The sequence below is a fragment of the Peromyscus californicus genome, unplaced genomic scaffold (assembly GCF_007827085.1).
Source record: "Peromyscus californicus insignis strain IS unplaced genomic scaffold, ASM782708v3 Scaffold_5__1_contigs__length_169319896, whole genome shotgun sequence".
Lineage (NCBI taxonomy): Eukaryota > Metazoa > Chordata > Mammalia > Rodentia > Cricetidae > Peromyscus > Peromyscus californicus.
Window position 1 is genome coordinate 106,493,963 of NW_026294573.1, and position 53,468 is coordinate 106,547,430.

Here is a 53,468-nt window from a genome sequence, read left to right on the forward strand (position 1 = left end):
TTGTTTTTTCAATTGGTCTGTTGATTTGCATTGCCTATGGAAATGTAAAAAACCTGGAATAGCCAATGCACTCTTTATAATGAGCAACAAGTTTGGACGACTCAATAATACCTGATTTCAAGATTCATCTGAAATCTGCAGTTATCCAGAGAAAGTGGTGTATACAGTTATAAACGTCAGGAAATAGGACCCGATGAAAGAGTCAGAAGTGGATCTACACACATGAACTCAAGTTTTTCTTATTTCTTTAGTTTTTAGATAGGGTCTCCACCATCCAGCCCTGGCTGCCCTGAAATCTATAGTCGTCTGCCAGCTGTGGTTTTAACAGCCTGACACTTTTTTTTTTGGTCCTGACAAATGTCCCAAGGTTATTCAGTGGAGAAAGGATAGGTTTTCAGCATATGGCGAGAGTACAGTTAGAAGTCTGGAAACAGTTTAGTGTTCTGTGTTGCAGCACAGAGTTAATTCGATACAAGCGTAGAACTAAGAGAAAAGCTAAAAGTCTAGTGACTCTAAAGGAAATATGGAGTAACTTCCAGAGGTGCTTTGCTGGATAGTTTTATGTCAACTTGACACAAGCAAAAGTCATTTGAGAGGAGGGAACCTCAATTAAAAAAATGCCTCAGCAGTGCTGTGGTTGGTGCATGCCTTTAATCCCAGCACTCAGGAGGCAGAGACAGGCAGATCTCTGTGAGTTCGAGGTCAGCCTGGTCTACAGAGTGAGTTCCAGGACAGCCAGAGCAGCACAGAGAAACCCTGTATTGAAAAACCAAAAAAATAAAAAATAAAGAAAAACGCCAGGCAGCCATGGCACACGCCTTTAGTCCCAGCATTCAGGAGGCAGAGCAATCTCTGAGAGTTCGAGGCCAGCCTGGTCTACAAAGTGAATTCCAGGACAAGCTCCAAAGCTACACAGAGAAACCCTGTCTTGAAAAACAAAACAAAACAAAAAAGAAAGAAAATGCTTGCATAAGATTGGGCTGTAAGCAAGCTTGTAGGTCATTTTCTTGATTAGTGATTGATGTGTGAAGGCCTAGTCCATTGTGGGTGGTGCCCTCCCTGAGCTGGTGGCCCTGGGTTCTATTAAAAAAAGAAAGAAAGAAAGAAAGAAAGGAAGGAAGGAAGGAAGGAAGGAAGAAAAGAAAGAAAGAAAGCAGGTTCTATTTAAAAAAAAAAAAAAAAAAGCCCGGTTTTGTGGCCGAAAGCCTTTAGTCCCAGCATTCAGAAGGCAGTAGTCAGATCTCGGTGAGTTCCAGACCAGCCTCATTTACGGAGCTAGTTCCAGGACAGTCAGGGCTAAACAGAAGAGACCCTGTCTTGGAAAACAGAAAGGCAAAACAAAACAAACGACATAGGTCTAAGCACGCCAGTAAGCAGCAGCCCTCCATGGCCTCTGCATCAGCTCCTGCCTCCAGGTTTCTGCCCTGTGTGAGTTCCCATCCTGACTTCTTTGGACGATGAACAGTGATTTGGTGGATGATGAATAGTGATTTGGAAGTCCCAACTTGCTTTTTTTTTTTTTTTAAAGATTTATTTATTTATTACACATAGAGTGTTCTGTCTACATGCCAGAAGAGGGCACCAGATCTCATTATAGATGGTTGTGAGCTACCATGTGGTTGCTGGGGATTGAACTCAGGACCTCTGGAAGAACAGCCAGTGCTCTTAACATCTGAGCCACCTCTCCAGCCCTGCTTTTTGATCATGGTGTTTCATCATAGCAATGGAAACCCTAAGTAAGATACCTGGGGAGAGGTAAATATTTATTAGAGGAAACAAAAATTGATAAATGGATTGGGGGACTCTGATAGGTTATATTTTATTAATATAAATTTAATGCTTGTCAAAAAACACCTTTAAGAAAATTGAACTGGTCAGCAGCAAACAGGAAGATGATATTTGGAATATATTGTGTCCAGTACACACACAAGTAAAAGATAGCAGTTTCACATTAAAAAAAAAAAAAAAGGATGTATGGTAGCTAAACACATGCAGATGTGTTCAGAATCATTAATTATATGGGAAAATAAAACTACAATAATTACGAGTTTGCTCCAAAGTTAGAAAGAAAAAGAAAGAAGAAAGAAAAAAGACAAGACAATTCGTACCCAGCGAATGTTGGTCAACTTTAGTTCTTTAATTCTATGAGTGGGGATGCAAACTGGTATGGCCACTTTGGAAAAGAGGAGATAGTTTCCTAAAAAAGTTAAAACAGAGGTTACTGCAGGACCCGGCTGATCTGGCGGAAGAGGTAACTGGTGTCTCCATTTTTCGAAATTCATTAAACTGTACACTTCAACTGTGTGCACTTTATAAACCGCACCACTCCAAAAGCGAGGCTCGAACTTCAAGGCAGTTTCCAAGGTGCCTTTGGGTCCCTACTGACAGCGGCGGCTCTCCGGATCAGAATCGAAACTGGATCCCCGCCCCCCGCGCCGCGGCACAGTTTCGATTTCCAGGCGCCGGCCCTGGCCGCTTTTCCCTCGGGTTTCCTTCTTAGAAAGTCCCCAGCGCGCTCATCCTGGGCGGCTGTTGGGGAGCCAGGGGGCTCATCGCTCGCGGGGAGCCACAGAATGACAGCTGAACAGCGGCAGAATCTGCAAGCATTCAGAGACTATGTCAGGAAGACGCTGGACCCCACCTACATCCTCAGCTACATGGGTCCCTGGCTCCAGGATGGTGAGTGGTCCCCAAGGCGGGCTCTCAGGCTCTCCACGTTGGTGTTAAAAAACAAAACAAAACAAAACAAAACCACTCAGGCAGAAATCAACTGGGGTCCGGTTCCTCCCCTTTTTATCCTCCTTTCTTTAGGTTAATTTGAGTAACCTAGGAACCCTGGGTTTGTGGCAGACCCCCAGGGCATAGTAGACTGGAAAACTGGACGGCATTTGGGTTTAGTGGGCAGGAACAGAGTTCCTGCAAAGTGTGCAAAATGTATAGTAACCTATGTAAAGATGCCCTTTTTTTTTTTTACTTTGAAAACTGGGGAAATCATCTGTTTCTTTTTCTAGACTGCTCTGTAATTCCCGTCGTCCTGGCATGAGAGATTGAGAAATAAGAATGTGGCCCCCTGTTGATTGCTCTACAGAGCAAAGCTTTGGGGCAAAGGTGGAGGTGAGGGCCTCATGAAACACAGGACTGTCAGACACAAAATGCTGTCAAAGGATGTTGCTGACAGGAAGCCCGTGGAGGAGTTCTCCCGACTCCATGCGTTTAGGGTTTTGTACAGTTGTTCACATCTAGCTTTTGAGACTTGATTGAGATGGTTTGTAGATTGTACTGGGTGCTTCCACGTGAGCAAACAGAGACTTCCTCCGAAGGGTGATGGGAGGTGGTGCGTGAAGGGAGTCCGGATGATAAAGAACATTTGGCGGTTACTTTTTGTTTTCTAAGTGCATGTTTGTCTTTCCTGGTGGTGGACGGGTGGTGCAGACTGCAGGTGAATTCCGGGGCTTCTTTGCTCTAAAGCCTAAACAGGTTGTGCAGTGAGCCAGAAAAGACCACCGAGGGGTCCCCACCCCCAGTTCTGCTAGGGAGAAGTAGAAAAAGACACCCTAATGACTCGAGTAGCTTGAATCCTGAAGACAGGAAACCCACCCAAGACATCTCTTAGCGTACAAGGTGGTGTGACTTCTCGTCTTTTAATCTTCTTAGTCATTTACATTCGCGTGCAGAGGAACGAGGTTCATTACGGCATTTTCATGCATTCCTGTTATTGTTCTCATTTATTCCTCTCTTCTGTTGCTTTCAAATCCCTGTTTAACCTGTCCCTCTCTGGATGGGTTCCTTCCCTCCCCCAATGGACCTGTCTTCTGCTTTCTTAGAACATGCATTCCATCACTCTCTCCCTTCCCCAGTCTAAGATATCTTCCTTCCCTTCAGGATGTCTGTTTTAGTTTCATGAATTTTAGGGGTTTTTTTCCCCCCTAGTTTTGTGAAGATGATGTGAAGTGAGTTTTTTTTTTTTTTTTTTTGATGTGGATTATGTTGAAAATTGCCTAGTATTAATTCTATCCATCTTGGGAGATCTTTCCATCTTCTACTGCTTTCATGAATTTCTTTCTTCGGTGTCTTGAAAGGTTGCACTGCAGTGGTCTTTCACTTCTTTGGTTAGAGTTTGCTGTTTGTTTGTTTGAAGTCATTGTGAATAGGACCCCCCTCCCTTCCTGTTTCTTCCTTGGCAAGATTGTTATTGGTATGTAAGCAAGCTACTGGTTTCTGTATGTTTATTGCGTATCCTGCCACTCTGCTGAACGTTTTTATGAGCGCTAGGGGTTTCCTGGTGGAGTCGTTGGGGTCTTTATAGGATTATATTGTCTGCAAATACAGATAATTTGACTTCTTCCTCTCCTAGTTGTGCAAATTTTATTTATGTCTCTTGTAGTATTGTTCTAGCTGCGACTTCAAGCGCTGTATTGAATAATGGTAGAAGGAACAGGCACCCTTGTCTCATTCCAGATTTGAGAGGAAATGCTCTCAGTTCCCCCTATTTAGAATGATGTTTGTAGGTTTGCCACTGTCCATGCAAAAAAACAAAACACAACAAAAAATCATAAAGAAGCACAAAAGACTCCAAATAGCCAAGGCTGTCATTAGCAGAGGGACAATGCACCCCATCAGATTGGCTGTCTATCAAGGAAACAAGTAACAACAAATGCTGACAAGAATATGGAGGAAAAGGAACCTTTTTCGTTGCTGTTGAGAAAATAAACTTGCTCCTGAAGAAATCACTATGGTGGTTTCTTAAAGCAAGCGAACAATCAAACCTGAAAATAGAACTACCGGATGACACAGCTGTGTACTGCTCTTGGACATAGTCCCAAAGAACTCAAATTCCAGCCTAGCACAGAGAGGCTTACACACCTGTTTGTCACCGCATTTATTCATGTAAGCCGGGTCGCAGTAAAGAACCCCTGAAACACTAGCTCTGTGGTTAGGGGGAGGTTTTATTATAGACATGAGAGAGCAAGCAGAAGTGTCTGGAAGAGTCTAGAGCAGAGATACAAAGAAGCAGGCTGGCCATGGCCATGGCGACTTCTTTGAAGTAGAGAAAATAGCAGGGAAAAGCAAGAGAACTTAATAGTGGGGGGTCGAGGCAGCATGGGGAGACGCCTGACAACTCACCAGGACTGGGAAACACAAGCAGCCCAAAAGTCCGTCGATGGATGAGTGGATGTACTGAACGTCATAAGCTGATTTTCTTCCTTCCTCCATGTGCTTGTCTATTTCACCATCAGAGTAATGCTAGCTTTGTAGAAGGTGTTTGCTGGTGTCCTCCCCTTCTAGTTTATGGAATATGCTGAGGAATACTGATTGTAGCTTTTCTTTAAAGGTTTGGTAGAATTCTACAGTGAATCTGTCTAGTTCTAGGCTTTTCTTTGTTGGGATACTTTTGTTTTTAAACTACTGTTTCTGGCTGATTTCTTGTTATAAATCTGTTTGTTTATATCCTCTTGATTAATTTTTTGTTGTTGTTTTGTTTTTTTGAGACAGGGTTTCTCTATGTAGTTTTGGTGCTTGTCCTGGATCTCGCTCTGTAGACCAGTGTAGCTAGAGTTTTCCTGCCTGGCCCACAGTCAGGACAAATCTCTCTCACCTGCCAGTCCCACAGCCGCTCAAACCCGACCAAGTAAACACAGAGACTTATATTGGTTACAAACTGTATGGCCGTGGCAGGCTTCTTGCTAACTGTTCTTACAGCTTAAATTAATCCATTTCCATTAATCTATACCTTGCCACATGGCTCATGGCTTACCGGCATCTTTACATGCTGTTTGTCATCCTGGCGGCTGGCAGTGTCTCTCTGACTCAGCCTTCCACTTCCCAGCTCTATTCTCCTCCTTGTCCCGCCTATACTTCCTGCCTGGCCACGGGCCAATCAGTGATTTATTTATTGACCAATCAGCAACGCATTTGACATACAGACCATCCCACAGCAGACCAGGCTGGCCTTGAACACAGAGATCCACCTGTCTTTACCTTCCAAGTTCTGGGATTAAAGGCATGCACCACCACCACCCCTGGGTCTCTTGATTAAATTTTCATAGGCTGTAAGTGTCTAGGACTTTGTCAATTTCATCTAATTTGTTTTAAGTACAAAATTTTGAAGTACCTCCTAATGATTCTGTGCATTTAATTGGACTCTATGATAACTTCCCTTTTTTTTATTTCTAATTTTGTTAATGTGGGTCTTTTTCTCTTCTTGTTAGTTTAGCTAGGGGTTTTAAAGCAATAATTTGGATTAAAAAATAAATCAGTAAAGAGTTGGTGGAAATAATAATAAATGCATGAAAATCCCTTGCCTCAGAAGTGAGGAGGAAGAAGACATACCATTTTATGTCTATAGTTTTAAAATGCTATCCAGAGGTTAAAGATAATGATATACACATTTAAAGATGATTATACTGGTTTCATTTTCTTTCTTTCTTTCTTTCTTTCTTTCTTTCTTTCTTTCTTTCTTTCTTTCTTTCTTCTTCTTTTTCTTCTTCTTCTTCTTCTTCTTCTTCTTCTTCTTCTTCTTCTTATTATTATTATTATTATTATTATTTTGATTTTTTGAGACAGGGTTTCTCTGTGTAGTTTTGGTGCCTGTCCTGGATCTTGCTCTGTAGAACCAGGCTGGCCTCAAACTCACAGTGATCCTCCTGGCTCTGCCTCCCGAGTGCTGGGATTTAAAGGCGTGTGCCACCACTGCCCGGCTCTGGTCTCATTTTCTAGAGAGGGATAAAAACATGCTTAGTAACTTAAACTAACTAGGAAACAGAAAATGAAAGTATAAGACAAGATGATGGAGGGAAGGCTTTTGTTAGTTTTGGGTTTTAGTCAAACATGTCTTTAAAGGTGCCAAGATGAGTCCATAGACAGAATTAGGATCTGTGGTGGTCTGAATAAGAATGGCCCCCATAAGAATGATTAGTCAGCAGGAAGTGGCACTGTTTGAAAGGATTAGAAGGATTAGGAGGTGTGGCCTTGTTGGAGGAAGTGTGTCACTGGGGATGGACTTGAGAAGCCAGGCCCTGTGTTGTCTCTTTCTCTCAGCTTGCTGAGCAGGATGTAGCAACTGCTCCAGTTCCATTTGTGCTGCCATGCTCTCTGTGTGATGATAATGAACTAACCTCTGAAACTGTAAGCCAGCCCCCAATTAAGTGCTTTCTTTCATAAGAGTTGTCTTGGTCATGGTGTCTTTTCACAGCAGTAGAACAATTACTAACACACCCATCTAGGGTTAGAATAAAAATAAAAAATAAAAATGAGATAGAGACATATTAAACAAATTAGATGAGAAAGCTAGAGACCCAATTTTAATACTAAAACATATCACACAGACATAAAGCTTAAGATTTCAAAGGAAACCGGGCGGTGGTGGCGCACGCCTTTAATCCCAGCACTTGGGAGGCAGAGGCAGGTAGATCTCTGTGAGTTCGAGGCCAGCCTGGGCTACAGAGTGACTTCCAGGAAAAAGGCGCAAAGCTACACAAAGAAACCCTGTCTCAAAAAACAAACAAACAAACAAACAAAACAACAACAACAACAAAAAACAAAAAGCAAAAAAAAAAAAAGATTTCAAAGGATAGCTAATTCACAATGCAGCTTTTTTTTTTCTTTCCTTTTTTGTTTTTTTTGAGACAGGATTTCTTTGTGTAGCCCTGGTTGTTCTGGAATTAGCTCTGTAGACCAGGCTGGCCTCTAACTCAGAGATTTACCTGCCTCTGCCGCCCTAGTGTTGAGATTAAAGGTGTGTACCACCACCACCTGGCACCACAATGCAGCTTTGTTGGGTATTAAATGTGACAGGACATCTTAAAACTCAAAAAACTGGGGTATTATCAAACATCTTATAAAAAAGCATCTTATCAAATTATTAAATTAGTTCATTAATGTTAATGAAGATATAGGTATCGTTTCATGTAGTAAAAATGACTGAGAGGCCACATATACACATTTGTACCTTATAAAATGAGATTATATCAACCTCCTTCAATCTGTAAGCTTTCTCAGATACTATACTACATAAATCTTTAGCAAATGTTCTAAGCACGGCTTATATAAATTTATTCTTTAATTTGTAGGTTCAGGACTCCAGGAAAATGTTTTGAGTCTGTTTCAGTTTCTATGTCTATATGATGGAAGTAATAATGTTTGAGGATTTTGAGACTAAATGTCCATGATACCAAATTAGTAGCAAGTATTCTGTGTCCCCAGAATTAATCATAGGACTTTTAAAAATTACTTACATAATTTCAAAACATCATACTTTGGGACCATGTGATGGCCTCATAGGTAAAGGCACTTCCTGCCAAGCCTGGAGCTGAGTTTGATCCCAAGGACACCCACATGGTGGAAAGAGAGAACCAACTCCTGCAAGCTGTTCTCTGGCCCAGCTCTCCGCACATCTGCCATGCCATACACATGCAACACACTCGTGCACGTACACACACACACACACACACACACACACACACACACACGCACACGTTCACATGCACACACTCAAAGAAGCAAATAAAGAAATAAAGAGTAGTCACAAAATAGTACATTTAAATAACTCTTAACCAAAAGAAAATCAAAACATTGCTAGCCACTTTAAAAGTAAAGCTACCAATTAACTCACATATTACACATTTAAGATTTCAGCTAAGCCTCCGAACAGAGGGAAAATTATAGCTTAAGTATATTAATTGGTAATTCAAAAGAATAAGCCTAAGGAATTAGTGAAATGGATTCTATTAAAACAAAGCAATTCAAACAAAAGACAATAGCAACCAGAAACAGTAATAACCAGAAAATCCCAAAGAAAGCAAATCAGCTAAAATAAAGGAAACAAAAATGTCCCTCTAAGTCCTGAAGCTAACAGAGTTCCTTCAGTCTTACTGCAAAAAGGTGCATAATGTTTTCATATTCCAGAACAAACAGTTAGAGATGCAACCTTTTCCTAAGACACAAAGGATTCTTACAAATTGAGTTCAAAAAGTGAGTCAACAACCCTTTCAAAAGAGAGGGTGTGGGATGCGAAGGGGAGATTTAGCTTAAAACATAGGATGTTAAGGGGCTGGAGCAATCAATGGCTCAGCAGTAGGGAGAATGTCCTGCTCTTGCAGAGGACTGGACTTCAGTTCCCAAGGCCCAAATCAGACTGCCGGTAACTCCAGTTCCAGGGGATCCAGCACCCTCTTCACATGCACATACCCGCACGCAGACACTACATATATGCAGAAGTCTTTAAAATACGATGATAAAAAGAGGAAACAAAGAAATCATTAAAAACAATTGAATTTGGATTGGTTTTGTCTCTGCTTTGCAAAGATTATTAGGGTTCAGCAAACTTCAGGTTGTAATGGGAAATACGTCTTCATGCATTGTGAGAAAGGCTAGGTTAGGATGCAGGTCTGTGCGTGTGTTAGATCTCCCCAAATTAGTTCATAGTTACACTACAGCCATGATAAAAAGATTTGAGGCTGGCCTGACAGTGGTGGCACACGCCTTTAATCCCAGCACTTGGAAGGCCGAGGCAGACTAGCCTGGTCTACAAGAGTGAGTTCCAGGACAGCCAGGACTACACAGAGAAATCCTGTCTTGAAAAAACAAAATAAAACAGAACAAAAACAAATAAACAACAAAACAAAACCAAAAAAACTTGAGTAAGTGGAAGACTGTATAATTTTTTTAAACTCTGGTTATTAGAGATACATTGGAGGTTTTTTCATCTCTACCTATTGAAGGGACTCTGGCCAGCTCAAGTGTGGTGCCCATGGCTCTGACAGACCGTGCCCTTCTCCCCCATTCCCTCTGGCTTCTTAAAAAACCTTTAGATTGCCAGGCAGTGATGGCGCACGCCTTTAATCCCAGCACTTGGGAGGCAGAGGCAGGTTGATCTCTGTGAGTTCTAGGCCAGCCTGGTCTACAAAGCGAGTTCCAGGACAGCTAGGACTGTTACAGAGAAACCCTGTCTCAAAACAACCAACCAACCAACCAACCAACCAAAGAAACCCTTTAGATTACATTCCTGAAGGTAGCCACCAAGTTCTATTTCCTTATTTGGCCACTTCCTCCTCCTGAGACTGACTACCGAGGTCCAGCTTCCAAAGTACTGAATGAAGTCCAGCAATCAGAAGCCCCCCTTTGGCTCACCTAATTAACATGCCCAATTAGAATGAAATATCTCATCTTAACATGAGGTTTCCCCTTTTACCATTATGAACCATTGTCCTGTGGGCCACATCTGTCTCCTCTCTATCCAGAGGCAGTCCTTTGTCCTCTGAGGCAAATATCCCTTCCCTTCCCCTTGTTCCCTCCCCTTCCCCCTCGTCCTCTACCTCCTGTCTTTGTCTCTTACACCTGTCCTCTGTCCCTCTGGGGCAAATAAATCTCCTTTGTGCTGAGAACTTGGTCTTGGAGTTCCTGAGCGGATGCTTTTCCTTTCACCTATCCCCCTCCATCCAGAAGGTTGTAATAAAGTTGGTTATATGAGGCTGGGCGTATAGCTCAGTGGCAAAGCTCTTACCTAGGCTATGTGAGACCCTGAGGTGTTTTTTCTTTTAAAAGAAGTTACTTGTATCTTGCTTGATCATATTCTTTTATTTTATCATATTAGTCCATAAATATTTTGCTTACTCCTCTTTCTCAATTTTCTGTTAGGTTAGTAATGTTCTCTGTTCTTCCCCTTGCCCTCTCTTCCTTGCCCTGGCTCCTTTAGGAGCTCTGGATTCTATTGGTTGACCTTAATTTCATAACAAGTATATCCTATCAGTAAGGATGCATTGAGGAACCTGGAACACTAATGAGTACTAGGACTGGGTATAAGATTTTTGACTTACATTTTTGCTTTATTGGAAGACAGTGGGAATTTACTCATATGCTCTCCTTGCCCTTCCCTTTCATTATAACCCTCTTTTCAAATTGCATTTATGATGATGGGCACTGGCTACATCTTGTGAGAGAACTATTGAAGTCATATTTCTTTAGGAAAACTTACATGCTTCTCTGTGTAGTGGAGGGCGTTGCTGATTCCCAGGTTTCCCAGGCTGTTTCAAAGGAGGCCTGGCTGTGGGCTATAGGATTTTTTTCAGTGTCCCTTTGGAGTGACATGCTGACCCTTACCATAGAGGAGAACTGGATGGGTAGTATTCTCATTATCCATTTCTTAGTAACACCTTCTGGACACATGGATAAACCAGCCACTGTGTTTAGTAGAATATAAAGATGAATAAAACATGTCCATGTCATAGTGTTAGGGAGAAGATAAGTACACAAATATTGTGTACAATGTAAAGTGTCCTAGTCAGAGGCTTCAAAGAGTATAGGGAAGCACAGAGAGGAATTTTAAAAGCCACTACTTTGGGAAGCTCACGGGGCCCCAAAATAGTAAACACAGTGGGAACTGTTGCTTTTTCCAAAAGATGGGGATTTCTCTGCTTTGAAATCCTGGTGATTTTGATGAAATTATCACTGACTTGCAAGCAGCCGTATTGGATATGGTGAGCAGCAGGATGAGCCATACAAAGTGCAGAGTATAAACTGCCCAGGATATGACAAGGCAGTTGGACCTGGACGGCCCCTGCTGTGGCGGCGGGGATAAATCTGGTCTTTGTGGTTTATCAGTGATGGTGGGTCTAAGGGAAGATCATGTCACAGGAAGCAAGAACCCAGCTGTAAGTAATAGGTCAGATGTTAGTAATAGGACAGATGGACTCAAAGAGGTAGGGTTGTGGACCCAGGGAAGCTGGGCTAAGTGACCAGATGGGTTGCTGCTATGAGTTGAATTATGTTGGGGTACTAATTCCCAGTAACTCAGAACATGATCTTATTTGGAGATAGATGGGGTCTTTACAGAGGTAACTGGCTAAAATGAGGTGATACTGAAGTAAGATGGTATACCGTGGAACCGATATCCCTATAAGATGACAGCCATGTGTGGGCATAAAGATCAAGAAAATGCCTTGTGAAGACAGAGGCAGGTGTGTAGTGAGAGCTACAAGCCAGATAAGGAGATGACAGTGTGGAAATGGGCAGAGACTGGAATGCAAGAGGTCACCCGTGAGGATTCTTGATGGCTGCCTGTAGATGTATCCAACCTTCTTATTGAATAATAAACACAGAACCAATGCAAAGAAGAAAGCCAAGAGGTCAGAGCTAAGAGCTAAAACCTTACCCTTCCTCCTGCGGTGGTCCTACCTCTCCGAACCAGAGCTACCCCTGTGTTAAAGTCTTTATATAGAGTTCCTGTCCTGCCTTCTCATTGGTTGTAAACCCAACCACATGACCGCCTCCTCACAGCCTGTCTGTATAGGCCTCCAGGTTTTCCATGATTGGTATTAAGATTAAAAGCATGTGTATCCAATAATGGCTGTATCCCTGAACACACAGAGACTTACCCAGCTCTGCCTACCAAGTGCTGGAATTACAAGCGTACGCTACCACTGCCCTGCTTTCCTATGGCTTGCTAATAGCTCTGACCCCCGGGCAACTTTATTTATTAACATACAAATAATATTTTAATACAAATAAAATATCACCATATTTCCTTTTCTATTTTAATAAAAAGAAAAAAAAGAAAAAGCTTATAACTAATATAAGAAAAACTATATACAAAAGGACAATAACTATTTAAGTAATAAATACCTAAACAATGTCTAGTCCATTTGTATTTGACAAATTCAGAGAAAATAATTTCATTATCTATCCTATTTTGGTAAGTCCAAAATGTATCCTAATTAATCTTCAACTATAACTAACTAACCTTCAACTATAACTAACTAATCTTCAACTCCCTCAGAGACCCAAGAAGGAAATAATATTAGCTAACAAAAATAAAAACAGGAAGTGCACATAAGCAACTTCCAAAAAATTTGTGAGTTGACAGAAACAGACAGCTGTCTGGACAGTCACCTGAGGTTTCTCCGAAGTGCTGGGGCATCATCTTCAGCCTATAGGCTTAGCATATCTGACAGACTCATTTGTGAAGTAGGATGTACACAAGGTCAACAGTTCAACCTCACATTGAGTGAGAGTAGTCCATGTACCAGAAACACCTGAATTCCACTAGTGTCATGTCATGATTCAGGATTTTAAATTCTGGAAATTGTTGATGGTTTTTTAATTCAGCTGTCCATTCTTCTTGGCTGTGTATATATGGCTTCATCTCAGCATCCCATTCTTCTCCATATCCCTCCATCAAATGCCAGTCTACTATTGAGAGGCGTGAGCTTAGTTACTCTTCAAGAATAACTGTTTCAGCTGCTGTTCCATTGCACATCAGAGGCCATCGGCCCACTGCCTGTTCAGCTGCCTTCGAAGAAAAGGGCACTGTACCTTTTTCGAATTGCGAAGGCCACTTCAGGGATGGTGCCATATTGTCCTGGCCTCTGAAGATGCCTTTTGATAAAGCCATAACCACACTTGTTTTGGCAAGAATCAGTAATCCTTTGTTTTATGTCCTGTCTGTCCATTTTGTCCTGTTGATTCGAGGATACTTTGTTGTCCAGTGGCTAACTTTTGCCACAATGAAAGTTAACTCCATATGCAGTTTCTTCAATGCCCATATTTTCTCTGAAGTAGATTGGTACTGCCAGGAGCCGACATGTCTCATAGTCATAACAAAAAAGAAAAATTTTCTAAGTTATTAAAACATTTTAAATGCCATATTCTGTAGATCTCTGAAGGGTTTGAAGATAACCTGTCTATCTAAAATATATCTACTCAATCTTGAAAACATACCTAATATAACTACAAGTTCTATTATAATATCTAACTACTAACTTTCATTTCTTTATATCCTAATAGTTGGTAATAACATTCAAGGATCAGAAAATTGCATTACATTGTTAGATGAACAGTACAATTAGAAAAATATATATAACATTTTCTAACAATATCAATTTCAATATATATAATTTGTATGCAATATAAAACAATCCAATCCAATGTAAAGTATTTATATTTTTCTTTTCTTTCTTTTTTTTTTTAATAAGAACCTTAAATCTAATCTCCTTTGCTTAGCCTTTTTCCTAACCCTTGACAACAACTTGTAACCAACCCCCCTAATCAATGAAAATTATCCCAGACCCAAAACCCATTAAAAGACCAAAAAAACCAACCGCCCCACAGCTGCCTAAGCTGGAAGAGGCAAGGAAAGCATTTTCCTTTAGTCCTTGATGGAAACATGGCTCCACTAACACCTTGATTGCAGATGTATGCGCTTAGAGCTGTGAAAAAAAAATGTTCCTATTGCCTTAAGCTATGTGGTTTGTGTCAAAGTGTCACTGCAGCCACAGGAAGCTCGTACAGATGGCTTAAGGAAAAAGACAGTCACAGACGTTGGTTAGGCTGTGTAGAAAATAAATCTCAGATTGCTAATGGGATTGCAAAATTGTGCAGCCTCTTTGGAAAATGGCTTATCAATCTGTACAATGTTAAAAATGAGGTTGCTGCGTGGCCTGCAGTCTCACATCTCTATGTGTACCTAAGAGAAGTGCATTAGCATAAACATTATACGTGAGCATTGTGGTGGTTTGATTGGGGCTGACCCCCACAGGCTCATATATTGAGTGCTTAGTCATCAGCGTGGAGGGAAGAACTATTTGAAAGTATTAGAAGAATTAGGAAGTGTGGCCTTGTTGGAGTTGCTGTGACCTTGTTGGAGGAAGTGTGTCACTGGGTGAGGGGGAGGTGGGCTTTGAGGTTTCAAAAGCCCACACAATCCCAGTGTCTCTCTCTCTCTGCCTGCAGATCAGGATGTAGCTGCAGCATGATGTCATGCTCTCTGCCATGATGATAATAGACTTACCCCCTGGTGCTTACCCCCAATTAAATGTTTTCTTTGGTAAGAGTTGCCATGGCTATCATTTCTCTTCACACCAAAAACCAGTGACTAAGAGAAACACTCCTTGCATTTCTATTCATAATAGACAAAATGTAGACACAGCCTCAAACGCCTGTCGACTGTTGGATGGACAAACGCAATGTGAAACATCCACGCAATGGAATTTCATTTGGCTTGTTGCATTCTTATTGTGTAGCTTTTTAGTAAAGGAAAGAATGATAGCATGTACAAGATGAATGGACCTTAAAACGTGTTAAAGGAAAGATGCCAGTTGCAAAGACCATATGCTGCGTGGAACCATTCACATGAATGCCCAGATGGGAGCCGGGGCTGGAGCTCAGCGGTAGAGCACTTTGCCTCACAAGGCCTGAAAAGTCCTGAGGAATAGAATCTGTGAAGTTGGTTAGTGACTGTCTAGAGCAAAGGGGAGAGGGAATGGAGTGATTGCTAAGTGGGTGAAGGGTTTCTTTTTATTGTAATTCAGTAGTTGGGACAGCGTCCAAACTCTAAAATGAATCAAGTTTTTCACTTGAATAGAGAAAATGTGACTGTTAACAGTATCTTTACCGTTGATAGAGACCCTTAAATGAGAGCTAAGGTAGGAGACTTCCGCTCCTTGCTCTTTCCTGATCCCTTCCTCGAGTGCAGGCTGGGTTCCTAGTCTCTAAGAATGCACTGAAAACCACACTGGCAACTGCTCCCTCCTTTGGAATTTCCATCTGCTATGGAAAAGTTTGGGTATGTGAGGCCACAGTAGAATGGTGTTTGGTTACTTCCTGGGTAGAGTTAGCATGTGTATTCAAACTGAACAACCATTTTGAAATTAGCAGTTGCTCGTGTTTCCTGCCACCTGCTCTCACTGGTTTCTTTAGCTCCCTCTCCTTCCACTTTTCTGCTGTATTTTTTACTCTCTTAGCAAAAACCCGGAACGAGAGATCACAAACTGCTCACTGCGTCAGCTATACACGTTACTGACGCCATAGGGGGTGTTAGTTCCCACCCCACCCTCAGCCCAGCCCTTGCTTCAGTTTTGAATGAGAGGAAGCCTTTCTTCTTCCATCTAACACCCTCCACTGTGACTTCTGCTTCCTGTGGGGAACTTATTATTTTTTTTTTCAAAAGTCTTGAAGACATTCCTTTCGCAGAGTGCACTCTCGGAACTCTGCACACACTTGTGTAGAGGATGGGAAGTGTGCGCTGATGAGTGAGCGGAGCCTGCTGCCTCTCGAAGCTGCTTCTGTTGTGTGACACGTTATGACTTCCGGCCCATGTGGGAAGGTCTGCTCTGTTTTATCTTCCAGTGATGAGTGGTTCTGCAGGCTGCTCACTGGTCCTCGCTTCTGTTTGCAGATGAGGTCCAGTACATCCAGGCTGAGAAAAACAACAAGGGCCCGATGGAGGCTGCCTCGCTGTTCCTCCAGTACCTGCTGCAGCTGAAGAGCGATGGCTGGTTCCGGGCCTTCTTGGATGCCCTGTACCATGCAGGTTGGTTCCTTCTTACTGGCAACGCAGAGTACCTTACTCGGCTGAGTTAGTTAGAATGCTGAAAAGGGAAAAGGGATTCATCTTGAGGCATCTGTATGTAGTTCACGCCTCGTTGTTCAAGGAAATGTAAAGACTATTTGCAAGCAGATGATAGAGTTGTCTACCAGAAGTATCCAAAGGAATCAGCAGAATTATTGTAACTGTGGGAGAGGTGACAGCATTACTCGAATGCCAATGTCTTTCAACAGGCGAATGAGTAAATAAGTTTTATAGTGTTTACACAGTGGCCCATTATACTGCAGTGAAGCTGTGTGAATGTAAAGTGTGTCGAGTCCTGCTCAACCTGGGTGTGGAATTGGGAAATGAGAGCTATGAAATATAGATGTAGATGAAGAAAAAGACACAGGATAGCTTCCGGAGGACTGACTCTAGGCTCACAGCCTTTATATACCCAAAGCAAGGGGGGGGGGCGGTAAAAAGATCCCCCCCCCTTTCAAGGACATCACAGTTCAAGGTACAAAGTACAATCAAGTGTAAACACCTCAATACTCAAGACACCTGGTAACCACACCTTAGGCAAAGCGGAATCCTGTTATGCAGCCTTGCAGGGGGAACAAGCTCGGACTCTCTGACCTTGAGTCAAGATGAAAACAAGCCACAAGCTGGGGTGTCTGTGGGCCCCCACAATAAATGACATTCCAGCTGAATTGTAGGCATGCAGTATTAATTTTTTTGGTTGTTTTGTTTTGTTTTTCGAGACAGGGTTTCTCTGTGTGGTTTTGCGCCTGTCCTGGAACTCCCTCTGTAATCCAGGCTGGCCTCAAACTCACAGAGATCCGCCTGCCTCTGCCTCCTGAGTGCTGGGATTAAAAGCGTGTGCCACCACCGCCCGGCAAGATTTATTTGTTTATTATGTATACAGTATTCTGCCTGCATGTGTCCCTGCACTCCAGAAGAGGGCACCAGATCTCATTACAGGTGGTTCAGAACCACCATGTGGTTGCTGGGAATTGAACTCAGGACCTCTGGAAGAACAGTCAGTGCTCTTAACCACTGAGCCATCTCTCCAGCCCTTAAATTTTAAGTGTCATAAGCTATAATAGCTATAAAGTTCCATCTCAGCCAAACTAAACATGTATTGTTATGGGAGCAAACAAATGCCTTGTGACTTTTCAGACAAAAAACAAAGGAGTTGATAAGTTAAACATAGTGTATTGTTATTTCTGGTGAAGAGACAGAGGGGTGAGAAACAGAAGGTGTACCCAGTACTCGAGTGTTCTATTTTTGTTTTTTTTGTATGTTTTTTGTTTTTATGAGACAGTGTCTCTCTGTGTAGCTCTGGCTGTCCTGGAACTTGGTGTGTAGACCAGGCTGTCCTCGAACTCATAGAGATCTGTCTGCTTCTCTTCTGCAAGTGCTGAGATTCAAGGTGTGCGCCACCACACCCATCCTGGAATATTCTAATCCTTAAATGGACTAGTTGGCTCACATTGGATTACAATTGTGTTGTGTGTTCTTTGGTCCCTGATGTTGATAGCGTATGGAGTCAGTCTTATCTGGAGATGAATGACATCATAGAAATGTCCAACTTCCTCTTTTCTGTACATGAGAAAACTAAGGCCTGGGGAGATGCTTTGCCAAGGGTCACACAGCTAATTAGCAGAAACGCCGGGGGCAGCTAGGACTCGGGTCTACCGACGCAGGTTCTGTCTGAGGTGCTACAAGGACATTAATTAGCAGGTGGAAGTCAAGCATCACACTTTAGCATGCAGCCAGTCCTTTACTAAAGGGGGTTTTAGTCACATTCCTTGCCTCTCTGTTGCTCAACTTGAAAGAAGGCAAAGGGTGCTTTTCTTCAGTGTTAGAAGCAGTGAATGAGAAGACGTATATGAAAATCAGGCACAGTGTATATAAGAAACACCAAAGAAAAGAAAGCCACGTTGGACTGCTGTTATTGTCACTTTAGGGGAATGATGTAACAGACAAGGAAAATGTGTCAGCTGGCTGTGGTGGCGCATGCCTTTAGTCCCAGCACTGGTGAGGCAGAGGCAGGCAAATCCCTGTGAGTTCCAGGCCAGTCTGAGCTGGCCTCACAAATGCAAGAAATATAACCACCATGTTATAACGTGGGTATATTGAATTAACATGGGGATGCTAAAGTAAACACATTGCCCTTCTCAGGTGCTGGTGTGCCCCGGGAAGCCTTATACTGTCCATGTGATGATGGCAACAGTTTTATGAAAAGTAATGCTTTTGTTTTAACTAGGTAAAAGGCCTTAAATGCCATTTATTATAAAATAAAACTTGGTTTTCTGCTATTTCCAGGATTAGTAGTTGATGATTGCTTCTTTTTCCTGCCTTACAGACAGACCATCATTGTAACATATTATCTATTTCCCATGTCAGTGATGCATGCTTATCTTCCCTGTTTACTCTTAAATATTATGTGTATGTGTATTTGTGAGTGGGCATGTGCTTGTGAGTGCATTGTCTACAGAGGCCAGCTCTTCCCTTGCATCTGGAGTTACTGGCAGTTTTGAGGCTCAGACATGGGTGCTGGAACCTGATCCCAGGTCCTCTCCAAGAACATTATGAACTTAATTGCTGAGCCATCTCCCCAGCCCTTATCTAACAATTTAAATGGCACAGAAGGGGATAAACAGACAAGTAAACTAATCTTTTGCTTATTTTGTTCATCTCTTACCTAGCCCTCCCCAGAGAATCCATTGTTTTCCTTTTGGAGGCTCTAACTAATCTGAGTATTATATTTAAGTCTTTGTCTCTTAAGCAAAAATAGCACATCGAACTTTTACTGTGAAAATTGCATGAGATTTATTAGAAAAAGTTTTGCATTTAGGCAAAAAAGGGAATTTTAAAACATCTATATTGGAACATAAGAGGGGAAGCATCTCTGTTTGCAGACATGATGCCAAGTGCACAGCTAAGCAGAACAAAAATAGACAAAAAGGGCTATTTGTACACCAAAGGTCACAACTGCCAGAGTGGAAGATCAGCCTGTAGAACTGAGAAAATGTTTATGAATCATACATTTGATGAGGGATTAGTATCTATAATATATAGGATATGTATTATAATATGTAATATAAGGGACTCCTAGAACTCAACAGAGGAAACCTAGTTAAAAAAATAGACAGAGTGGATCGGCTGCTCACGTGGGCTGGTAAGAGGGCTCAGCTCATGAAAGGTTTTGCTGCACAGCCTGATGACCTGAACTGGGTTCCCAGAACCCACTGGATTCAGCAGTGTGCATCTGCATTCCAAACCTTCTTATGGTGAGATTGGGGTAGAAACAGAAGAGTCGGCCGAAAGTCCATGGGCCAGCTAGCCTCAAATATGGCGGAAACAAAAAGAGAGACCCTGCCTCAAAACAAGGTGGAGAGAGAGAGAATTAACTCCTGCAGATTGTTTTCTGACCTCCAGGCATGTGCTGTGGCACTCCAGTGCCACCTCCTTCTGTCACAATATGAATAAAAAAGAAAGGATTTGACATTTCTCCAGACATACAGCTGGCCATCAAACATGTGAAAAGATGCTCAGAGTCACTCATCCTCAGTGGAATGGAAGTGAAATCTCCCATGAGTGATATAGCTGCACACCCATTACTCATGTCCAAAAAAAAAAAATCAAAGTACTCATAAGGATGTGGGGAAATTATAAGTTTTGTGCACTATTAGTAGGCTGTAAAATGGTATCACTGCTGTGGAAAGTACTGTAGCGTTCCCCCCCCCCACCCCCCCAAAAAAAGTCATTGCATTATCCAGAAGGGCCATACCTGGCACGTTTCCCAAAGAATTAAAGCAAAGCTTTGAAGAGAGAATTCTGCACTCATGTTCATAGCAGTGTTTTCTGCCACAGCTGAGATACAAGCAGTGCTAATATTCTTTATATTCTTTATCACAAATGTAGTATTGGTTAGGGTGGTAGCATTCCCCCAGCCTGTGGTGAGGCCTTACACTCAAACGCATCCCAGCACCACAGAATAAATAAATAAACAGTTAAAAAAATAAATACAATTTAAGGAGAAAAACATGCAGTACACACATACAGGAGAATCCTTTTTAGTTTTACAAAGGGAGGGGATGCTCACTTACGCTACCACGTGGATGAACCTGGATTATCAGTTACACTAATTTATGTGTGTGTGTACACATGTGTGAGGGCACTTTCGTGTAGGCCGGAGGTTGACATTAAGTGTCTTCCTCAGGAGCTTTTCACCTTATGATTTGAGATTGGGTCTCTCACTGAACCTGGAGTTTGCCGCTTTGGCTAGACTGGCTGGGATTATAGGGCCATGCTGCCATAGCTGGCTTTTGACGTGAGAGCTGGGGATAGGAACTCAGGGCCTCAGGCTAGTGTGCTGAGCTCGTTATCCACTGAGCCATCTCCCAGGTCCAGGAGATACTTGGATTGTGTTAGTTTCTTGGGTATATAGGAATAAAACCATTGTCTTCCTAGGCTACTGATTGAATTAAATGTGGGTCTTAAAGGCAGGAAAGCTTGGGGATTCTGTTCAAGAGCCTTAGAGTGAGACATTCTTGGGTTATTTTAGTTGGAAATCATTTTTCCTCCTTTATTTGCCCAATGACTTCATTTTTTTTTTCTTGAAATGGTGTGGAAGGAAAGCTCTTCAAGGGCAGGAAGTAAGATTCATAGTTCCTTTTGTCTTCCTTACTTCTTCCTACTGAGAAGATCAACATGACGAGTTTGACTAATTTAAAAGTAAATTGGGGGCCAAAATATGACTCTGTGGCCAAGAGCACTTGCTGCTCCTGCAGAGGACGCAGGTTTTGTTCCCAGCACTCACATGATGGCCCAACAACATTTGTAACTCCAGATCCAGGGATCTGGCATCCTCTTCGGCCCTCCGCAGGCATCAGACACACTCATGGTACACAGAGACACACATTAAATAAGTAAATAAACAAACAAACAAATATTTTTAAAAAGTAAATTGCGTGTTATTGTTAAAGTACGTGGGGCATTTTGAAGATTTTATACTAAGATCAAATACAAGGCTTCATATCTGTCCTTAGGACCTCACCCTGAAAGATAATGAATTTTGGAAGGCCTGAACTGTTGGGTGCCAAAAATGAATATTATTTCCTTTTTGGAAAATCATGAATAGCTGTATTAGGTGACTTTCACTACTGTGACCAAATGCTTGAGGAAATAAAAGGCAGAAAACACAGAGCCATGTGGATCTATAGCTTCGCACCCATGTCGGGTGAGGCAGGGCACCACAGTGGAGAGCACGTGGTGAACCAAAGTCGCACTTCCGGGTGGACAGGAAGCAAAGAACAATGGTAAGGAGCCAAAGCGCATCTCTAAGACTTACTTCTTCCAGTGGGGCCACAGTTCTCAATCACTCCTTCCGTATGAACTCAATGTGCTAACGGTGATGAAGCCAGCGCCAACATGGTGCAGTTACCTCTAAAGACAACCGGGGACCAAGCCTTCGACCGGTCAGCCCTAACTGAGGCCATTTGCAGATGGTTTTGAGTTCTCTTACCATCGATTCAACCAGAATTCCTATGGTTTTGATGTTAAAGTATTTTATGTTGGACTCATTTAAGAAATCCCATTTTTTCTTTCTTTTCAGGTTACTGTGGACTTTATGAAGCCATTGAAAGTTGGGATTTCCAAAAAATTGAAAAGTTAGAGGAACATAGATTACTTTTACGACGTTTACAACCAGAATTTAAGGCCAGAATCAATCCAACAGATATCCTTTCTGAATTGTCTGAATGCTTAATTAATCAGGAATGTGAAGAAATCAGACAGGTAAATTAACACAAAATTAGAAAAAAATCCTGCGATTCTTGGAAATGGCTCCTGTTTTCAGTGTTGTTTTAGGCCCTCAAAGGATAATTAAAACCCATAGAAGCCCTCATCTAGAAGACGCAATGACTAGAAAAGAATTTTTAATGTGAATGGGGTAATTTTTATGCTAGACTATTTGAAGTTTAACCCATTTTCAGCTCAGGTTGCCCTGTTACTTTTTCTCTCAATAGCGTTTTGTGCACATGCAGATCACATTGCACAGTACACTAAATGAAAAGAAAAAAATGCTAGACTCTTGGACATAGATACATTTATTATAATCTCCTCTCAATCACTTAACTAGTGATGTGATCCTGGACAATTCATTTAGCTTCTCTAAGCATCTGGTTTTTTTCCTGTCTAAAGTAAGAAAAATGTTCCTTATTAACATGCTGGTAGGAGTAAATGAAGTGATACACATAAAGTGCTTATGTCAGCTTCATGCATAATAGTACATACAAAGTACATTTTGGTTATCATTAGAAATGCCTACTCTCACCGGGTGGTGGTGGCGCACGCCTTTAATCCCAGCACTCGGGAGGCAGAGGCAGGCGGATCTCTGTGAGTTCGAGGCCAGCCTGGTCTACAGCGCGAGATCCAGGAAAGGCGCAAAGCTACACAGAGAAACCCTGTCTCGAAAAACCAAAAAAAAAAAAAAAAAAAAAAAAAAGAAATGCCTACTCTGTAAAGAATCTGCTGTTGTGCTGTTAGGGTCTTTCAAATAGCTCTATATGCTGATATATCCTTAGTGTGAATGGTTATCATATGGGTTAGCTTTTTGCCCTGGGATTGCTGATGACAACAAATGTAAGGATTCAGAAGATGAGAACATTTGGCTTGACCTATTGATATCACATATAAAGGACAAAGGTGAAGGAAAGGCTGTCTTAAAAGCTAATACTGGGTGGGGTAAAAAATGATGCTAAGACCTACTGCACTGTACTTCACAGTGATTTCCATCAAATGTTACTTGAGTAGACATCTCTTCAGAGAAAGCTGAGCTAACTGATTCGCGTGCTGCATTTCTCTCTCTCAGATCTGCTTCACCAAAGGGATGATGGCAGGTGCAGAGAAGATGGTCGAATGTCTTCTCAGATCGGATAAGGAGAACTGGCCCAAGGTTTTGAAACTTGCTTTGGAGAAAGAAGACAACAAGTTCAGTGAGCTGTGGATTGTTGATGAAGGTGGGCCGCTTCAGAAAGAGCCCTGGACCATACTGTGCCCCTCACCATTTGCCCCAGGACTTTGCCACATCCTGCCAGAGTTTACTTTTCATAATAGACACTATTCCATTCAGATACCCATGGCTACATCCCTAGGGAACAAGCTCGGGAAGCTGAGTTCTGGGAGGGGATGAGCCTGCACAGCCCAAAGAGTCTGGGAAAGGAAAAATAAGGAGTTCCAGCCCAAACTGAAGTTGTCAGAGAAATAGCTTGAGAATTCCAGACCTAAAGGTTCAAATCACCAGACTTACCTCCCTACCAGAGTAGAGGCTGAATATTGAGAACGATGGGCATTTATTGGTTCTCTTGCCTGGAAGCCATCTGGAACCGACAGAGCAGGAGGGAATGCAGAATTTGCTGTGACTAAGCCAATCTTATTTGGCTTCTGGAAACTCACGCTTGCTTTAAATTTGAGTTTGATAAAGACCTGAGTTTCTAGTTTTAGTTTTCACCTGGGTTTGTTTAGAACATAAATGATCATAGAAACTTTCTATGTCTTTGGTGAGGGATTAGCTAGAGATGAAAGCCATGAGTGTCTCTTTCGTGTGCCTAGGAATGAATCTCTTGCAAATGTTACCCACCTGAGCAACTGCGAGGGGAGGGGCTCACGGTGCGTACTGCTCAGCAGCAGCAAGTCCCACACTTTGAGTCACACGGCACTCAGTGACACTGGCATTCAAACACCAAATTGAGCTTCCAACTCAAAATGATTCTTCCAGTTGCTTTAAGAATTGAAAGGTGGTCCTTGAGATGGTTTACAGGTAAAGGCTGCTGTCACTGAGCCTGAAGACCTGAGTTCAGCCTCTAGGACTTACGTGATAGAGAGAACCAATTCCCGAAAGTTGTCCTCTGCCCTCCACACACTCCCTGTATCATGAGTGACACACACAATAAATTAACTAATAAAAGACTTTTAAAAATAAATAAAATGTTAAGGAAGCGAAAGGCATGGCTGTAAGAGCTCAGTGTTATGACTTTTGGGGTTTTCACAGCCCAAACCACAGTCAGATTACATCGAGATTCTAAGCTTTTGCTTTTTGTTTTTTGTGATCTCACAAAGGTTTCAAAAGGGCTGAAAGTAAAGCTGCTGAAGATGATGGAACAGAGATGTCCAGCATACAGATTTTCATACAGGAAGAGCCAGAATGCCAGATTCTCAGTCAGAATCCCTGCCCACCCTCAGGTACTGGGCATCATTTGTCCTCAGAATCCCTGCCCACCCTCAGGTACCGGGCATCACTTGTCTTTTTCCATAGGTTTTTCTTCAGCACTGTGATGCCTTTTGAAAATCTTTTTTAAAGGATGATTAGGAAAGGAAAGGGAATTTGTGTGGCCATAGAGACTTCATAGTTAGAATCACTGTTCCCATCTTTTGTGGCCTCTGTCGCTTTTATCTGCCTGCTACCACTGAGAATGTACGTCCACAGCTTCCTCTGATGTAATGTTCACAGAACTTCAGTGTCGGTGACACTCAAAGCAGCCTGGCGTTCTAAAAGATTGCTTCTGTTTCTGAGCCGCTTGCTCAGTCTCCTTCCAGGATCCCAGGGCTGCTATACATGTGGATGAGCGGGCTATGTGCCCTCCGTTTGCCAGCCTCTGTGTGGAGGGCTCAGTCAACTGGTTCCCATACACATGTTGCTGTGAAGTTACCTATGGCTGGATAAGGTCTCTAGGGCTCCTTGAAATACGTTTTCATCATAAAGAGAACAGAAAGTTGTAAGATGTGCCTTAACATATTTATAACAAAATGTACCTAGAAGGAAATAAGATGAATAATGAACATGATCCATACATGTCTTTTAAGCAAAGCTGATTTTCTCAACTTTCTCAAAAGTCTCTTTCTTTATAGTGGGAAGGTTGAACACACGAGGTGATTTCAGTCTTTTCTGTCTCCTGACATTTTGTGTGCTGAGCTGTTATTGAGATGAGACCTCAGATCATTAAACCTCCCATTCTGCTGATCCATCTGGGATCCTGAGAAGCATACAGCATGGTTTCCCCTTGTGAAAGTTGCTTGGAGAACCTGATGCCGGCAGCACGGTTCTTCTCAGCTGGCTTTGGGGGTCTCTTGCTTCTCTGTTCTGAGTTGCTTTGCTTTGAATCAGACCAGTCTTGCTTCCCTTTTTTCTTAATCAAGTTTCCATGATTTAGAAAGAATTCACTTTGGCCTTTCCTGTCTCCTTGTTGTTGATTCTTTATCACTGAGAGACAAGTGTGTGCTCCATCCAAATCAATGGGGGAAGTGGGACAGTTGGTAAGAGGCCAGATTCCATACCTCCAAAACGGGGTCCTTGTTGCTAGAGTCAGAACTCATGTCCACTGAACGGTGGTTAGAGCACTGGCTGTTTGGTAACCTTCTTCCCTCTCTATTGTAGAAGCGTCTTCTAATAATTTGAACAGCCCATTGAAACCAAGAAATTACCAGCTGGAGCTTGCTCTGCCTGCTGAGAAAGGGAAAAATACAATAATATGTGCTCCTACTGGTGAGTCAATTGCAGTAACTTACGTCATTTTCTCTTTGCTTTTTCTTCTGTCTTTGGGTGCCGTGATACAATGAAGAAGTTCAAGGTTTTTCTTGTTGTATTTGCCCTTGGGAAATCTGTCCTCTCAATAGTCTCAATGTATCTTGTTAAGGGGCATGGACAACGGAAGAGAAATGCCCTCTTTGTTTGCTTTCGGTTTGTGCATGTTTCCTAGGACGTAGCTGGATGGTTTGTAGCCATCGTTTAAACTGTCACGTCAGTGCAGATGACCAATTAGTTCATTTGTATCCCAACGGTGGTGGAGAGGCCGAAAATAAGTACATTCTAGAGAAGCATCTGACGTTGATTATCCGTTTCTATTGAAAGGTTGTGGGAAAACCTTCGTGTCACTTCTTATATGTGAACATCATCTTAAAAGATTCCCACATGGACAGAAAGGGAAAGTGGTCTTCTTTGCTAATCAAATTCCTGTCTATGAACAGCAGGCAACTGTGTTCTCACGCTATTTTGAAAGACTTGGGTATGTATTACAATCAGTCCAACTGCTTTTTTCTTTCTTTAAATTCTAGTTTCATGACGTGAATATACTTTTTTTTTTTCATATAACCAGAGCTGTCTTCCAACTCACTATTGTAGCTGAGGTTGGCCTAGACAATATGATCTTCTTGCTTTTACCCTCTAAATACTGGGATTACAGTGTACACTGACGTGCCTGGTTGTTCTGTGTGTGTGTGTGTGTGTGTTTTAAATAATTTATATATTTTATTTTATGTGCATTGGTATTTTGCTCGCATGTATGTCTGTATGAGAGTGTTGGATACCCTGGAACTGGAGTTACAGACAGTTGTGAGCTGCCACGTGGATGCTGGGAATTGAACCCTGGTCCTCTGGAAGAACGGCCAGTACTCTTAACTACTGAGCCATCTCTCCAGCCCCTGTTCTGTGTGATTCAAAGAAAATAACCATAGACTTAGCTAAGAGGTAACTCCTTTGTGGAATAACATTTTTCGTTTAGCTCCCCCAGAAGTGCTAAGCCTTCATGGATTGCTCTGACAGAGTGAACAACTTGGTGGCTGAAGATGATACACCAGTCATTCTTAATGATTTTATATTTCATTTGACATTACTCTTTTAAGAATTATTCAGCCGGGCGGTGGTGGCGCACGCCTTTAATCCCAGCACTCGGGAGGCAGAGGCAGGCAGATCTTTGTGAGTTCAAGGCCAGCCCAGTCTACAGAGCGAGATCCAGGAAAGGTGCAAAGCTACACAGAGAAACCCTGTCTCAAAAAACCCAAAAAAATAAAAAAAATTATTCATCTCCTAATGACTTGAAAGAATAAATATACCGTGGTCAATTAACCAGCTTGCATTTCCTGATCCCTGGATTTGTGTCAGGTTTGAGTGTAAGCTTAAATTACTCCCTGGTTGCAGTCTCTTGGGCTTAGGGGGACGTCATTCATTGTTGCTCCAATCTGATGTTTCACCTTTGTTTCCTTGTTTACACTGCAGTTGGTAATAAGGGATTTCTGTCATCTCCCAGGTACAACGTAGCGGGCATTTCTGGGGCAACGACTGATAATGTCTCAGTGCAGCCCATTATTGAAAACAATGACATCATCATCCTGACACCCCAGATTCTTGTGAACAATCTCAACAATGGGACCATCCCCTCACTGTCTGTCTTCACCTTGATGATATTTGATGAATGCCACAACACCAGCAAACACCACCCGTACAATCAGATCATGTTCAGATACCTAGATCACAAACTTGGAGAGTCGTCAGACCCGCTGCCTCAGGTATTTCAGTCAGATGGTGTCTCATAGGAGCCACAATCATCCAGAATTCCATCTAGTTACTCTTGTAGCCACATTTGCGATTACCCTCCTCCGATTCTAGGTCCATCGGTTACAACTCATTGGTTAGTTTTGGTTCATTCGTTTGACAAACAGTTGTCCTTGGTATACCCTTCACAGGAACCAAAATCTAGGGTGCTGAAGTCTCTTGTATATACAATCTATACACTTTCCTCCTTCATTCTTTGAATCAGTTCTAGATTACTAATATTGTACAGTATAATGTAAATTTTATATAAATAGTTCTTATACTGTATTGCTTAGGGAATGAAGGTGGGTAATTTATACATTTTAGCACTTAATGAGGTTAACAAAATATTTTTGATCCATGGTTGTGTGAATTCACAGATGTCTATAACATCTGGATGTTGAGGGCCAACTGTATGAATCATGGGCTTCCATGTGCCTTGGACACTGTTTTAGGCCCTGAGGACACTGATATAGAAGATATAACGTTGGCTCTCATACAGTTAAGTTTGCACAGGGAGCCGGGTACATAATAGTAGGTCACAGCTTATCATGAGGTTTGCTGCAGAGACGGGTAAAGGGTGTAGTTGAAACATAAGTAAAAGTAAGGCAAGACGTAACCGAGAAGAGAGGAACTAACAGGGGTTTTCTAGGCAGATGACTTCATGATTTTCATTAAGAGGATGTGGTGTGTCCAGAGGCACAGAGCTATGAAAGATTCTGGCATGCTCCAGCATCCTGAAATCTATGGTATCACTTGAGTGTAGAAGAGTGAGGTAAGGAGCAGCAGCAGCAGATTTGGCAGGATGAGAACAGGGGACAACCAATAAAGCTGTTAGTTATGACAGATGCCCCTGGAGACATCTGGAGGGTGGAGCATCAGTGGGCAAGTCTATGGCTTAGCACAAGAAATGAGCAGCAACCCGTCCAATGTCACATGAGAAGAATCACTTCAGAGGGCCATTCTTAGATGGGACAGGAAGGAAGGGAATCATGGGTATAAATTCTCCTTTCTTTCAATCTGAGGAGAGGCAGGCACTGTGCTGAAAATCATCAATATAGAAATGGGAGAGGGAGTTGGAGAGGATGAAGACGATTTGAAACAGTGCATGAGAACAGAGATGGATACAATGAAGAATGATGGTATTATACCAGGGCCCCAAATGAGGCTGTAAACCATGAATTGTATGCAATTCTTTAGCTCCAATAATTACCCATTTCAGAAGTACAGGTTAAAGGACATTTAGTGTGGTACCCACAGCTTGATCTTCTCAAGTAATGTTGATGGTAAACAGATTTCTCACTGGTGAGTTAATCATTCATAGTTGTCGGGTTATTACTGAAGGAAGTTATGTCACTGAATCTACACAGCTCTCATTTTTAAATGGCCATTTCCCCTCCACTGACTGTTGAGGGTGCTTGTCAAAGCGCACAGAAACGAACGGACACGGATGTGACTGGAATGGACACGTTATTCCTTTTCATTCCCATTGATGTTTTCCTCCTTAGTAGGAGACACAGGGGTAAAGAAAGACTAGCCCTGCCGGGAAAAGGTTCCCTCTCCGTTCTTCCTCTGGCTAGTGTCTGGATGATGAGGTTTATTTAGTGCTACACTTCGGGGGCCCTTCTGCTCACAGCATCCTGGAGAACGTCCGAGAACCAGTGTTGGGGATGCTCCTTACAGGTCATCGGGCTGACTGCCTCAGTTGGTGTTGGAGACGCCAAAACCGTAGAGGAAGCCATTCAGCACATCTGCAAACTCTGCGCCGCCCTGGATGTGTCCGTGATCGCCACGGTCAGGGACAACGTGGAAGAACTGGAGCAGGTTGTTTATAAGCCCCAGAAAAGTAAGTGGGTTCAGCAACACACCTCTTGGGAACTTGTGACTCTCTGCTCCTCCTACTTCAGATGGATGAACTCTGAGGCGTTTGTTTGGTAAAAGCATTTTAACTCCAAATTTCAGAAATAGTCACGTCCTATCTTTCTCCCTAATCGACCTCTTCTCCCGAGTGATGCATGAGTCTCAAAAGTAGCCTAAAAGGGACAAACATCCTTGCCCTTTGTCTCTAAAACCCCTAGCAAGAACCAGCAAGAGAGCTGAGAGCCAGTGGCTGGGTCAGGCCTCTGGGCTCCATGCCCTAGGCAGGTACTGTAGGGTCATCTTGTTCCTATATGGATCTGATAATTGTAGTTGGAATGATCTGAATCATAATAGCTCTCATCAAATGACCAGAACAGGTTTTAAAAATGAGATTCACTAGCAGATGGTTATTAATGATTAACTAGCCATGTAAGCCCGGAGGTAGAGCAGTTACACATGGCTTCGTCTTGGCCTGAGCACTGATTTTGAGTCAGTGGCAGAATGCATACAGTGGGCTGGGAGGCCCCGGCCCTGTTCATTTCTGAGAGTCCCCCATGGAGAGTGTGAAGACGGGCCCACCACATCCCTTTTGCAACACCCGTGAATTTCTCTATAATTTGAGCCCTTTGAGCTTCTTCTCCTTCCAAGTCTTGTAAAGACTACATTGCTTTCCCTGCCTCTGCAAACCCTCCCTGTGCTATTCTGAGCCTGCGTCCCAGCTGGGCTTTGTGCTTGGCCGCTCCTGTTCCTGCCTTTCTCCTTCTCATGCTTATTTTACAGCAGCCTCCCCAGAGAGACTGACTTTCCTTCCCTTGCTCCGCAATACCTTGCCTGCACCCGCATTGCAGGACTCTGATGGGCGACTTTAGGAGCACACCTTTCTTTCCTCCAAGAATCAGCCTTCTGTGCAGCATCTGGTAGTTCTTGTCAACTCTCTACCACCAGAACATAGCACGTGAATAGTAAGATCAATGGGAACACTCTTCGGGGGCTAGATGGTGCGGAGAAGGAATATAGGAAAACAGAGAAACAGGGCTGGATTTGATGTTTGCAGAAACCAGAGGGCTACCAGACTTGTCAGAGTAGAGGCACCAGGAAACCTAGACTGAGAGGCTGGATTACACCTAGGCCAGGAGGGACATTAGACTCAGCACAGGAAGCAACGTGAAGCTGTTTCAATGCTTTTGAGTATTTGCTGTGATTTGGGCCGCTTACTGGTAAGCTTGGAGCCTGTGGCTTTCCAGAGGATGTGACGAGGGCAGAGGAAGATTTGGAAATGGCAGCGTTTGACCTGTGCGTCCTTCAAACTACTCACGTTCATTCAATCCTAGTTTTCAGGAAAGTGGAATCACGGACTATCAACACCTTTAAGTCCATCATATCTCAGCTGATGAAGGAGACAGAGAACCTGGCAAAGAATGTCTCCGAGGAACTTGGTAAGTCTGTGCTAACTTGTGATGAGCTAAATCTCATTGTTTGTGTCCCTTCCACTTGGTGAGAGTCATTTATTGCCCATTAGTGTCTTTTCAGTTCAATGGTGAGATTATATCCAGATGTGGACTGATTTATTCTCTTATTCACACGTATTTCTCCTCCTTTCTCTATATCTTCTTTATCTCTTCATCCTTTTTTTCCACCTCCTTTCTTTTCTCTAGTCCTTTTTAAAGGATTTATTTTTATTTTCTTTGTATAGGTGTTTTTGTCTGCACGTATGTATGTGTACCACATGTGTGAAGGGTGCGTCAGATGCCCTAGAACTGGAGTTACAGACAGTTGTGAGCTGCCACAGTTCCGTTGGGAACTGAACCCAAGCTGTCTCTCTGGCTCCCATTTCTCTAGTTGTTTGTGAGACAAGGTCTTTTTCTGTATCCCTGGTTGGTCTGAAACTTGCTATATGACTGGGCTGGCTTTGAACTTGCAGAGTCCTCTTGCTTCAGCCTTCTGAGTCTTGGAGTTGCTAGCATGGACCACCATTCCTGCCTTATATGTTGACTTTCTCCATTCTTGGTTATTAGGCACCTTATAAGAATTCTTTAATTCTCTTTTGCTTTATTTTCTTTTCAAATCCAAAGCAGATCCATCTGGACATACATACCTGAAAAATACTGTCTTTAAATCATCTTCTGAATTTACTTCCTTCCTTTTTCTTTTGAGACAGAATCTCTGTATACAGTGCAGGCTAGCCTTGAACTGGGAACTTGCTGCCTCCTCCTCCCAAGATGTGCATCAACACTGGGCTTCCATTAGATCTGCATTAATCCCTTCCAGGAGCAATGCCCCCAATCACCTAACACCCTCTCACTGTCCTCAGCTCTTGAAAGTGCCACCACCTCTTAACCTCATCATGCCGGGGACCAGCCTTTTGCCACACGAGCATCCGGAGACAAACAGTTTCTAAGGACAGCACTGGGGGAGGAGTTTAGGTAATGAATCCACTGAAGGCCCTGAAGTAGTAGCCTGGAGTAGCATGCTCTCTCCTCTACTGTTTTGGAAACTCTCTGTAGCTACTTGGTAGGAACTCGATGGAGGAAAAAAGGCAGGCTGTAAAGAGGCCAATTAGGAGGTACATGGGTCACCCAGGAACAGGATGACATAATCTGACTAAAGTGATGATGAATGAACAGACTTTTACTGAGTTATTCCTTTCACTGTAGCTAACATCTACACTTCCTCAAGTCCAAATCCTGTCAATAACTCATTTCCTAATAGCATAGAATATTTCCCACCTCCTCACATTGAGTAACTGTCGATAGCCACCTCGTTTCTTCTGGAACTGGGAAAACATCTCATTGTGAGCTGGGTGTGGTGGCAACATCTGTAACCCCTGCAGCTTGGAGACTGAGTCTACAAGGTTGTGAGTCTGAGGGCCAGCCTGGGCTACATACTGAGACCCTGTCTGTGGGGTGGAAGCAGGGAAGAAGTCTGCCACTGTTACCTGTTGGGTATCAGTCCTTTGCTCTATTATTGAAAATGAATGGGTGAGGGGAGACATTTAATGAATAAATGCATTTCTTGCCTTTGAATTTTACTGTCCTGTGCTTGTCTCAAGAACCCCTGGAAACTAAACTAATAGACCAAGCCACTGTGGCTATTTCCACTTCATCTTTTCACCTCTCCCCAAGCTGGCACCCCCCCCCAACCCCCCCCCCCCTCCAGAGTCTGGATCACTGTGGACCCTACGAGTCTGAACCAGGCAGCTAGGCTTAGCTCCAGGTGTGCACCCAGATGTACCCAGAACAACATCTCTGTGCTCTGCTGTGGTTGGTGCTGTGAGTGCTGCCCAGAGATCAGGTGTCCCGACCTCATAGCAAAGCAGAACAGGCTGTGTTGGGTACTGGTGCTCCCATTTTTATATACCTGTCTCTGATGAAGCTCTTGAGACTTATTATTCTATTGGTGTCTTTGTTTTTAAAGGCAACATTGTGTTCTTTTTTTTTTATTTCTTTTTTTTTTTTTTTTGGTTTTTCGAGACAGGGTTTCTCTGTGTAGCTTTGCGCCTTTCCTGGAACTCACTTGGTAGCCCAGGCTGGCCTCGAACTCACAGAGATCTGCCTGACTCTGCCTCCCGAGTGCTGGGATTAAAGGCGTGCGCCACCACCGCCCGGCTTTTTTTTTATTTCTTAATTACTTTGACTGTCAGCCCCTTAGACCTGTAGGGCTTAGACATCACATAGCTGGGTTTGAGTTCTTGCCACACCCACACAATACGAGTTGTGTGCTTTGGGTAAATTATTTAGTTTTCCTTTTATAAAAGATTTATTTAAAAAAATTGTGTGTATGCTCATGTGACTGTGGGGGATGACTGCTGTTGCTCCCAGGGGCCAGAAAAGGGCATTGAATCCCCCTGGAACTGGATTTACAGGTGGTTGGAAGCCGCCCAACATGAGTGCTGGGAGCTGAACTTGGGTCCTTTGCAAGAGCCTAACTGCTGAGTCATCTCTCCAGTCCCGCTTACTCAGTTCTTTCTGAATCCATTTACTCTTTGTAAAATGAAATATTGACCTCACCAAATTAGAAAAAAAAATAAATGCAATTATGAATGAAAAGCACTTTGATTTGGATCATTTAGTAAGTAATCACTTTACTTGCACACGCATATGTGTGTGCGTGCACACACAGCTGAAAACTCAGGCTACTTCAGGATAAATATCACTTATAATGAATAAGAAAGAAAATTAGAGGACAAGGCATGTTAGAACCAATGCTTGCAGACCATTTGTTCATTTGTTTTTTGTTTATTGATTTGTTTTGCCCTCTAGGGAAGTTTTTTCAAATTCAAAATAGAGAATTTGGCACCCAGAAGTACGAACAGTGGATTGTTGCAGTGCACAAAGCGTGCATGGTCTTCCAGATGCCGGACAAAGAGGAGGAGAGCAGGATCTGCAGAGTGCTCTTTCTATACACATCCCATCTGCGGGTAGATGGATCGCTGCTTTGAATGGCATGCTTTGGTCACTGCGGCTCCTGGGGTCTGCACGGTGGCAGCTTCTGATCCTAGCCAAGAGCTTCATTAGGAACTTTCCAGAAAATCATCACCACCCTCATTTGTTCTCTGAAATTTAACAGCCAGGCTACAAGACTGGAGCAGAGAGAGGTTCAGGGTCCATGTCAAGCCTCCAGCTCTGCCTTATGGATGTGGTTGGAGAAAGCTGGGTGATGACAAAACACTGCTGCTCTAGATTTGTGAATGGTAACCCCATCTCTGAGTTCAAGAAGTGGCTCCTGTCGCCACATCCTGACGCCTGTGCAGCCTTACTTTGTTAAAGCCACAAACTTAGAACCCTGGGGGCTCTGGTTAACACAGAAGAAAGGAATGGCAGGAACAGCCGCCACTGTTGCTACGCTATGGAACATATTTAAGGACTTGTTCCATAGCATGTGTTCATGGAATTTTAATGCTTACTGGACTCTCAGCATAGGTGGTAAGGGCCATCATTCTGAAAGGCCCATGTACATTTTATTTATGACTCTGGAATTTAAGGAGAATGTCAGCACTATGATGCAAGGTGATGTCAAACTTGCTGACTTGCTTTTATTATTGTTTCTTATGATACACTGTTTCTCCTTCTCTCCCAAGGCGTAATTTTACAATACAAAGTGAATCTACTTAATTAATATTTCTAGTTAACTAAAACAGAAAAGGAAACCAGATTTTGGTTCCGAGGGTTTTATCATAGACCCACTAAAGGCCGTTTACCTCTAAAACCTCAGCAGTGCAATATGAGAAAGATTTTCCTGAAACCAATTTTGTACTAAGTACAGCCGGTTGAATGTCAGTGTGGGGAGCATGGGGACTTGGAAAGGTACTGAGACTCACCTTTCATTTCAAACAGAAATACAACGATGCTCTCATCATCAGTGAGGATGCACAGATGAAGGATGCCCTTAATTACCTCAAAGCCTTCTTCCACGATGTCCGAGAAGCAGCATTTGATGAGACTGAGCAAGATCTTACTCGGAGGTTTGAAGGTGAGGGTGACTCCAGGGTGATTTCCGAGGTCGGGAGTCTCTGGAGTCAGGTGGCTCCATCGGCAGCGTGCACATCACACTTAGCGTCTAGTTATTCGCCAGTGCTGTTGTGCTGGGTTTAAGATGAGACATTATAGGGGCTGCGATGGAGCATGACCTTAGCATGGCTGAAACCCTAGCACTACAAACAAAAAGCAAAAGCCTTAAAGCCAACCAACCAACCAACCAACCAACCAACCAACCAACCAACAAACAACCAACCAACCAACCAACCAACCAAACAAGCAAACAAAAAACACAGGAGGGTTTGGCTTCAGAAAAAAATCTAATCCCTACAGACACATCCGTGGTTTTTCCACTTTTTATTTGGGAAAAGGGAAAACAGTGGGATTTGGAAAAGCTGCTTCCCACAGTTAATAAGTAGTAGCATTCTGTTCAACTTGGCAATTTAAAAAGGTTTAATAACACCAGCATGTGTTCTAATGATGTTAAGAAGACTATGCTTTATATATGCTTCTTTTTTTGTTGGTTTGTTTTTTGAGACAGGGTTTCTCTGTGTAGCCCAGGCTGTGCAGGAACTCTCTCTGTAGACCAGGCTGGCCTCAAACTCACAGAGATCTGCTTGCCTCTGCCTCCAAAATGCTGGGATTAAAGGCATGTGCCACCACCGCCTGGTTTATGTATACTTCTAATAATGAGAAATATACCCCTACTGCCCTTACATTATACTCCAAACATCGGAAATAGTAAATGGAACATGTTTTCTTTCTCCTTTCAAATTACTTTTCCTAGAAGCAATCACTACTAATAACTTTTTTGTCTATACTAAATTATTTACTATACATATGTGTAGCCAGTGATGTGCTGTGTTGATAAACATACAGTTAGTTATCTGGGAGAAAATGTGTAGACAAATTGCATATGTTTATTATAAATTTTACTGATATGGGGGATAACGTAGTAAGCAACTCACAAATAATAAACATGGAACTCTTCAGTATATATTACTTTTAGCCATTTGTGACCCACAGAATGCTTTTGCTGGTCTCTGCAGGATTATTGTCTTCACAGCCAACTGGAGATTGCAATTACCAAAGTAAATGTAGTTCTGATATGGCTGTCAGGTCTATTTTCTGTTAACGCTAGGCGTGAGAACCAAATGAAACAACAGAGACATGTTGGCACCTCGCTGATTTCTCAGCGAAGTGAGCAACTTTTTATCTGAACTAGATAATAGTTTTCAAACACAGGGAGGGCATTTCTGCATTTTTACACAATTCATAAATAATAGCTAAATTTAATCTGCATTATATACTTAGCATTTTACAAAGTCTAGACTGCCAACAAAGGATGAAGCCAGTGTCACCTTCATTTCTGTGTATAAGTATTTCTACGATGATCAATTTCCAACCACCAATATTTCATTGAACTTGTGTACAGTTGAACACACGCTAACATTTCTACCATGCGTGCACTCTAGATGTGTACATACATGCATGCACAACAACTCAAGAGCATAACTCATAGTAAAGTGTGTGAAAATGAATTAGGAAGTTAATGAGCATGGCTATTTGTTATATTTGTTTTTATATATGTCATCAAGCTGCAAGGAGAGAGAATTGAATTTTTAAGGTGATATTTAAAACCAGACACCACAATTCTCAAGAACTTCACAGTTGACCACCGTAATCCGGTTTGATCTGGCTCTAGCACACCACACTTTTTTTTTGAAGTTAAGATATCCTGTGTTTCAGTTTTTAACTTAAAATATCTTTTTGAAAGCCCACCTTTAATCCCAGCACTGAGCTGGAGGCCAGCCTGGTCTACAGAGCAAGTTCCAGGACAGCCAGTGATACACAGAGAGACCCTGTGTCGAAAAATTAAACAAAGCAAAATAAACAAACAGAAAATGTGTGTCTTTTAGATCTTTCCATATCAGCAGGTACATACCTCTTTAATTTTAACAGCAACGTTGTATTTCCATCAGCCGGGTAGCCTAAGATCTGTGGAGCAGCTTCTCAGTTACTTAGTGTTTGGGTTGTTTTCTGTATTTCTTTCATAGTTATTTCTCAACAATCTCAGTGACTGTCCTCGAAATCTTCTGCACAGTTTTCTAAATAGAACTGTTGAGTCAAATTCCTAGCTGTAGATTACTGCGCCAAAGAATGTGTGAGCTTTATATTGCTAAACTGCTTTCTAAAGGGGTACACCAGTTGAAATTAGTGTTTACTTCTCAGATTTCTGGCTAACAATGGAGAGGTTAACTGTTTGAAATAGAAGGCCACAGTTCTAAAGCTTTAACATTCATTAGCCTTTTGCAAACTGTTCTTCATTTGCAGAAAAGCTGGAGGACCTAGAAAAGGTTTCCACAGATCCCAGCAATGAGAACCCTAAACTCAGAGACCTCTACTTGATCTTACAAGAAGAGTACCACTTAAAGCCTGAGACCAAAACCATTCTCTTCGTGAAAACCAGAGCACTTGTGGATGTAAGCCTTGTGTGTGTGTGTGTGTGTGTGTGTGTGTGTGTGTGTGTGTGTGTGTGTGTGTGTGTGTCCATCCATGCACATGCACAACAGATTGGCTCTACTTTACTGAAAAGGTTGCCCATTCTTCACTGCCCTGTAATCAAGTCTCCATGCATGTGTGGGCCTGTCCTGATTGTTTATCCTTACACTAATACCTCACTGTTTTATTTCCTCATGTTCTAAGTCTTAGCACTTCATCCTTTTTAAGACTTTCCTGTTAAAACTGTCATTTCAAGCCATCCTGTAGGTTTTGATTTACATTGATTAGTAACTAATATGCTTGGACATCTCATATGCTTAGAAGTTTGTCTTGAGATCATCTTTAAAAAGTTTATGTATTCAGATTTTAAAACCAATGCCAAAGTTGAGCTTTTGGGCTGGAGCTACAGCTCAGTGGTTGAGCACTCACCTAGCATCCGTGAGTTTAATCCCAAGTTCTGGAAAAAAAATAGTTTACCATCTTATTGTTAAGTTTTCAAGAGTCTTTTGTAGGATGGCCAAAAAAGTCCTCTGTTGAGACAAGGGATTTGAAGTGTTTTCTGCTGGCCTACAGCCTGCTTTTTAGTTATCTTTTTTTTTTTTTTTATGGTGGTGGGACATGGTTTGAGACATAGTTTCTCTGTGTTGCTCTGGCTGTCCTGGAACTCACTCTGTAGACCAGGTTGGCCTTGAACTCAGATATCTGCCTGCCTCTGCCTCCAGAGTACTGGGATTAAGGGTGCGTGCCACCGCCCAACTTAGTTATCTTAACAGTATCTCTGCACACTGAATGTTTCAAGTCTGTTTTTTTGTTTGTTTGTTTTTTCCCCTGGCTTTGGCTGATGTTTAAGGTCACAAAAATTTTCTCTGTTTCCGTCTAGAATTTTTTGTATTTTTATATATAATATGAGGTAGGGTTGAATGTCCCATTCCTCCTCCTCCTTTGGATTTATACGTCTTATTGTCTGTTGACAAGACAATCCTTTATTGAATTACTTTTGTAACTTAAAACAATCTATTGACTATATTTGGATGGATTAATTTCTATTTCCTTTTTTTCCCCCAGAGCTGAGGACTGAACCCAGGGCCTTGAGCTTGCTAGGCAAGTGCTCTACCACTGAGCTAAATCCCCAACCCCTAATTTCTATTTCTTATTGATTTATACATCTGTTGCCATGACTTAAACATCAATTCTTGAATCTATCTCATAGTTTTGAGTGCTGTAGCTTTCTAATAAACTTGAAAAAGGGCAATGTGAATACTTTAGCTTTTTTTCCCTAAGTTTTAAAATCTGCATTCCATTGTCTACTGTGTATATTTTGGAATCAGATTTTCCACATCTATGAAAAATATCCCCCAGGGTCTTTTTTGAAGTTGCATTTAATCTGTGGATAGATAAAGGAAGAAAGACATTAATATTGAGTCTTCAAGCCAAGAGCCATAGTGTATCTCCATTTATGTAGAGTTTCTGTATTATTTTTGCTGAAGAGTCAATTACTTACAAAGCTAGAGCCAGAAAATTACCAACATGTATTATCATATGACATCCATGGGCCAGGATCTGGGAACGACTGGGTGCTTATGGCTCCAGGTCCCATGAGGCCACAGTTAGCTCAGGACTCAGGGTCAACCTCTCGGCTCCTTTTGCAGGTTTGTTGGCAGGCTTGCAAAGATGTGCCTCCAACATGGCAGCTGGCTCTGCCTAAAGTGAGTGACATACAGGAGACTGAAAGGAAGAGGGCCTAGAGGACGCTGTCACTTTTACAAGTCCTGCTACATCTACCTTATTGCGCATTTCAGAAAGAAGCTGCAAAGTCTTTTCATAGGAGGTAGAAGTCACTGAAGGTTGCCTGTCTTGTGTTCTTTGCTGGTTTGTTTGTTTTTTTTTAATGTCTGTGGGTGTTTTTCCTGCATGTGTATCTGTATTTTGCGTGCAGTGCCCACAGAGGTCAGAAAGGGGCGTGAGATTCTCTGGAACTGGAGTTACAGACAGTTGTGAGCGGCCATATAGGTGCTGGGAACTGAACCCAGGACCTCTGGAAGAGCAGCCAGTGCTCTTAACCGCTGAGCCATCTCTCCAGCCCCTTTGCTGTGTTTGATTAGTGTTTTGTCATTTTTAGCATAGAGGTCATGCGTACATTTTGTTAGACTCGTACTTAGGTATTAGTTTTAGTGATGCCATTTTTAAATATTTACTTTAAAATATTTCACATTGTGGGCTGGCGAGATAGTTCAGTTAGTAAAATATTTGAAGTGCAGGCATCCGGACCTGGATTTTCAGTCCCCAGCACCCCCACAAAAAAGCTGAGCATGGTCGTGCACACTTGTAAGCCCAGTACTGGGGAGGCAGAGAGAAGCAGAACCCTGGGGCTTGCTGGCCAGCTACGGCAGCCTGCTGGGCAATCCCCAAGGAGTTACTCAGTCTCAAAAAACTAAGCGGGCGTGGAGGGGGTTAAGGCGGGCGGGCTCCTAAGTAATGACACCTGAGGACCCCAGGCCTCTCCATGCATATACACACACTTGCTCACCGCCCCCAACATGGTCAGCCATGTACACCCACACACAACACACAGATTTTCAAATTGCAATTGTCTGTTGCTGATATGTAACCATGCAACTGATTACACATGTTGACCTTGCATCTCAAAGTCTTGCTAAATCCACTTATTCTGTGTACCCGTGTGCTAAGCTTCACCTTTTTGTCACTTAAAGCATCTCACAAATGAAGCCACAACAAACCACAGAGTTCTAGGCCACTAGAATTCGTTGCGGTTTGGAATTTGGGGTTTGTCAGTCTGAAATCTATCTGTATCTTCGGTTTGATGTTCTTTTTGTATTATTTAGTACATTATGTATGTTAGTTTTATATTCTATGCTGAATTAATGCAAGGTTTAATGTTTACAAGTAGTGTCCAACTGGTCATTGCTTCTCACTTCAAGGCTTTAAAGAAGTGGATTGAAGAAAATCCTGGACTTGGCTTTCTAAAGCCTGGCATATTGACTGGACGAGGCAAAACCAACCAGGCCACAGGTATTTGTGTATGGTGAATTAGATGTAGCACACTATGTATATAAAACGTACACCACGTTCCATTATTTTGTGCTTGTATCAGTCAGAGTTTAACCAGAGAGATAAAGCGACTAGGAGACTACACAGATGTATGTGGTATGGATGTGTACTTATATCTGTACCCAGCGCAGCGCGCAGAGATTTCCTGAAAACGAACACACAGTTAGGCTGGCAATGCAAACCTGAAACCTGCAGGCAGGGCAGTTAGTCAGGAGGAGGGGCCAAGAACAGCTTGGAAGCCCCTGTGCATGGATTGTTTAGGTCTCTGAGCTCAGGGAAGGCCCACACCCTTGTTCAAAAGGTCATGAGACTAGGTCAGGCCCACTTAGATGAACTCACTTCTCATGTAACTCAACTGATTAGGATCTTAACCATATCTGCAGGCTCCCTTCACACGAATGGCCGCAGCTGTCTGTCTGCCTGACCCAGTCAGTGCCTCAGAAGGCCAGCACACGTCCCAAATGCCAGGAGCTACAGTAGTCTGGTTCCTTGCGGGAAATTGCCTCCTTTTGTGTCCTGCAGACAAAGCTGGAGTTGCTTTTCAGCACTCTTAGCTCATGCCTCTCTTCAAATTCTGGAAATAAAAATATTCTGCATCTATTATATTGTTATTCTTTGCAGGGTAGATTTTGTTATGTCTACTGCATATTTTATAGTTTAAAAACGGTCCAGGCAACCCTGAACTCTAGCTAGTGTGGTCACAGGGCGGGAGGTCATCATTACCTGGAAGAATCCTGTGTTGCTAGTCCTCATCACAGCTTTGGCCCAGCTCCCAGACTATCTCCTGCCCTATGACATGTCGTCACCCTGTTCTTCCTGCCAGTGTCGTTTAGACTAAACAAGCCTCCACCCCTGTCCTCTTGGTCCTCACTCACTGTTCTGGTACTTTTCCCACATGGAATTTCCAGATCTCATAAACATAGAGTGGACTCAAGTTTTGAAAGTGTGGTTTCAAGTCTAATACTATCTTTTTTTTTTTTTTTTTTCCGAGACAGGGTTTCTCTGTGTAGCTTTGCTCCTTTCCTGGAACTCGCTTTGGAGACCAGGCTGGCCTCGAACTCACAGAGATCCGCCTGCCTCAGCCTCCCAAGTGCTGGGATTAAAGGCGTGCACCACCACTGCCCGGCTCTAATACTATCTTAATGTGACTGGATCTCAAAGTTCTTTGCCATCTCTCCAACATGAATCCAACTTGATTTTCAAACTTTGTAACTGACATACAAATAGACACTGTTTTCTTATCTGTTCATCCATGCATGTGTGAATCCTTCCATTCTTCTTTCTTCCTCCCTCCCCTCCTTCTATTGATACATTCATCTAGCTATCCATCCATCGTCTTTCTATCATGTATTGAGACCTTACTCAGTGCTCTGCTTCTACCAGTAGCCATCCTTGTCCTCACACCTGAGCTGACCTCCCCCAGCATTTCCATTTTGTGGTTCTCACCCCACTTCCTTTGCCATGGCTTCCTGCTTATCATTCTTGTAGATAAAAATGTCGTCTTTAGCCATCATATTCTTACCTGACCAACCATAGTCCATAATTGCTGACTGAGTGTTAGGTGAATGAATAAATAGGCTAAGATGATGCTGATAATTTTTGTTTCCTGGATAGTTCCTTCTTGTTTCATAGCTAACCCAGAAAAAAATGTGAATTAAAAAAAAAGCTACAGGTTGTTTGCTGTCTGAACATTTTCAGATTCCCTTATCTGTAGCATTTTTAGTTCCTAGATTGTGAAACATGTTATAACTTCTATGCCTTATTTTCTTCATCTGCCAAATGGAGAAATAGTAATTAGGTGAAATCTGATATTCTGTGTGCTTTTTTTGTTTTTCAAGGTAAAAATAACTTTTCACTTTTAAATGGTTCCTAATTAGTAGCTGGTTTTCCAAGAGCATAATTCTTTCATGAGTGAGTTGTACTACCTCTTTATCCCACACAGGGATGACACTCCCAGCCCAGAAGTGTGCGCTGGAAGCATTCAGAGCCAGCGGAGATAACAACATTCTGATTGCTACCTCGGTCGCTGATGAAGGCATTGACATTGCTCAGTGCAATCTGGTCATCCTGTATGAGTATGTGGGCAATGTCATCAAAATGATCCAAACCAGAGGTGAGAGCCGCTGATGTCATTCCTCCCTGGCTCCCATTTTGTTAGGCTTGTGGGTGTTTGGCCTTCCTTCTTTACTGAGCTGTATTATGTGACTGATGGCACACTCGACTCTGCTGCTGTTAGTCTAAAGGCTGACTTACCTGGTCAGGATTGGGTGGGTATAGTTTTACCCGTAATACTCCGTTGTGTCTCTTCACAATGGCGCTGCTTAATGCCCCGCGTTCACTGGCATATTTACGAAAATATAATATCCACTAAGCCTGAGGCTTTGCCGGTCATCGAGTAGACCTTTCATGGTTGTGGTGAGTAGCTCCTGTGTTCCAGAGTCCTCCCTCCCTTCCCTTGTTTCCCCAGGAACAGCCCCCCACCCCATTTTACCCTTCCTGAATCATGGCTGTGTGTATGCCGCTCATTATTCCCATATGGTTCTCATTCTCCTCCTCTGCTTACTGGCCAGTCCAGCCAACCAGACTCTGCTTACTGCCTGTTGAATGTCTCACATACAGCCCCTTTGTATTTTGTGTCCTTTTCTGTCTCCATGGCACATAACCTAGTTCTCCCAGAATAATCTCTCGTTCAAATGCCCATGAGCCTCGTTATACCTGTCTCTGTAATGGCACTGACAAGTTCTCACCCGCACTCCAGGGTGAGAGTGTGGGTGAGAAACCCTCTCTCCCCATTGCACGAGGGTTCAGGTGGGAGTGCTCATGGTGCCATGCCTGAGTGCTCATGGTGCCATGCCTGAGGGCTCATGGTGCCATGCCTGAGGGCTCATGGTGCCATGCCTGAGGGTTCATGGAGCCATGACTGAGGGTTCATGGTGCCATGACTGAAGGCTCATGGAGCCATGACTGAGGGCTCATGGAGCCATGACTGAGGGTTCATGGTGCCATGACTGAGGGCTCATGGAGCCATGACTGAGGGCTCATGGTGCCATGACTGAAGGCTCATGGAGCCATGACTGAGGGCTCATGGAGCCATGACTGAAGGCTCATGGAGCCATGACTGATGGTTCATGGAGCCATGACTGAAGACTCATGGAGCCATGACTGAAGGCTCATGGTGCCATGCCTGAGGGCTCAGGCTGGATCATCTGTAAGTCAGTGTTGTGACACGGTGGCTGTGGAATCACATTGCATCACTGGAGAGCCTAAGGAGACGAGCTGCAGGTGGGTCCTGGTTTCTCTGTCTGTTCACCATGCAGGCTGGAACCTGCATTTGAGCCCACTCTTGAGGCCAGCTTCTCCAGAAAGCAGGATGCCGTGAATCACGGTCAAACTCTAGGAATACTTCTCACATTTTTTTAATCTATTTTCACATAACATCAGTGTTTTACATCCAAAGTACAAATAAAACTTTTTCTGACAGGGAGAGGGAGAGCGAGAGACAGCAAGTGCTTCCTCCTGACCAGCAATGCTGACGTGATAGAAAAAGAAAAGGTGAACATGTTCAAGGAGAGAATAATGAATGAATCCATCTCAAGACTTCAGACATGGGATGAAACGAAATTTGAAAAAATGGTAAGTCTTTTTTTCTGTGCTATTCTTTTGGAATCTGACCAGAAATAACAAATGAGCATGGTTGGTGCTGAGTGTGTGTGTGTGTGTGTGTGTGTGTGTGTGTGTGTGTGTGTGTGTGTGTCTGTGTCTGTGTCTGGGTTTTTTTTTTTTAAAGAGGATTCCAAGTAGTTCAGGCTGGCTTTGAACTTGAACTTGCTGTGGAGCTGAGGGTGATCTTGAACTTCACATCCTCCTGTCTCTACCTCTCAAGTAATGGAATTAGAGATAAAAGGGAATGATGAAATTCATGTGACTTGAAAGGGGGGACACATGGGGGGGGGGGAGACCAGCCAGAGGGGAGGGGGAACGCAGTGTGGGGAGGGGGCATGAGAGATCTGTGTGAAAATGCCATAAAAGAAGAAAAAAGATTATGGTTCTTGGGGTGGGAACCCCTTTGGTGGTATTTAGTAAGGGTTCTGGAGCTGTGTTTGAACTTGAAAATTGGCTTGAGCCCAGTTTGCTAGGAAGTTGAGTGTTGTGTGGTCCACCATCAATCACTAGAGCATTGTGCCCTGGGGAATTCTCTGGTTACCGTGTAGCAGCTTAACATGTACAGTCCAAGGGAAGCCAAGAACTCACATCCATGATGGAAGGAAGCTTCAGGACATGATGGTAGTTCAGGTAATTCACGATGGTGAAGATTATTGGGCCATTCTGGTTATAACGGCCATATTAGTGTAATCTGAAATTGAAATGAAGAAGCCTGTGTTCCCTTCCTCTTGGGGACAAGAAAGGTCATGAATGTTCCTTTTGAATGAAGGACTTCCAGGATGATGTGGATACTCACAGCTGCTGCCAGGGTTTGCTTTCTTCACCTGTGAGTGTGGGAGGAGGGGTAGAGGATGGCTCATGTTAACCCCACCAGGTGAGAATAAGACCACTACCACAATTTTGAGCCAGATTTGAAGCAAGCTTTATTAAATACTGGCCAGGACGATGGACACTGGCCAGGTCCATACCCGGGATTCCCAGAGAATGGCTGCAAATTAGTCACTAATTTATACAGGCAAAACCTGTAAGGCTTCGTACTTCCTGTCTTTGTCCAATCAGGGGCAAGCATACATCCTGATATACTTCCTGCCTACATACTATGTGTGATCAAACATATCCTGTGCATTTGGGGCAACCAAGCTTGTTTATGGAAGTGAAAACATGTGGCCTGTTATCTAACACGAACAGCAGCCCCCAGCATTCCAGGACATTATCTGTCCTTAGGCAAGTGGGGCTTACAGGTTAGAGGCGTTGGTTTTATTGTTCTCTTACGCACAGTCATTTAAACTTAAAATACAACTTTAGCCATCATACTCAGTGGATAAGGGTGCTTGCCACCAAGTTTGATGGCCTGAGTTTGATCCTTGGAACCTACAATATAGAAGGAAGAAACCGATTCCGCCTGTGTGTGGAGCTGTTTCTTTTCAACCACAGGTGTGGGATTGGGTCGGGCAGGGCCTTGGCGACATCTCCACCAGTTGCTGCTGTCGGCCTTAAAGTCTTAACTCTAGTAGTAACACATTTAACTCATTAGAATTTAGAGCAATTACCAGCAGTACATTTAAGATACTTGAGATGACTGTATTTTAATTAGATTTTAGTATATAATTTAAAAAAGCCATTACATATAAGTGAGTGAAAGACAATGGGATGTCTAAGGGAAAGTTCATGTTTACTCTTTCTGTCATGCTCCCCCAAGCCCTAGCCTAACTGAGAAAGTGAGTAGATCTGAACCTTTTTAACCTTTCATTTTATTTTTTATATGTATGGGTGTTTTGCCTACGTGCATGTCTGTGAACCCTGTTCATGCCTGGTGCTCTCAGAGGTCAGAATTGTGTGTCAGATCGCCTGGTATGGAGTTATGAGCTTTGATGTAGGTGCCGGGAATCAAACCTGGGAAGAACAGTTAGTGCTCTTAACCACTGAGCCATCTCTCCATTCACCTTGATCTGTATCTTAAAAAATGAAGTTAAAAATCTGGGCATGGTGGTGCACACCTTTAAATCTCAGCATTTGGGAGGCAGAGAGATCTCTGAGTTCAAAGCCAGCCTGGTCTACATAGTGAGTTCCAGGTCAGCCAGGGCTATCTACAGAGACATTATTTTATTCAAGAAAATAAAACAGCAATAACAAAAAAGGAAGTTAATATTAAAATTGCTCATAAAGCAAGCCAGGTGTGGTGGCGCATGCCCTTAATCCCAGCACTTGGAAGGTAGAGGCAGGCAGATCTCTGTGAGTTTGAGGCTAGCCTGGTTTACAAGGGGAGTTCCAGGACAGCTAGGGCTGTTACACAGAGAAACCGTATCTCAAAAAACAAAACAAAAATATTGCCTAAAAGGAATGTGTAAATCATGTAACCCTAATTTTTTTTCTATCCAAAGTTAATTTATAGCAAAGAATAAGTGCATGTCATATAACTCTTTCACAATAGTGAAAACTTTTTTGAAGACAGGAACATAACCCCTATGTGGTAGTTTGAATGTAACTGGCCCTCATAAGCTCAAAGAGAATGGCACTATTAGGAGGTGTGGTCTTGTTGGAGGAAGTGTGTTACTATGAAGGCAGGTTTTGAGGTTTCCTATGCCCAGGATACCACCCAGTGTCTCAGTCAACTTCCTGTTGCCTGCAAGATGTAGGACTCTAAGCTACCTCTCCAGCACCATGTCTGCCTGCATACCACCATGCTCCCCACCATGATGATAATGGACTGGACCTCTGAAATTTTAAGCGAGCTACCCCACTTAAATGTTTTCATTTATAAGAGTTGCTGTGGGCATGGTGTCTCTTCACAACAACAGAAACCCTAAGACATTCCAGTTACGTCCCCCCGCCCCCAATAGAGGCACCACTTAGCCCAGGTAGCTTTAAACTCACTATGTAGCCAAGGTGACTTTGAACTTTTGATCTTCCCACTTCCAGATCCAGATGCTTTGTGCCACCACACCCAATCACACTTCTCTCTCCATTTTATTTACAAAACTTTAAAAAAAACCTAAGAGGCTGGGTATGGTAGGGAATACCTTAAATCCCAGAACTTCAGAGGTAGGAAGATCTCTGAGTTTGAGGCCAGCCTGGTCTACATAGCAAGATCCAGACCAGCCAGGGCTATACAGTGAGAAAATAAGAAAAAGAAAATCTCAGGTGTGAAGCATGAGGATTGGAGGCTGTGAATATCATGCATTGATTATTTTTTAACTTATATTCATTGTAAGTGTGATGGTGGTAAAGTCTTGGTTTTCTTTCTTCTGAGAATACCCCTTCATTTTTGGGAGGCAGGTTTGATGGGCAAGAGTGATAATTCTTTTAGCATTTCAGAAATAACTATGCCACTTCCTTCTGGCTTGTGTGGCTTCTAAGGACTGCCTGCTGACATTCAGACTTTCCTTTGGAGAGAGAGTGGTATTTTTTTTTCATTATTATTCTGAAATTTTGTGTTTCTAGAAGTTTATTATATGCACCTTGGAGTGAATGTCTTTACTTTATTCTGTTTGGGGCTCATTTGGCTTTGTGAATCTATGATCTTATTGCTCGTCACATTTCAGAATTGTTCAGCCATGATTTCTGGCTTTCCAAATCCTAGTACTTCATTTCTGGACTCTAATGGCATTAAATATTAAGTGTAAAAAAATTCTTCAGTAGCCATATGTCCCAAAGAGTTTGTTTTTTTGTTTGTTTAGTTTATGCTGTTTGATTGGGGTAATTTTGTTTGTTCTAGTTTTAGAAATACATACATACATACATACACATACACACACACACACACACACACATATATATATATATATGTGTGTGTGTGTGTGTGTGTGTGTGTGTGTGTGTGTGTGTGTATGCATGTGTTGACAGCATTTAAGTCTGTGCACCAAGTACTCATGCCTGGTGCTTAAGGAGGCCAGAAAAGGGTGTCAGATCTCCTGGAACTGAAGTTATGGAGTTGTCAGTTGCTATGTGGATGCAGGGAACTGACCCAGGGCCTCTGGAAGAGCAGCCTGTGCTTGTTATTAACTGCTGAGCCATCTCTCCAACATTTATTCCAGTTTTTAGTTCGTAATTGCTCCTTGGTCCCCTCTAGTCCAGCCCTTCTGTTGAGCTTTAAGCTTGGGTTGTAATGAACCTGTATATTTTTCCATAATCAAATGTCTGTGATTGTTCATTGAAGCATTTTCATCCTGGCTGTGAAATTCCTCACCACGTAAATCTTATCATTTCAGCCTTGGCATCATTGACTGTTACCTTTTCATTCAGTGCGAGCTCTTCCTGTTTCATGATAGGAAAAGAGGTGTTTGAAACTTAAGACATTTTCACTCTGAACCTTTGTAGTCTTCTGTGTTAGCTGGCTTCTGGCTCAGCCCTGGTTAGGAGGTAGGGCCACTGCTTCGTCACCATCTGTGGAAGCAGATGTCCAGCCTCTGAGGAGCAAGGGGAGGAGGCAGGGAATTGTCTCCTCACAGGGTCTTACTCGACTGTGGGTAAGTGGGGTGGGAGAGTGGGGGTTATGAGTCCTGTCAACAGGCTGAAGACCCTGGCTCCATCCTGATAATTGGGGCTTAATTATATCTTTGTAAAGTAGAAATCTTAGTTCCCCTTTGGTGCTGGCACAGGTAGAGAGGGATTGGGCCACAGTGCCCTCTCTACCCAGGGAGCAAAGCAGTTATATTGTCTCAACCGTAGGCTCTAAAGATTTTGTCTGCAAGGCTGCTCTTTTCCGGTCCTTTGCTGATGGATGACAGGCTTTTCTTGGGACTTTGTTTCTACCTCTGGGCATTTCTGATTTCAGCTGCTTCAACCTCAAGTCTGCACATATCAGATGAACAGAAAATCCAGGGAACCCACCACCACATTATTCCTGGGACTCCAGTGTTTCTGGCTGGTCTGCCCTCTCCTCACTCTTGATAATCTTTCATTTGCTTTCTCATTATGCCCAATTCTTTCTGTATGCCAGAGTCTGCATTCTCAGTTAGAATACAGCTGCACCATGCAGGCATTACACCGTACTGGAATTCAGCAATATGTTTTTGGGCTCGAGGAGAGGTTTCAGATAGAGGGCTATTTATCCTCTTGATCCATTCCTTTGGCTTATGCCTGAAGCAGCCACATGATAGGTCTATTTGTGAAGGTTTTCTAAAGTTTTGCAAACCACTAGAGTAGAAATCATGGTTCATGTGACTGTTTGACAGGCATGTCTGTGAAAGCAACTGAAAGATTAATGGAGGATGTAGTTAAACACTGACTACTAAAGAGTTAAGAGAACCAAAGGAATTATGAGATTGACTTTCATAAACAAAACAATACAACTAGGCACTGTATGCTCATTGGAAATTATATTCGAGTGAGTGTGTGTGTATGTATGTGTGTGTGTTGTGGCCAGCCATGTGCATTTATCTTTGTATGCTAGTTGTGGTCACTCAAGAGATTTTTCTTTTGGAATGTAGGTTCGCCATATACAGTTGGATGAAAAATTCATCAGAGATAGTCAACACAAACCACCACCTGTCCCTGATAAAGAAAATAAGAAACTGCTGTGTGGGAAGTGCAAGACCTTTGCATGCTACACAGCTGACATCCGAGTGGTCGAGGTGAGCAGCCCTGGCCATCTTTAGTGCCAGTCAAAGCTTATCATCTCCTGGAGAAATGTTTGTAGAAGGACGCTAGTGCTTCTGTTGTGACTGTTGGCCATGGTCCTTGTAGTGAGAAATGAAGTCTTGCTTCTATGTGGGAGCCAGGAAAGCCGATGTTACAGAAGCACAAACTATGACAGTGTTGGGAGAGGCCAGGGAGTGGAGGGAGGTCTGATTACAGCGGCCCCAAACAGTCAGGATGGTAAGGGTTAGTACTCACAGCGGGGTGAGTACTGCTTACAGTTTCCAATTTACTTCTGTGTCTCGGCCTCCCCCGTGCAGGGACCACAAGCACACACCACCACTTTTTCCAAAAGTTCTTTTATGCAGCTGTAGAAAATGAATGCTATGCCGGGCCGTGGTGGCGCACGCCTTTAATCCCAGTACTCGGGAGGCAGCGGCAGGTGGATCTTTGTGAGTTCGAGGCCAGCCTGGTCGACAAAGTGAGTTCCAGGACAGCCAGAGCAACATAGAGAAACCCTGTCTCAAAAAAACCAACCAACCACCCCCTCCACAAAAAAAAAGAAAGAAAGAAAGAAAGAAAGAAAGAAAGAAGGAAAGAAAATGAAGGCTGCAGTGTTGTGTCCTTGATTAGCTCCTGGGACAAATAAAGGATTAGGCATAAAAATCTGTAATTAAAAGGAATGTACTGGTGTTGATTTCTTAGTTTTAGCAAATGTGTGGATGAATATAAATGTGTGCCTTGGGACTTGGTTTAAGGCATTCAAGGATCTCCCTAGCTATTTTTGCACCTTTACTATATGTCAACAACTATACCAAGGAAATGTAAGGCTGCAGTTTTGAAGCACACATGGTACAGTGAAACCTGCCAGCAAACTAATGGTACAGTGGGAAATAATCTGAACATACAATTATAAAGATGCTTTCCTTATGGCTGCAAATAACATACACAGCAACACCTTTGTCATGACCATCAATGGGGGGCGTCCATCTTTGTCAAGAAGAACAGAGGCTAAAGGCTAAGTATATAAAAATGTCATATTCTGATAAAGACATTCTTTCTTCCTATTGTGTTTTCTAAAATTCTTTTTTGGACAGAGAACTTTTTTTTTTCCTTTTTGCTTGTTTTTCAAGACAGGGTTTTTCCTGTGTTGCCCTGGCTGTTCTGGAACTCACTCTGTAGACCAGGCTGATCTCGAACTTAGAAATCCACCTGCCTCCACCTCAGGAGTGCTGGAATTGAAGACCTATACCACTACCATCCAGCTTCAGGGAACACTTCTATAATGAAAACAAAACACTTTATTGAAAAAAAATGTAACACAGCTGGGGGCAGCGGTGATGCACGCCTTTAATCCCAGCACCTGGGAGGCAGAGGCAGGTGGGTCTCTGAGTTCGAGACCAGCCTGGTCTACAGAGTGAGTTCTAGGATAGTCTGTATTGAAAAAAACAAACAAAAAGTAACACTTGCAGGTTAGCCTTTTAGTTTTTCCCCCTTATAACTTTTTTTTTTTTTTGAGACAGGTTCTCTTTATATAACTCTGGCTGTCCTGAAACTCACTCTATAGACCAGGCTGGCCCTGAACTCACAGCGATCCATTTGTCTCTGCCTCCCAAGTGCTAGGACTTAAAGGTGTGTGCCACCATGTCTGGCCCCCTTAAAACTTTTAATTAAAGGTGGGTAAAACCTCCAGAGATGAGTGCTGGTGTAATTCTTGCTACCAATGGAGGGTGGTGGATGGCTGGACTAGCTCGGGATGGGTTATATGGGACCATTTGAACAAGAAGCATATTACCAGTGACATCCATTTTATGAATCTGATTCTTTAGATGTAAAAGGTACTTTCAGTTCCGATTTCAAAGGCTTCTTGTTCACCGTGGCCCCTTTAGACAATTTCCCTGGAGAACTGGATGCTGGGTCTGCACTTGTTTCTGTAGGGTACACTCTTAGTCAACTATAGGTAGGACCTGGGGACAGTCCAGCTCCTGAGCTTCTTCACATGCACACTGACCCATGGGTGGTCATCCCTGTGCCTTGGTTTGTGCCTTTCTGGCCTCTGGTGAACTTGTACTTTGCATGTGTTCAACAACTACCCCTTTGCTTCTGATTTAGAGAGCTGGGTTTCTCCCTCTTCTGGGGTGCTCAGTACCACCTCACTTACACCTCCTCCCACCCGTGCATAAAGCCCAGTAAATGGATCCTCCTCTGGCCTGCAGGAGGCTGTCTCTAGTCCCTTCTTTTTCCATCGGTAAAATAAAGGTGATTCCACTCCCTCTTCCTCCTTGACTGTTGAGTAGTTTTTAAGTTGTTTTCGGACTGCTTCTAACATTCTTTTATGTTCCACCTCTTCCTCTCAGCAATCCCATTACACCGTGCTTGGAGAAGCTTTTAAGGAACGCTTTGTGTCTAAGCCACACCCTAAACCAAAGACCTACGATAGTTTCGAGAAGAAAGCAAAAATATTCTGTGCCATTCAGAACTGCTGCCATGACTGGGGGATCCACGTGAGATACAAGACGTTCGAGATCCCAGTCATAAAAATTGAAAGTTTTGTGGTGGAAGATATTGCAAGTGGAGCCAGAACCGGCACTCAAAGTGGAAGGACTTCCATTTCGACAGAAAACAGTTTGATCCTGCAGAAATGTCCAAATGACCTCACGGCTCCTGAGGCTTTCAGTCCAGGGAGCCACGACTCTCGGAGTGCAGAAGCAATGAACCAATTCTTCCTTACACAAGCTTATACTGTGTCGAAGGCCAGATCACCTGACCTGTGTGTTCTGAGCAGTTCTCATCCACACAAAGCGCATGTGCATGAACTGCAGCACTGAGTATCTTGTTTACCAATAACTCACAGCACTTGGCAAGGGGGAGGGTTGAAAATTTTCCCTTTTATACTTTTCACAACTGCCGGCCAAGAGAACACACAGCCACTCAGTACATCAGGATGGATGAAGTGTTGGAAGGTTTTCCTTACTGCCCTCTTTTCTCAACCTGCCACAAGATGCTTTGCCTTTAACAAGCTACTGAATTTGTTCTTTTTAAGGTCACCAGACTGCCAAATCCAACGGGCATTTCTGGTTCTTATATTGGACTCCTTTCCTGCTTTGGTGGTCACACTCCCTTCAGATTTTCTTGATTTCTGATTCTTCTAGTCTTTTTCTATTGGTCTTTGCTGACACAAGTATAGGTGATTAGAGTGACATATACCTTTAAAATTTAACACACTGTAGTAGACAGCTATGCTTGCTGAGAAGGCATTTCTTTTTGCTCATTTACTATACATCTTACTCTACAATATGTTCTTTTAACTTGGACCATTTCCCCTCCTTGACTAGACATCTCAAGCCATGGTTGCCCCCACCCTCTCCCCCTTGAGACAGGGTCTCTCTGTAGACCAGGAACTAGACATGTAGCCTTGAATTCACAGATCCCCCTTATCTCCCTAGTGCTGGGATTAAAGGCTTATGCAACTCTACCTGGTTCTAGCTATTTTCAATAAAGGCTAATGTTTAACATTTCCAGGTAATATGGCTTTTTTTTTTTTTTTTTTTTGCTTTTATAGACAAGGTTCCTGGAACTCTCTCTGTAGACCAGGCTGGCCTTGATCTCAGGGGTCTGCCTGTCTCTGCCCCTCAAGTGCTGTGAAGAA

The 53,468-nt window shown here is 42.9% G+C and overlaps 1 protein-coding gene across 1 annotated transcript; it reads left to right on the forward strand.

Annotated features, from left to right (window-relative positions):
• The first annotated feature begins 2,327 nt into the window (after positions 1 to 2,327).
• Positions 2,328 to 52,584, forward strand: Rigi (RNA sensor RIG-I). The gene is given in 19 exon segments (XM_052718386.1): positions 2,328 to 2,679; positions 16,169 to 16,303; positions 21,924 to 22,105; positions 23,181 to 23,328; positions 24,428 to 24,550; positions 25,743 to 25,850; positions 26,217 to 26,370; positions 27,391 to 27,649; positions 29,358 to 29,520; positions 30,866 to 30,970; positions 33,794 to 33,951; positions 34,868 to 35,003; positions 37,343 to 37,491; positions 40,450 to 40,540; positions 42,522 to 42,692; positions 44,061 to 44,212; positions 49,672 to 49,815; positions 52,177 to 52,393; positions 52,396 to 52,584. Coding segments are annotated over 19 exon segments (2,778 nt in total). The 5' UTR covers positions 2,328 to 2,573; the 3' UTR covers positions 52,473 to 52,584.
• The last annotated feature ends 884 nt before the right edge of the window (positions 52,585 to 53,468 follow it).